General features: G+C 48.9%; 3 protein-coding genes across 3 annotated transcripts in view; 1 reads left to right on the forward strand and 2 right to left on the reverse strand.

Annotated features, from left to right (window-relative positions):
- Positions 1-2968: 2968 nt before the first annotated feature.
- On the reverse strand, positions 2969-15229 carry MRPL54 (mitochondrial ribosomal protein L54). The gene is made up of 3 exons (XM_060232840.1): positions 15015-15229; positions 10992-11148; positions 2969-3248 (listed from the first exon to the last, which is right to left on the reverse strand). Exons 1-3 carry the CDS (start codon positions 15109-15111, stop codon positions 3116-3118), a joined length of 387 nt encoding a protein of 128 aa, XP_060088823.1. The 5' UTR covers positions 15112-15229; the 3' UTR covers positions 2969-3115.
- A 5540-nt stretch (positions 15230-20769) lies between these two features.
- On the forward strand, positions 20770-43648 carry APBA3 (amyloid beta precursor protein binding family A member 3). Its single transcript, XM_060232841.1, has 11 exons — positions 20770-21074; positions 23581-24391; positions 27563-27602; positions 29463-29608; positions 32265-32351; positions 35799-35957; positions 38759-38953; positions 40688-40900; positions 42171-42290; positions 42725-42865; positions 43545-43648. The coding sequence occupies exons 1-11, from the start codon at positions 20770-20772 to the stop codon at positions 43614-43616; spliced, it is 2289 nt and encodes a 762-aa protein (XP_060088824.1). The 3' UTR covers positions 43617-43648.
- A 6195-nt stretch (positions 43649-49843) lies between these two features.
- Positions 49844-69010, reverse strand: part of TJP3 (tight junction protein 3) — an 82983-nt gene continuing 63816 nt past the window's right edge. Inside the window, exons 16-19 of the mRNA XM_060232844.1 lie at positions 63256-63567; positions 57803-58060; positions 53006-53058; positions 49844-50762 (exon numbers count right to left, since the gene is read on the reverse strand). Of these exons, the coding sequence (XP_060088827.1) occupies positions 50654-50762; positions 53006-53058; positions 57803-58060; positions 63256-63567 (732 nt within the window). The 3' untranslated portion in view covers positions 49844-50653. The remainder of the gene's footprint in view (positions 50763-53005; positions 53059-57802; positions 58061-63255; positions 63568-69010) is intronic.

Below are 69010 nucleotides of genomic sequence, written 5' to 3' on the forward strand. Positions count from 1 at the left end.
CAGGGCTGACCTTTTTGTTAAGTTCTAGGAAGGTTGGAAGGTTGCCCGTTGGCTTCTAATCGTGGGGACAAGTCAAGAGGGCTGGTGGCCGACTACCAGACTGGGGTGTGAGGAGTCACACCTCAGGGTTTGGTAATTTGGGGTTCTGCAGCCCTTAAACAAAGATTCTTGGTCCAGGGCTTGACCAGGAAACTTTGACACCCACAAAATGTCTGGATCCCAAATGCTACTTCTGTGGAATTTCGACTTACCTCTTAAGACCTTACTTTGGTCCCTGGAGGCTTACATGTTCTCTAAGGCAGGGCTCAAAACTCATGAGGGCTGGATCTGACATAAATGAGACTTGGCCAGACCATGTGGGTCATAAAAATCTCCAGGTAGTGGAGATATAAACATTCTGAATAAAACTTTGTTGGTCTTAAAGGTGAAAATTGACTCCTACTTTGTTCTATTGCTTCAGACCAACGCCGCTGCCCACTTGGACCTAACTTTATAAAGGACACAGACAAACACAATTAAAAACTTAACATACCATATGGTTAAAAGATTAGCACGCTTGCATTATTTTATTTAACAGTTTCTGAGAACTGACACCTCTTGGTCTGAATTATTGCATCAAAATCTGGAGACCGCGTCTGTGCTGCAGCAAGCTTGAGTAGGCTGGTCAGGTGTGTGTCTGCAAGCTGCAAACCTACTTTTGATTTACTGACATTCATTGCAGAAATCTCATGGTCAGTGCTTTGAGCCTGAGACTCAGAGGGAAACATGCAATGGCTGGGCATTGTGAGCTTTTGTGTGTAAGTTATTTCATGTGCTGGTCAGCCAATGGAGAAAACAGAGGCTTTGCTCTGTAGCTCCTGTGCGATTGAGCAAGCCTGGCAAAGCAAGCTGTGATGCAAAAGGAAGCGAGAGAGAGAGAGAAGGAAGCAGGCAACAGTGAGCTGCTCGTGGGCCTGACAGGAACCTTCTGGGAGCCAGATCTGGCCCTCAGGCCGCACTTTTGACACCCCTGCTCTAAGTGGAAGAATTCCGCTCTCCCTCCTTCCATTTGTCTCCTTCATAAAAACTTCTCCAAATGCTAGTTGCTGTCCTGAACAGAACTGCCCCATTCTAAACCCACTGATTCCACCGGACGTAGAAGTAACATTTCTTAAAAAGGTAAAGGCAGACCCCTGTGCAAGCACCAGTCCTTTTCGACTCTGGGGTGACGTTGCTTTCACGTTTTCACCGCAGACTTTTTATGGGGTGGTTTGCCATTGCCTTCCCCAGTCATCTAAGATTTCCCCCCAAGCAAGCTGGGTACTCATTTGACTGACCTCGGAAGGATGGAAGGCTGAGTCAACCTCGAGCTGGCTACTTGAAAACCCAGCTTCCGCCGGGGATCGAACTCAGGTCGTGAGCAGAGCTTAGGACTGCAGTACTGCAGCTTTAACACTATCCAAATGCTACACATTTCCATTTTTGCCCAGGATTGTAGAACAGATAAAGGCAGCCGTATCCTCGGTTCCCATACTTAGCAGTCGTGAGATTTTAACTGGTTTGAAAGCAGTCCTCTCCTTCCTTGGAGGTTTTTCAGAGGCTAGAAGGCCATCTGACAGCAATACGGATCCTGCGAACTTAGGGGGAGGTTTTCGTGAGTTTCCTACATTGTGCAGGGGGTTGGACTAGATCAGCTGTCCCCAGCCTTTTTAGCACCAGAGACCAGTTTTGTGGAAGACAGTTTTTCCATGGACCGGGGGGAGGTGTCAATGGTTTCGGGATAATACAATTGTGCACTTTAATTTTATTAGTCTGGTGTGCATTACTTAAGTGTGCATACTCTTATCTGAGAGATTCCCCACTCCTCCACTTGCAGCTGCTGGAATGGCCTTGGGTCAGCCATAGCTCTGGCAGAGGTTGTCCTTAAAAGAGCAGCTTCTGGGGAGAGCTCTCTCAGCCCCACCCACCTCACAGGGTGTCTGTTGTGGGGGAGGAAGGGAAAGGAGATTGTAGGCCGCTCTGAGACTCTGTTCTTGAAAGGGCAGCTTCTGGGGAGAGCTCTCTCAGCCCCACCCGCCTCACAGGGTGTCTGTTGTGGGGGAGGAAGGGAAAGGAGATTTTAGGCCACTCTGTCCTTGAAAGGGCAGCTTCTGGGAAAGCTCTCTCAGCCCCACCCACCTCTTAAGGTGTCTGTTGTGAGAGAGGAAGGTAAAGGAGATTGTGAGCCACTCCGAGAGTCTGAAATTCGGATTGGAGGGCAGGATATAAATCCAATGTTGTTGTTTTCTTCTTCTTACTTCTACATTGTAATATATAATGAAATAATTATACAACTCATGGCCCAGTTGCTAACAGGCCACGGACCGGTACTGGTCCACTGTCCGGGGGTTGGGGACCCCTGGACTAGATGACCCTGGGGGGTCCCTTCCAACGCTACGATTCTACTTCTGCAGCCCTGCTCAGGTTTCAAACAGATTCCACATCACCAGCATAGGTGTTTTCAGGGCTTGAGGGGAGATATACAAACTGCTTCACAAGGATGAGCACTATTTATTGTCAAGCATGGTTGAATACTATAGATAATTGATTGTTTTATGATCCTGCCTAAACCTGTTCTGTGAAATGTCATGGAGGATCCAGTCCTGTTAGTTTGTTATTCTTTCCCTTCCCCCTGTCCTGCTTTATGGCTGTTAATTAGGAATAGTGAGAAGGGAACCAAGTAATCAGCACCTTCCCATATATCCTCTGAAGGGAGGACGAGACATCTGGGAGAGGCAAGGACAAAGTCCTGATAACGCCCTGGGAACGTAGACAGTTTCGATAGTTTATGCGCGAATGCTACCCTGCAGCCCCATCCCTTGGAATCCTTTTGAAGTTAGCCTTAAAAGTATTGTATCAATGTATCAGTTTCATTACTCTCAAGGAATGGCTTTGCCTAAAGTATTGGTCTATCAATAAACGTAGTCTTTGTATCAACTTCGACTCGTCATTGAACCCGCATGCTTGACATTTATTGGGATGTTCACTAAAGAAAAACTCCCCTTTGGAAGCAGCAGGAATGGTCCAAAGTTTGTCCAAAGCGGGCAGTTCCACAACGTCTGGGAAAGACTTGAATCCCATCCTCCAGCGGCCCACTTCAAAATGGCCGGACCTTCAGCAGCTGGTTCTCTCGCTTTTTATTCACTTTCCGGAGGTAACGCCAGTATTCTATGTCGTTCGGGTCCAAATCTTCCAGCTTCTTGGGTGGGCCGAGATCAATCTGGAAGAGCCTTGAAGGGGCAAAGGAAGACAGGATGAGTCAAGAATGAAGTCAAGCCTTTCTTCTCACAAACAAGCCTATTTGATAAAATGTTATGAGAATCTAATGAGAAATCAATATCTAAGACGGGGTGTTGAACTCATTTGTTATGAGGGCCGGATCTGACATAAATGAGACCTTGTTGGGCCGGGCCACGTGTGGACCTATTTAAGACTAGGTAGCAGAGATATAAATTTTATAAAGAACACAGACAAAAACAAATATATTTTAAAAATTAAAACATGCTTAAAACATTAGCACTCATTGGTCTTAAAAATGCTTTCTTTTTATTTCTCCCATGGGATCCAGGGAACTGGGCAAAGGAAGCTCTGGCTCTTTCCTGTCTCCCCAGGGGATTGGGGGTGGGGAGCCTCAACCAATAGAAGGAAGAGAGGTTTGGCTCAGCTCTGCTGTGCGATTGGGAGAGCCTGGTAAAGCAAGCTTTCCCCCCACTTTTCCCCAAGGGAGGAGCCTCAGCCAATGGGAAAAAAACAGAGGTTTTGCTCTGTAGCTCCTGTGAAACGGAGCAAGCCTTGCAAAGCAAGCTGGTATGCAGAAGGAAGCAGATGACAGCCAGTTGCTCAGGGGGCTGATTTGGCTCCCGAACTGCATGTCTGACACCCCGGATCTAAGATATATTTGTTGCAAATTAGAATGGAAGAGGGAATTATAAAAGTATCTATGGTTAAATGGGTGCAAAACCTGGGTCATAATATTGAATTAGAACATTGGCTGCCATTGTGGAAAACGAATGTTAAAATCACAAAATCTGTATCTTTTAAAGAAAGTTTGTACAAAATGTTTTATTGACGGTATATGTCACCAGAAAAAAATGGCAAAAATACGTACTGAGGTTTCAAAGGAATGTTGGAAATGTGAAAAGCATGTGGGTAGTTTTTATCATATGTGGTGATCATGTAAAACAGTAAAGACTTTTTGGGCAGAAGTACACAAACTTGTACAGAAAGTTTTAAAGATGACTGTACCCTTTAAACCTGAATTATTTTTGTTAAATATGCAGCAAGTAACCAGTAAGAATTGTAAACATTTGATAATACATATTGTAACAACAGCTAGAATAATTTTTGCCAAACACTGGAAAAAGAGAGAAGTACCACCTATAGAAGAATTGACACAGAAAATACTAGAAACAGTTGAAATGGACATGTTGACAGACATTTTAAACGATAAGCCTAAGCAAGAAGTGTTAGAGAGATGGACTCCTTTCTATGAATGGATAAAGAAGTAATGGAAATGGGACTTTTTCATAGAGTAGTAAGGTGCTGAATTGTTATTCTTATACCTAATTTAGAAGTCTACCACCTATGGGTTGAAAGAGAGTGAAGACTTTTATTATATCAAGAAGTATATTATATCTTCTCATCCCTTCTTCCCCCTTTCCCCACTGTTTTTACCCCGATTATATTTATAATTACAATAAAACGTTTTTTTGAAATGTAAGAATGAAGTCAAGCCGTGCAAGAGGAACACCCTCCAGTAGCCCCACGGCTGGATTGAACTTCCAGCCCCCTTGGATGTCCCCCCAGTCATGGGTGGCCTTACCAAAAATTTTTTGCCATTTTCTGAGCATGGACCAGGTGTCACGGGGGTGTGTGTGTGGGAATATATGAATTTCCTGCATTATGCAGAGAGTTAGACTAGATGACTTTGGGGGTCACCCTTCCATGAGATTTTAAAAACCCCAGCACACCAGGGGTGGCCAAACTGTGACTTGGGAGCCACATGTGGCTCTGTCAGACATATTGTGCGGCTCTCAAAGCCCCCACAGCCCCGTCAGCTGACTTAGAGAAGGCGTTTCTCTCTTTAAATTGCTTCTCCAAGCCAACCAGTGGCTTGGAGAAAGCATTCAAAGTTAAGGTTGCTTTCTTTCCACCTCTCCCCCCTCTATTTGCTTGCTCGCCTGCCTGCCTTCCATCCTTCCTTCCTGTCTTGCAGGTCTCAAAACACCTGACATTTATTCTACGTGGCTCTTATGTTGAGCAAGTTTGGCCACCCCTGCAGCATACTCTAAGAGTACAAAAAAAGCACACTCACACATCCCTTTCCGTCCCACACCCCTCTAGTCCAGCTAGCAGCTATCTTCCATGCTGAATATATCCTTCAAAACCTCACCGGTTGAATTATCCCTCTCACACAAAAAGTGTGTAAACAAACATTTAGTGCACAGTTTATAAGAAGTCCATACAGCAAAAGAATAGAACGAACACCCACACGATGCTCCCCCAGAGTGTTTTCTAAAGTCACGTCTCTGAGGCACTGCCTTCAGCCGCTCCTTGCAGTTCAGAATCTGGGTGGAGACAAGGACATCGTTCTGCACAACTTTTCACAAAGAGTTCAAAAGACCGTATTTCCTGGATTTCCTCCGGTTTCGTTGGTTTCACCCTTCGTCAGCCTTCTCTCAATGCAGTTTTAAATGGAGGTGTTATCAAAATAATCATAAGTATCTTGACACTAACCACCACCACCTCCTCCCACTCTTACAGTGATGCACTCACCCACAGCACAAAGAATTCAATCACGGATCAACATGTACATACTCAAGTCTCTGCTACCAGCTCTCAGCTGTTACAAATCTCTCCACTGCTTATATCTCTTAAGCTTTTTAAAGAGACATGCCACAATAGCTGATAAGAAGTTCAATATATTCTACCATCATTTAACAATACACATATATAATCACTATAAAATACAGAGTTCATTTGTCTGAAGAAACCTATTTCCTACATATCTAAAAATGCAGAGAAATCAATATTACAATTCATTCCTTTAGGTGCTACTGTTTGAAGTCTATAAACCCAATAACTTCCTTGTTGCAATAAAATTTTCCCCACATTTTCTTTCACATAAGGTTTGGGTTTATATTTATACAATGCAAAAAAATCTCAAATCCCTAACCTGATGGCCACTCCCCTTAATATGCGGGCACATCGGAGCCTCAGGCCCCTCCCTCTCAAGACGAGCTTTATGCTCTAAAATTCGGACCTTGAAGGCCCTCATTGTTTTTCCTACGTATCAGACCCCACATTTGCATATTGTTGCATAAATCAGCTGTTTTGAGTTGCAGTTTGAAAAATGTCTTAATCTAATTTTTTTCTCCATTTGCAGGGTTAATAAACTCCTTGATAGTCAGCATCATACAACACGCTGCACAATTACTACAAGGGTGATTTCCTATTACTTTTTCTTCTATCTCTTGTTGATCTTTAAAATCTGCTTTCGCTATTCTATTCCTTAAACTCTCAGGATTTCTGTAGCCTATTCTAGGAGGAAATCTGCACCCTGGTAAGTGCTCCACCATGTGCCATAAGTTTTTAATAGATCTGCCAGTCTTACATGCCAGGGGTGGCCAATGGTAGCTCTCCAGATGTTTTTTGCCTACAACTCCCATCAGCCCCAGCCAGCATGGCCAATGGCTGGGGCTGATGGGAGTTGTAAGCAAAAAACTTCTGGAGAGCTACTGTTGGCCACCCGTTATATGCTATTGTTGAATTCATAAATCCACAGGTCAAACCTTCCGGTCTCTCTCTTGCCACATCCTTCAGTAGTTCTTTCCTATCTCTGCTTTCTGCCCTGACCCCTACCTCATGTGGATATGCTCTTATATCAATCTGTTGTGTCTTCCATGCTGAAGCTGCAAAACCAAGCTGCTCACAGACAGAATCATAGGTCTCGTGATATTTGGGGACTGGAAGTGGAAATAAAAATGGCTGGATGAGGACTGAGCAGCCTCTGGGAGGCACAAAGTGCTGCGAAAGGGATGACAGGATTGAGAAACTACCCTGCTCGAGACCCTCCAATGGGGCGTGGTGAGCTGCAGTGATAAGACTGGGGTATAAAGAACCTGTTGCATCCTCTGCCCCACCTTCTCTTAACACTTGCTTTAATAAGATATGGAAATATTTCATTCTAGAAAAAAATTACTGACGCAATAAAAGCAGTACTTAAATCCAGACTTTTCTTCCTCATTCTCCAACCAGAGCCGGATTAACAATTAGGCCAAGCAGGCACTGGCCTATGGGCCCCCACACCTTAGGGACCCCGGGATGGCTCCCCCCCCCCCCCCCGCATTTTTTCTCCCTGCCTGCAGCCCTCCCAGCCAGCAACTGAGCTGCTCTTTGCCCCACTTGCCTGGTGCGGCTGCCGCTGGCGTCCTCGCTGTCAAGAGTCTACCCCTCACTGTATCCTCTTCACATAAACTGCTCAGACAATGCTTATCAGTAACCCTGAACACTTGTGCAACTTTTGTAACTGCTGAGTGAAACTGCCTGCATTCCAGTCTGAACTATATAACTGCTGCCTCGCTTTGCTTAGAGACCGCATCCCCAGATGGTTATCTTAGAAACTTGTTAACATGGCAACCAAGGTCACGCTGGAGGAGACGGAGAGGCTAGTAGATAGACACTTGGACTTAAGGGGGGGAAGGGGGAGTAGAGAGCCCACCAAATGTACCCGCTTTTATTTGCCATGCTTTGCTTGAATTGGTAACGGCCCACGGCCCACCGAGGGTATATAGGTGGTACCTACTGGCTGGAACCCCAGTTTCAGCAACTTCTTGTACTGCCTTAAAGATGCTTGGAATAAACATCTGAAGTTAACCTCTGCATGTTCCTTGACTCTGGGGTCTGACAGTCGCCAAGTTTGCCTTGCTTCTGGGTCCACCCCCCAAAGTCCCTCGCAGCTTTGCCAAAGGGGCTTTTGAGAAGGTGCCTCCAGGCTGCAACGGAGGCCATGGGCAGTGGGGCGGGCACTCAGACTCTGAGAAGGTTTGGGAGGGGCCCCCCAAGGTTTTGACTGCCTAGGGGCCTCCACAGGGTTTAATCCAGCACTGTCTCTAACATATGGTCACCATACCTATCCTGGAAATTCAGATTCTCAACCAACCCTTCCTCTCTCTCTGTACAGAAATGTATTTCTTTAGTTGCATTATCTTAATTTGCCTTTTTACTATTGATATTGTTCTTTTCTTTCCCTTTCTTCCTATCTCCACGTTTTGCTTCATCTCTAACTATTCTAAAGTTATCCTAAGTAATTGTGTACTAGAAGTATGTGACTCTTAGCATCTTGCCCAGGGCTTTTTTTGTAGAAAGAGCCCAGCAGGAACTCATTTGCATAGTAGGCAACACCCCCTGGTGGCATCATTGTTTCACACAGGGCTTTTTGTAGGAAACGCCCAGCATATTAGGCCACACCCCCTGACGCCAAGCCAGCCGGAACTGCATTTCCTGTGCGTTCCTGCTCAAAAAAAGCCTTGATCTTGCTTAATAGAATATGTATTCATTTACTGTACGGTGCTAACATACCGTATTTATCTTGCGCTGGTTATTTATTCTGTATGACGGTTTCAAGCTTAATAAAGATTTATTATTGTTAAAAAAAGAAGAAGAACCTTTAGGAGGCCAGAGTGAAGGGACTGCATATGCTTCGGTTCAGAAGGCAGCTGCCTCAGAGGTAGGGTTGCCAATCCCCAGGTGGGAGCAGGGGATCCCCCAGTTTGGAGACCCTACCCCTACTTCAGGGTCATTGGAAAGCGGTGTGGGGGGAAGGGAAATGTCTGCTGGGCACTCCATTATTCCCTATGGAGACAGATTCCCATAGGGAATGATGGAGAATTGATTGGCGGGTATCCAGGGCTCTGGGAGGACTGTTTTGAGATAGAGGCACCAAATTTGCAGCATAGCATCCGATGCCTCTCCTCAAAAGATCCTCCACGTTTCAAAAAGATTGGACCAGGGGTCCGATTCTATGAGCCCCCAAAGAAGGTTGCCCCTCTCCTCCATTATTTCCAATGGAGGGAAGGCATTTAAAAGCTGTGCGGCCCCTTAAATGTGACATGACAGAGTTTGTGTGCGTAGGAAGTTTTTCCCCTGTGTGAGTAGACAGTTGAGTGCAACTCCAGAACACTGTGGTAAGGAAACAAAACTCCACAACAGCCAGTTAAACAGTTGTATTTTGGGTTAACACGTAAGAGGCAGTCACAGGCAGGCAAATGGTCATACACAGAATAGCAGTCCTTCCAATATGCAGCACCAAATCACAATCCAATAGAGACGTCTAGAATGCAGTCCAATACATTACGTCAATAGCCAAGCAATCCTCCAAAGTAACAGTAGATCAGTCTGTTGTTCCTCCTCTCACATACGTCCTTCTCCTTCTCCTCCATCCACCATCGCCCAACAACTACTGTGAGCAATGCTATCACTGATATAGTGCAGCCACCCAATCCCAACACAGATTGTAACATTAGCTGCACCTGTCCCTCTTGTGACTTCTATCACAGCTGTATAGTTTTAGTTGCATAACCTTGACTCAGCAGTTTAGTTCTCTTAAAGCAACTTAACACTGACATGATAGCCAGAACTCCCTTTGGAGTTCAGTTATGCTTGCCACACCCTTGCTTCTGGGTCCACCCCCAAAGTCTCCTGGCTCCACCCCCCCAAAGTCCCCAGATATTTCTTGAATTGGACTTGGCAACCCTACTCAGAGCCTCCCCCCCCCCCCCGTCATAAGTGCTCCATTGTGCCTCAAGGGTTCTGGCTCTGAGAACGCTCGACTGACCCTCGAACATCACCACGTCTCCTGCAGAGGGGCCACAGACACAGGGGGGTTGCACACAGAAGATTTGACCTGACTAGGAACGCCTCCCATTCAATTCAAAGGCGCACATTCACACAAGCACATCTGCCCTCTGAGCCCAGGCCGTTCCCGTCCCCAGCCGGCTCCCATCCGCATTTAAAAGCTACCTGGATTCTCCTGGTAGCATCCTCCTGAATCGATTGTAAGTCGCATAATTGGCTGCTGTCTGAATGTCCCAGCGCGACTCATGAGTGGAAGAGCTGTGTGACCACTCCAAGCCGTTTCCGGCACAGTCGGGGTGGTGGTTTTCTTCTAGCCCCTCTCCACGGTGCATTTGTGCGCTTCTCTGCATGAGCGCGCACACAGGGGTCCCTCACAGAAAAACCACCCTTTCCGCAGCGGAGACGGGCTCGCAGTGTGAAGAGGGAAGCACGGACTGCTGCTGGGATCCTGCCACTTCAACGGCGGCTGCCTGAGTCGGATTTTTCCGCCACGGGATACTATCGTGTCAATTTCCCAGTGTGATAGCACCCACAGTCTCTCGCCCTGCCTCATCCTGCTTCTTAACTTATTAGTTTTAAGCAGATTGCTAAAATATAGACAAACTGAAACATCATTTGGATGGCTGCAGAAATCTTTCACAGATGCATTCAATTTTGCGACTAAAACACTGATTGGCCTGCTACAATCTTCTAATAAAAGAGGTGATGTCTCCATATGATCTATATCGGGGTGGCCAAACTGTGGCTCTTTCACACGTATCGTGTGGCTCTCAAAGCCCCCACCAGCCCATTGGCTGGCATGGAGAAGGCATTTGTCTCTTTAAATCGCTTCTCTTAGCCAAGCCAGTTTAACGTTTAAAGTTAAAGCTGCTTTCTTTCCACCCTTCACTCCCTCCCCCTCTTCCTTCCTTCCTCTCAAACATCCGACGTTTATTCTATGTGGCTCTCACGTTAAGCAAGTTTGGCCACCTGTGATCTATATTTTGAAGCAAAGGAAGACTTAAAAGATTTTAAGGCTCAGAAAAATGGTTGCATTCAAAGATCAGGTGATACCGGTGTCTGCACTACCTGCGCCACAGTTGGACACTCTGAGCATTAAGAGGCACAGTTATGCTCACCATTCAGGATATTCTACGTCTGGTTTCAGCACCACCTCAGGGCCTTCCTTGTAGATGTTGGTGCCCATGGAGTGCGTGGTCAGCAACGCGGGATCCTTGCAGATCTCAGGGCCCTTGAGCTCCTCCTTCAACGCACCTTTTCCTTTACCCTTTGACACTGCGGAAAAAAAGCGGGGCTGTGGCTCAGTGACAGAGTCCCTGTTTGGCATGCAGGAAGTTCCCAGGTTCAACCCCCACCAGCTGCAGGCCTTTCTCAGCCAGCCAGAGGAGACAGCGTTGAGCTAGTGGGGCTTCTGATCCCTCTCATTCTAATAGCCACTTCATGGGGAAAGAGTCCAGAGAGCCGCTGCCTGTCAAACAGGGTGGATAAAAATCAATATTTTTTTTCAAAAAAATAAAAAAAATTATTTTTTTTAATTTAAATTGGATTTTTTTAAATAAAATGCTTTTTGAGGAAAATATATTATCATCCAAAGGTTATTCCATCATGAAATAAGGATTAGTTTTTAATTCTGAAGCATAAGGCTGTATATACATACAATGTTTTACATTTTTTGGTAATAAATTCTATTAATTCATTCACAATGTCATGCTCTTCCAGAGGTTTCTGAAAGATTACTGGGCAGTTTCTCTGTCTACAAGATATAATCACAGAACACAGATGTTTGGTTTTGCAGTTCTCAAAACTGTAATCACATGCCTCTTCTACACAGCAAAAATGTTATGAAATGAACAGAGTTGCAGAAAAGACCTTAATCTCATTGTTCTACAAACCTATGTACACAGCATCAACCCCTTAAGTGCTAAGTTTCAAAAAGTTGAAGGGGGACCCCTGAATAATTAATGAATACCCCTATAATAATGAATAAAAGCATGCTTATGCCTTCAAAAGGAGGGTGTTTGATACAATGTTTGTTTGAAGCAACTGTCCGTTAGAGGCCAGATAGTCTCAGTGGGTGTGAATTCAAGGTTGTAAAGTAGATAACAAAAGGGCCTCCGCCTCTTTGAGAAGCTTCTTGCAAGAGCTAATAGCGCATGGAGACAGAAGGTAGAAGGAGAGCAAGGGGTTGGGGAATTCTGAGTTAGATAAGCCTGGGGGCCTGCCTGCTTGTTTTGGGTGTGAATAAAAACGGTCTGAATGAAAATAACGTTAACTTAGTCATATTGGGCCTATGGCTGGCTAAGTTCTGCCTTGATGTCAAAGTAAATTCGTTTCAACACGGTAATGTGTGCGGACCTCGTTATTTCTCTGCTTCAAAGTTCAATGAATAGAAAAAGATTGCTTGGAGTGGAATAGATCTGCACAAGAAGAAACTTAAGTGTGAGGAGGGAGGGGCAAGCAGTAAAAATTAAAGTGAAACTTTTTGAGCAGAATACTCCACAAGACTTTGGATCTTTTGTGTGTATAACCCGAGGTTTATCACATTATTCTATGAACAGCTGTTCTAAAAATGAAACCTTCATCTAACTGTGAATAATTGTAAATCAGTCTTTATGTAGAAAACTATGATTTAAATCAAGTCTTACTGACTAGTGATTTAAATCAATTGGATTTAAATCAAATCCACCCTGCTGTCAAACAAGAAGTTCAGAAACTTGAAGCACAAACGGTTTGACTCTGTAAGCGGGGGGGGGGGGGGGGGAGGGCCTCCAAAGCGGGGAATCCCCTGCCCCCACCTGGGGATTAGTAGCAACCAAAATGAAGAGCATGGAAAGGGGGAAGGCAGAGAAGCTTTAACGGAGCAAATAAGGAAATCAACTAGTTACACTTGTGATACTTCCATTTTATGCGGGTCAGTAACTGACAGCCTTTTGGCAGACTGGTAGCCCTCTGGGAACAACAAGATGAGAGCAGTTACAGTCTTGAAGAGATGTTAAATTGTGCAGTGAAGGCATGTAAGGTATCAGAGGGTTTTAAGTCTATAAACGGAGATGTTAGAGTAAAATGTATTTGATTATTGTTGTTTAGCTTTGAAAAAGCCTTAAATGGTGAAAACGAGTAAGAATCCATTTCACATCGAAGAATCCTCAGACTAGCATCTGCACTTGGATGCAACGCGAAGAGGTCCGTCTTCTTCACCTCAAATGCGGCAGAGCGGGAATAAACGCCGAAGGAAGAAACAAGAGAATTACAGTCGAGGGGCTGGGTCTTGAAAAGGATTATACATTTTTTCGGATAGTTTATTCTGCTCTTGTATGTTCTTGTATGAATATACTCTGTATATGAATATTTTGTAACTTGATTATTTGGTTAATTCAAGACTTTGGAGTATTTTGAAGTGTGTGGGGCATTTTGCATGGCGGCTTGCTTCCCTGCCTTCCCACCTGGGGATCCCCCAGTTTGGAGGCCCTCCCCCCGCTTCAGGGTCATCAGCATGGAGGGCGGGTGATGGAAACGTCTGCAGGGCACTCCATTATTCCCTATGGAGATTGATTCCCACGGGGTATAATGAAATTTTCAGCATAGCATCTGGTACATCTCCTCAAAACACCCTCCAAGTTTAAAAAAGACGAGCTCAGGGAGTCCAATTCTATGAGCCCCAAAAGTGGGGGAGGGGGAGGGAAATGTCTGCTGGGCGCTCCATTATTCCCTATGGAGACACATTCCCATGGGCAGTGGTTCCCAACCTTTTAGGCCCCAAGGACTGGTCCCTAGGGCCGACAGGGCACCCAATTCGGCCTCCCCCCCCCCCGCAGTGTTTCCTCATCCCTCCTTTGCCCCCCCCATGCAGACTCACTGGCGCCTCCTCCCGTTTTCCTCCCCTGTTTCCTCCTCTCTCCTTCGCGCCCCGCCCCCCTCCCCGCGCAGCCTCACCTCGTCCTCCTACCCCTATTCTCACCATTTTAAGGCCAGGGAAGGAACTGTGAAGCGCCTCCTAGGCCGACCCCTCCCCCTCACCAATCAGCTGATGGGCTGGAAAACTGCAGCAGCAAGCAACGCTGCCCTTGCCTCCTTCCCTTCCCCGGCCTTAAAATGGTGAAAACGGGGGGGGGGGGGGGGAGGCGAGGCACCATGGAGCAGGGGGGGGGAGGCGAGACTGTGGGGGGGGGGAGCAGTGAGGCTGCGTGGCCCATTTCAAACAGGCTGCATCCCAGCACCAGTCCCCAGCCGGTCCATGGCCTGTTAGCAACCAGACTGTGAGTTGTATAATTATTTCATTATATATTATGTAATAAAAGTAATAATAAGACAACATTGGATTTATATAGTGCCCTCCACTCTGAATCTCAGAGCGGCTCACAATCTCCTTTCCTTTCCTCCCTCACAACAGACACCCTGTGAGGTGGGTGGGCCTGAGAGGGTTCTCACAGCAGTTGCCCTTTCAAGGACAACTCCTGCAAGAGCTACGGCTGACCCAAGGCCATTCCAGCAGCTGCAAGTGCAGGAGTGGGGAATCAAATCCGGTTCTCCCAGATAAGAGTCCACACACTTAACCACTACACCAAACTAATAGAAATAAAGTGCACAATTGTATCATCTTGAAACCATTCCACCCACACACCCCCCCCCCGGAAAAACTGTCTTCCACAAAACTGGTCCTTGGTGCCAAAAAGGTTGGAGACCACTGCCCAAGACTATAATGGAGAATTGATCTGCCAGAATCTAAGGCTCTGGGGGGCTGTTTTTTGAGGTAGAGGCAACAAATTTGCAGCCTCTCCCCAAAATACCCTCCAAGTTTCAAAAAGATTGGACCAGGGGGTCCAATTCTATGAGCCCCCAAAGAAGGTGCTCCTATCCTTCATTATTTCCAATGGAGGGAAGGCATTTAAAAGGTGTGGGGTCCCTTTACACGTGATGGCCAGAACTGCCTTTGGAGTGCAATAGTGCTTGTCACACCCTTGCTCCTGGCTCCACCCCCAAAGTCTCCTGGCTCCACCCCCAAAGTCCCCAGCTATTTCTTGCATTGGACTTGGCAACCTTATGCCTGGAGGCTGGCACCTCCAGCTGCGCCTGCTTGGGGGCTGCCTTTGGCGGGTCCCCCCGTCCCTTGCCTTCCTTCCCAGGCGCCCCGCCAGCCTTACCGACTTTCTTGGCGTAGGTGCGGCGCGCCAGGCTGCTCCAGAGGGGCCCGGGGGCGCGCAGAGGGACCACCCCCCGCAACAGCCCAGCCCAAGCCATGCTGCCCTTCCAACAGCGGCCCTCGTCTACCTGGCGCGCCCTCTTGCCGCAGGACGCGCGGCGATGACGCCACAACCAGAGAGCCCCCTGGGAATTGTAGTTTGCAGTCCACCTCCTAGCGAATGCAAGTAGAACCACGCCGCATTAGAACCTGGTTTTCTCATCGGGTTGCCAGGTCCAATTCAAGAAATATCTGGGGACTTTGGGGGTGGAGCCAGGAGACTTTGGGGGTGGAGCCAGGAGCAAGGGTGTGACAAGCATAACAGAACTCCAAAGGCAGTTCTGGCCATCACGTGTAAAGGGACCCCACACCTTTTAAACGTCTTCCCTCCATTAGAAATAATGAAGGATAAGGGCACCATCTTTGGGGGCTCATAGAATTGGACCCCCTGGTCCAAACTTTTCGAAACTTGGAGGGTATTTTGAGGAGAGGCATCGGATGCTATGCTGAAAATTCGGTGCCTCTACCTCAAACGACAGCCCCCTCAGAGCCCCAGATACCTGCAGATCAATTCTCCATTAAACCCTATGGGAATCGGTCTCCACAGGGAATAATGGCGTGTGCAGCAGGCATTTCCTGCTGCAGGGTTGAATGATGCAGGGTTGCCATCACCTCCAGGTGGGGCCTGGTAATCTCCTGGAATGACAACTTATTTCCTAACAACAAAGAACATTGGAGGAAATGGCTGCTGCGGAACCTCTAAATTTCACTGTGCTCTTTCTTTCTTAAAGCCCTCCCCCCAAAAAATACTTCCTTCTGGGCTCCACTGTTCAAATCCCCCTCTAGGATTTTGACGAACTCTAAGATCTGACAACCTTTCTCTAATATTTTTCCCCACAAAAAAGGGGGAAATAACCAAAACATATCAGATGGAAAATCAAAACAGATGGAAATCTTCATCATGCCACTGTGGTCACATAGAAGAAAGTAATTTAAAAAGTACAATGGGAGTAAGGTTTTCTGATAACAATTTAAATTCAAGAAGCATTTTGAGGTAGATGCTGAGCTGATAGAATTTAGTCCACTTTCCGGAGATGTCAGGGATGTGTGGCACATGCAAATGAATTGTGCTAATGAGCTCCGGCACCTCTTTTTCGACAAAATAACCCCTGCCCGTTTTTAAAAATAGGTGCTGAGCTTTAGCTCCGGCTCAGAGGGGAGGAAGGGAGGCATAGCAACCACAGTATGTGCTTCTGGATCTTGCAGAAAGGATGGCACTTATAAAGCCATCATGGATTTTTAAAGGGAATTTAATACTTTCCTCTCAAGCGGGGCAACCTGATCTGGGTGTATGATCTTCCATATCGCCCTGTATCTGACAAAGGCTTGGTACAGGAGGGTGCTGAGTTACTCTAGAATGCTTGATCTCCGCAGGAAGTCCATGGTGAAGGCAGAGAGGGGAAGGTTTTATTTGCCCAAAATGCAAGACATCCTTTTGAGAGGCTGAGTCCAGCTAGCAAAGGTAGGGAATCTCTTCCAATTTGGTCCCATTTCAGCAGGGAAAGGAATCCACAAGTTTCTGGGTGACACAACCTTCTCCCTCATCTAAACTCCCATTCTTTCGGGTAGATGCTCAGTGCTTACATAAGGACCACGGCTGCCAACTCAAGGTTGGGAAATTCCTGGACATTTGGGAGGTTGGAGCCTGGGGGTGGGGTTTGGAGATGGGGAGGGACCTCAGTGGGGTACAATGCCACAGAGGTCACCTTCCAAAGCAGCCAATTTCTCCAGGGGAACTGATCTCTCTCATCTAGAGACCAGCTGTAATTCCAGGAGGCCCCACCTGGGAGTTGGCAACCCTGATTGTTTGCTGAGATTTGCTACACTGTGCAGTAGGGCTTCATTCCCCAGGTGGGGGCAGGGGATCCCCTGGTTTGGAGACCCTCACCCCGCTTCAGGGTCATCAGAAAGCGGGGGAGGGGAGGGAATTGTCTGCTGGACACTCCATTATTTCCTATGGAGACTGACTCCCATAGAAAATAATGGAGAATTGATCCACAGGTATCTGGGGCTCTTGGGGCGTGTTTTTTTGAGACAGAGGGAACAAATTTTCAGCATAGCATCCAGTGCCTCTCCCCCAAATACTGTCCAGGTTTCAAAAAAGATTGGACCAGTTTGGTGCAGTGGTTAAGTGTGCGGGCTCTTATCTGGGAAAACCCACTCCTCCACTTGCACCTGCTGGAATGGCCTCAGGTCAGCTATAGCTCTGACAGAGTTGTCCTTGAAAGGGCACCTGCTGTGAGAGCCCTCTCAGCCCCACCCACCTCACTGGGTGTCTGTTGTGCGGGGAGAAGATATAGGAGATTGTAGGCCGCTCTAAGAATCTGTCCTTGAAAGGGCAGCTTCTGGGAGAGCCCTCTCAGCCCCACCCACCTCACAGGGTGTCTATTGTGGGGGAGGAAGATAAAGGAGATTGTAGGCCGCTCTGTGGGGGAGGAAGGTAAAGGAGATTGTAGGCCGCTCTGAGACTCTGTCCTTGAAAGGGCAGCTGCTGTGAGAGTCCTCTGAGCCCCACCCACCTCACAGGGTATCTGTTGTGGGGGAGGAAGATAAAGGAGATTGTGAGCTGCTCTGAGACTCTGAGATTCAGAGTGGAGGGTGGGATATAAATCCAATATCATCATAATCTTCTTCTTCTTCTTCTCCTTCCTTCCTTCCTTCCTTCCTTCCTTCCTTCCTTCCTTCCTTCCTTCCTTCCTTCCTTCCTTCCTTCCTTCCTTCCTTCCTTCCTTCCTTCCTTCCTTCCTTCCTTCCTTCCTTCCCTCAAATATCTGACGTTCATGTCTTGCAGCTCTCAAACATCTGACATTTATTCTATGTGGCTCTTATGTTAAACAAGTTTGGCCACCCCTGCTAAAAAGTCTCCGATTCGTTAGCCTTTCCTTGTACGCAAGGCGTGCCAGCCTCTGGTCCTGTATCAATTACCCTTTTCTGCTCTTTCCAAGCGCTACCATACACTTCTAGCATTTGGGAGACCAGCAAAGAGGGGGGGGGACTACATCTCCCAGAATCCTTTGTGAGCACATGCTCAATTCAGGAGAACAGCAACAGGAAGGGCAGGGGGAGAAGAAAAGTGTGGCAGGCAGGACTTTTTAACAAGTACATGCGAGTGGCCCTGATCCAGGATTGCCGAGCCCTCCCCCGAGAAAGGCTTTGACGAGACTGCAACCCACAAAGAGTTAGATCTCCTCTTGCGCCCTCCCTCCTCTCTAAGAAACTTTGAGGAAAAAGTAAGTTTGTGCATAAGTTTTTTTCTTTAAAAGTTGTAAGGGGGAGAGTAACTTTGATCCTAAGGTGCAGCTACTTCTACACTGTCTTGCTCAGAACGGAGCTCTGTTACACCAGTGAGATGTACATAGCAGTCTTGTGCGTGTCTGCTTGCTAAATAAGGTCGCATAGAATCCCAGCCTGAATCCCAAATAGGTCTCCCTAGGATCCCATCCCAGGCATCTGTAAAGCAAGCCCTGCTGAATTCCGCAAGATTTAGCTCCCCAAGGGAAGAAAGCATGCAGGTTTACAGCTTAGAATTGCACACTGTACATTGCAGAACAATCTCATTTACTCTCCATAAAATGTCTCTTGTGTTGCTGAACTACTGCATGGGCCTGAACTGGAAAGTTTGCTGTGAGGTGCTGAAAGAGGGTTTCACGCCAGCAGTCGCCAGAGTGGTGTAGCACTGCTAGACTAGGACGTGGGGACCCACGTTTGAAAACCTGCTTGTGCCACGGAAACCCACTGGTTGACCTTAGGCCTGTCACACATTGTCCGCCTAACCTTCCTCAAAGGGTTGTTGTGAGAATAAAACGGAGAAAAGCAGAACAATGTAAGCCACTTTGGATTCTCACTGGGGACAAAAATGATATATAAGAACATAAAATAAGCCATGTTGGATCAGGCCAATGGCCCATCCAGCCCAACACTCTGTGTCACACAGCGGCCAAAAAATCCAGGTGCCATCAGGAGGTCCATCAGTGGGTCCAGGACACTAGCAGCCCTCCCACTATTGCCTCCGCCCGCCCAAGCACCAAGAATGCAGAGCATCACTGCCCCAGACAGAGTTCCGACAATAGGCTGTGGCTAACAGCCACTGAAGGACCTCTGCTCCATATGCTTATCCAATCACCTCTTGAAGCTGGCTATGCTTGTAGCCGCCACCACCTCCTGTTGCAGTGAATTCCATGTGTTAATCACCCTTTGGGTGAAGAAGTCCTTCCTTTTATCTGTTCTAACTGGACTGCTCAGCAATTTCATTGAATGCCCACAAGTTCTTGTATTGTGAGAAAGGGAGAAAAGTACTACTTTCTCTACCTTCTCTATCCCGTGCATAATTTGTAAACCTTACTGTTTTCAGACGAAACCCTGCAGGGATTCAAATCCCCAACAGGAATTTATTTATCCCAAAGTATGTCTCACCTTGTTCAGTGAAGTTTGATTCCCAAATGATGCTTTCTGCCTGCTGGTTTTAGAAGTACACGAGTTAAAAAGCAATCCACAATATTTTAAAAACAAAAATCAGCTGCCCTTTTTAGTCTAAGATTTAAGTCAATTCATGTAGTGGGTTAGATAAATCCGTTTAGATATTTTGGCTGAAAAAGACTGAATGGATTCTAACTTCTTGATTACAATAATCTGTGAAAATGTTAATATTAATCAACTGCAAATCATTGTATTGACAGTCTCTTTTGCAGTCTGCTATTTTTGTTAACTGTGTTGAATAAGAGAAAAAAGTAGGAGTCAAGTTTCACCTTTAAGAACAACAGTTTTACTCAGAATAAGTAAAAAAGTTTTGTGAGCTGTAAGCACACTTCATCAGACAACGATCAAACTAGAGTTGCCAATCCCCAGGTGGGGGCAGGAGATCCCCCGGTTTGGAGGCCCTCCCCCCACTTCAGGGTCATCAGAAAGCGGGGGGAGGGGAGGGAAATGTCTGCTGGGCACTCCATTATTCCCTATGGAGAAGGATTCCCATAGGGTATAATGAAGAATTGATTTGCAGGTATCTGGGGCTTGGGAGGGGGCTGTTATTTGAGGAAGAGACACCAAATTTTCAGCATAGCATCCAGTACCTCTTCCCAAAAATATCCCCCAAGTTCCAAAGGATTGGACCAGGGGGTCCAATTCTATGAGCCCCAAAAGAAGGTGCCCCTATCCTTCATTATTTCCTATGGAAGGAGGGCATTGAAAAGATGTGCGGTCCCTTTAAATGTGACGGCCAGAATTCCTTTTGGAGTTCAATTACGCTTGTCACAACCTTGCTCCTGGCTCCACCCCCAGTGTCTCCTGGCTCCACCCCCAAAATCTCCTGGCTCCGCCCCCAGAGAGCCCAGATATTCCTTGAATTGGACTTGGCAACCCTAGATCGAACTCAGGTCATGAGCAGAGAGTTTGGACTGCAGTACTGCAGCTTTACCACTTTGTGCCATGGGGCTCTTTTAGTTATTTATTTAGGGACCTGCCCCTTTTCTAAGCAATCTGGAATGGCACCTCTGAGCCCAATCGATTTTATTCTCAGAACAACTCTGTGGGGTAGACTGAGCGCTTGTGAGGCGACCAACGTGGACGTTTCTTCTCCAAGTCCGAAAATACTCAACCAAGTATTTTTATTTTCAAGTGTAGGGCCATTCCTGTCCCCGGCTGGCCGAAACATCAGGACTGACATGGACACCCAGACAGAGATGGTCTCAGGGCATGAGGTGCCCACAGAGGCCCTGGGGGCTCCTCCGATGGATTTAGGGGAGAACTCCACAGGAGCCGAAGAAGCTCCATCGTACAACTCAGGGGAAGATGTCTGCTCCATCCCACAACAGCTTGGAAGCCTGCAGGCCGTTCCTGGGCCCAGCAATGTGGAATCCAGGCTCTGTGATCCTGAGACACAGGAAGATCCAGTCACCATGGAGAGGCCTGGATGGTTTTCAGACCCCCAAAATGCCAGTCCTCAGGCAACTACAGAAGAGGGATCCAGGTAAATAAAAATAATTTTTTAAAAAATCTTTCTCTTGAGAGCCAGGTTGGTGTAGTGGTTAAGTGTGTAGACTCTTATCTGAGAGAACTGGATTTGATTCCCTTCTCCTCCACTTGCACCTGCTGGAATGGCCTTAGGTCATCTATGGTTCTTGCAGGAGTTGTCCTTGAAAGGGCAGCTGCTGTGAGAGCCTTCTCAGCCCCACCCACCTCACAGGGTGTCTGTTGTGGGGGAGGAAGGGAAAGGAGATTGTAGGCCATTCTGAGACTCTGTCCTTCAAAGGGCAGCTTCTGGAAGAGCCCTCTCAGTCCCACCCACCTCACTGGGTGTCTGTTGTGGGGGAGGAAGGGAAAGGAGATTGTAGGCTGCTCTGAGACGCTGTCTTTGAAAGGGCAGCTTCTGGAAGAGCCCTCTCAGCCCCACCCACCTCACAGGGTGTCTGTTGTTGGGGAGGAAGGGAAAGGAGATTGTAGGCCATTCTGAGACTCTGTCCTTCAAAGGGCAGCTTCTGGAAGAGCCCTCTCAATCCCACCCACCTCACTGGGTGTCTGTTGTGGGGGAGGAAGGGAAAGGAGATTGTAGGCTGCTCTGAGACTCTGTCCTTGAAAGGGCAGCTTCTGGGAGAGCTCTCACAGCCCCACCCACCTCACACGGTATCTGTTGTGGGGGAGGAAGGGAAAGGAGATTGTAGGCCGCTGTCCTTGAAAGGACAGCTTTGGAAAAGCCCTCTCAGCCCCACCCACCTCACAAGCTGTCTGTTGTAGGGGAGGAAGGGATAGGAGATTGTAGGCTGCTCTGAGACTCTGTCCTTGAAAGGGCAGCTTCCGGAAGAGCCCTCTCAGCCCCACCCACCTCACAGGGTGTCTGTTGTGGGGGAGGAAGATAAAGGAGATTGTAGGCCACTCTGAGACTCTGTCCTTGAAAGGGCAGCTTCCAGAAGAGCCCTCTCAGCCCCACCTGCCTCACAGGGTGTTTGTTGTGGGGGAGGAAGGGAAAGGAGATTATAGGCCACTCTGAGACTCTGAAATTCAGAATGGAGGGTGGGATATGAATCCATATATCATCATCTTCTTCTTAAATGTGGGATCTGGAATTATGAGTGAGTGATCTCCAAACGGCAGAAATAATTTCCCCTCCAGAGAATTGCAGCTTTGGAAGGGGGGCCTATGGCATTGTACCCCACTGAGGCACTTCCCCAAGCCCTGCCCTCCCTAGTTCCAGAATCCCCAGGTCCCTCCTGGAGGGTGGCATCCCTACCTCCCCAGCTGATGGCTTCCCTGGCCGAGCTCAGGAGGTGCATTCCTGAGTGCAGAACAGCCTCCTCCTCTCAGAAACATCATCTCTTTAATGTTAATTAAATGTTAATCAACCCCCTTTTCTTTGGAGCAGTCTATATTTATACAGATTTCATAACCTCCACTGTTGACTTACCCTTTTAGATGACCAGTTCTATACCACTCTTTAAAAACATAGTTAGACCAGAGATTAAGAAGAGGGCAGTGTTCTAGAATGTTCCTTGGACTAAAATCCTCCAATAGTCATGAGGCTGCTCCTTTTCAACAATGGCTGCCACTTCTAGAAGACTCAGAGAGCAGTGTGCACGGAACAAGAAATCTTCCCCACTGGTCTTTCCTGGCAGTCACTCAACAGCCTCAGAGAGCTGAGTTTTGAGGTGGGGCAGTGCCCACTATTGAAGTCCGTGGAATTGGCCTGGGATATTACAATGGAATGTCGTGGGGCCGGATGCTGGTATACTGCCTGACTACCCCTACTGCTGCCTGGCTACCGTGAGTAGCCAGGCAGACTCTTAACACAGAGAAACATGGAAGGACAGGACTTTGGGGAGGGAGAAAGAAATGGTTAGAAACTCAGGAAATGGTTAGAAACCCCAGAATCACCCGTCCCTCTCCAATTCCCATGGTTCCTCTGGGGAGAAAAGCTGAATTTGTGATACAGGAGACAGATGGGGCTTTTTTAAGTAGGAGCATACAGGAGTGGTGTCAGGGGATGTGGCCTAATATGCAAACGAGCTCCTGCTGGGCTTTATCTGAAAAAAAAGCCCTGCGCAAAACGATGGCGATGCCAGGGGGTGTGGCCTAAGATGCAAATAAGTCCCTGCTGGACTTTTTCCAGAAAAAAGCCCTGTGTGAAACAATGGTGATGTCAGGGGGTGTGGCCCAATAGGCAAATGAGTTCCTGCTGGGCTTTTTCCAGAAAAAAAGCCCTGTGAAACTATGATGTCAGGGGGTGTGGCCCAATAGGCAAATGGAACTCATTTGCCTATTGGTCAATGCCCCCTTGACATCACCATTGGAGACAGATAATTAGAAAAATAGGGCTGTTCTAAGAAACCAACCAGCCAGGACGAGTGGCTATCGTACTGGGCACGCAAATACACGGATCTTGCAGCTTCATGTGACTGGTTTTCCAAGTCTCTCTCTTCCAGCGCTATCGCTATGGGTTCGTCCTCCTCTTCTTGCTGATCTTTTGTGTGTTGTCGCTGCAGGAATGTGGTGGGAGTTGTGGGAGATCTCGCTGCAGACACTGCGGCCTTGGAGGGTAGCTCAAGCTGGGCCAGGAATACAAACCAGGACTTGGAGGCAGAGGGCAAGCCTCCGGCCCCACTGGGGGCTGATCAGCTCATGGATTTAGAGGAGGGGGGAAGAGAAGACTGTGCAGAGGCCGACCAGAGCCAGCTGCAAGGTCTCCTGGCCCAGCTCCAAAGACTCAGCCCCAATGCAGAAGACGATGGGGAGGATGGGGAGGAGGGCCAGACTTTTGAGGATGAGAGAGGCCCGCTGCTCCGGCCCGCAGGCCAGACCGAGTGCCAGGGGCTGCCGGGGGAATGCGCCCCCTGCCCACTGCACCTGGCTATGAGGCACACCTTGGGAGTGGCTTCCCACCGGTTCCTGCAACCCACCCGTGGCTGGAGGGGCCGGGGAAGCCACGGGCTGCTATCAGCTGAGGCGGATCGTGAGGACCTGCTGAGCCTCTTGCACTTCGAAGAGGGACCCCCCGTGGAGCAGAGTGACCAGACGCCCCTGGCTCACTCCAGCGTGATGGTGGGTTCGAGCTGCCAGCTGGCCCAGGACAAAGGGAACGCTGGTGGCCTGGAGATGCCAGAGTGGCCTGAGAGGCCTCCGGATCCCACCCTTCAGAGCTCGGAGCAGCTGGAAATGGAAGGGCCCCGTCCTGCCAGTGGGGCTGCTGGCGAAGTCCTGGATCCCAGTCTGGAGTCCTCCTCAGACCCAAGGTGGAGAGCAGTGGCAGAAGGTTCCAGCCTTCGGGGAGAACCACCCCGCCCTGCAGATGGAGCTGTGAGTATCTTGCATCGTCTTCCAGTGGGCAGCCATCTTCTCAGAGGTGTCAGCCGTCAACGGGCAAGAGTACTTTGCAGAGCATGCGACAACAGGTCCCCTGCCCCGAGAGGCTTACCATCACCAAGGGGGAGGAAGTGGGGAAGAATCTGTTTCAGTTAGGCTTCTACTTGAGGAGGGGTGGGGGAAGGATTTGAGGGCAGGGAGGGAGGGAGGGAGATGGCGTCACACACTTGTTACTTAAGGGGGCCCCAATTCTAAAGAAGAAAAGATATTGGATTTATATCCTGCCCTATACTCTGAATCTCAGGGTCTCAGAGAGGCTCACAATCTCCTTTACCTTCCCCGCCCCCGACAACAGACACCCTGTGAGGTAGGTGGGGCTGAGAGAGCTCTTACAGCAGCTGCCCTTTCAAGGACAACTCCTACGAAAGCTATGGCTGACCCAAGGCCATTCCAGCAGTTGCAAGTGGAGGAGTGGGGAATCAAACCCGGTTCTCCCAGATAAGAGTCTGGACACTTAACCACTACACCAAACTGGCTCTCTAGGGCAGCGAGGGAGAATAAGAACTGCTTAAGGGAGCAGGAGAGCTGAGGGTGGCGAAACTGGAGAGTCAAAGTGCGCAGAGGAAGAGGCATGGGGATAAGGCTGTTGAGTTGAGGGGCTAAGGAGACAGAGGGCTTTGGAATCGAGGCATTTCTGCTGGCTCTGGAAATGGCCAGGAAGCTGTGTCAGGAGGTAAGAACAGACATCATATGGTCAGGACAACCAGAGAAGTGAGGAGAGATTAGCTCTGGTGGGGCCAAGTGGAGGGGGGGGGACTCAAAATGGGGCAAAACGCACTCGTGGTGGGGGCTGAACCTTTCCATGAGTCTTCTGAGTGTCATGATAGCCGCCTCCTTTCCCAATAAAGATCCTTTTTTTGGCCACTGTGTGACACAGATTGTTGGACTGGATGGGCCACTGGCCTGATCCAATGTGGTTTCTCTTATGTTCTTACAACTCTATTTTCTTTCATTTCTCGCCTGTCTCCCCTGTGTAGCAGGCTCAGGGCTGGTTACAACAACAGATATGACAATAAATTTAATGTAGTTAAAAACGTATAAAACACAACAGCCATTAAAACTCTATACAGCATCAGTTGATCAATTAAGATGGTGGTCTGCAGCCCAGTTATACAATCCTAGAAGCTTTGCTTATGTGCACCCATGGACAGAACAGTATAAAAGCAAGTGGGTGGATGATGAAAGTCAACTGTAATCAAGTACGGCAGGATAGGGGAGGCCAACACAGATGGAGCGCCACCACCTCAACTGGAGGCCTGGTGGAACATCTCCGTGGAACTGCATTCAGTCCCGTAGGTCCCAGATCTCTCTCTCTCAAGAGTGTTCCACCAAGCTGATGCCAGAGCTGAAAAAGCTCTGTCTGAGGCTGTGGATAGCTTTTGAGCTGGGATCACCTGAAGACATTTATCCACAGAGCATAGACATCTTTGAGGAACATTTTGGGAGAGACAGTCCCGCAGATATGTTGATCCCCGACTCTCCTCTCTCGGCTTGACTTCGCGAACGAAGATTTAAGAAGGGTGCAGTAGTCCACGTCTGCTTCAGGCTCGCTGGTGGCTGACAAGACCAATGAGGGACAGGCAGATCCGGCCACAGTGGCTGCAGGGAAAAGTCTGATTTGGGGTTGGTGCTGTAGCAGTGCGATTCTTCCTCAATCTCCTTTTGTCCTCAAGACCAGCTATGCGTGCGTTTTCAAAGGAAGAGACAGCCTGGTGGATGGTGTGCCTCCATGCTTTGCGATCTGAGGCTAGGTCAGACCACTGGTGATGGTTGATGCGACAGGTGCCAAGGGATTTCTTCAAGGAGTCCTTGTACCTCTTCTTTGGTGCCCCTCTATTTCGATGGCCGGTGGAGAGTTCGCCATACAGAGCAATCTTGGGAAGGCGGTGGTTTTCCATCCTAGAAATATGCCCTGCCCAGCGCAGCTGCGTTTTCAACAGCAGTGCCTCGATGCTTGTAACCTCCGCCCTCTTGAGGACTTCAGTGTTGGTCACAAAGTCACTCCAGTGGACTGCATAGGGCTTTAAAAGTCAAACCAAAACCTTGAATTCGATCCAGTATTCAGCTGGAAGGGTGTATATTTGCTCTTAGTGGTTGTCTGGTGAGGACACGCGCCGCTGTGTTCTGGACCAGGTGAAGTTTCCGGGTCAGTCTGAAAGATAGCCCTGCATGAAGCGAGTCACAGGAGCAGACCTACTCTAGAGATCAGGGGTCTCTTTGAGCCTGTGTGCACTTTTGGAATTCTCACCCAGCATGGTGGGCGCAACCACAAAATGGCTGCCACGGGAGGCGGAGCCAGCCCCCCATGACAGCAAGCCCCTATGCCTTGGCAAAACCCAAAGCCAGTTTGGTGTAGTGGTTAAGTGTGCGGACTCTTATCTGGGAGAACCGGGTTTGATTCCCCACTCTTCCACTTGCAGCTCCTATGGCCTTGTGTCAGCCGTAGCTCTTGCAGAGCTGTCCTTGAAAGGACAGCTTCTAGGAGAGCCCTCTCAGCCCCACCCATTTCACAGGGTGTCTGTTGTGGGGGAGGAAGGGAAAGGAGATTGTAGGCCGCTCTGAGACTCTGTCCTTGAAAGGGCAGCTGCTGTGAGAGCTCTCTCAGCCCCACCTACCTCACAGGGTGTCTGTTGTGGGGGAGGAAGGGAAAGGAGATTGTAGGCCGCTCTGAGACTCTGTCCTTGAAAGGGCAGCTGCTGTGAGAGCTCTCTCAGCCCCACCTACCTCACAGGGTGTCTGTTGTGGGGGAGGAAGGGAAAGGAGATTGTAGGCCGCTCTGAGACTCTGTCCTTGAAAGGGCAGCTTCTGGGAGAGCTCTCTCAGCCCCACCCACCTCACAGGGTGTCTGTTGTGGGGGAGGAAGGGAAAGGAGATTGTAAGCCGCTATGAGATTCAGAGAGAAGGGTGGGGTATAAATCTGCGGTCTTCTTCTTCTTCTTCCCCTCCTCCCATCCCAACCACATGCTCCTAGCTAATGCTATTGCTGATATCCAGTTCACTCCAGAATTTGAGGTGTCACCCCCTCCTTCTAAGATGAAAGTGTATCATCTCCCCCTAACATTCTTTGACACCAACACTTTCTTTCCTTTGTTTTTTTCTCTTCAGAATAAAGCCGATCTGTCTTCCTTCCCGGTTTACAAGGAAGGTGAGTGGGGAATTTTGTTTCCCGGTTGAAGGAGCCAGGCACAGGTAAGGGAACTCAGGGATGAAGTCTAGCCAGCAACCAGCTTGGGAGACAGAGATTTTGTGGCCTATCTCAATTCCCCCTAATTTTTAAAGGGCGTGTGTAGTTGAAAATGCATTTCAAATAAGAAATGTTGTTTTTCACACCAGTATAGGTGAGTCCAGTGTGTCACGACACATACATTGTGTGTGCCTTTTGCATTTTTATTCTCACAACAGTCTTGGGAGGTAGGTTAGAAAGGGAGAATAGCTTCCCTGAAAGGCTGGCTGGCTTTCTTCTTTTTTTTCAATAAAATTTGTGTTCAGCCTTTCTGCCTCCAAGGCAGCTAACAAATTAAAGATGTACATAATAAAAACACATCTTAAAAACGATTAAAACCAAGCAAAACCCACATCATTAAAACGTTTGTGAGCAGAGATTTGAATCTGGGGCTCCACAAAATGCTTAGTCTATCGACTACATCACTTCCCTTTCACTTCACCCCTGTTTAAATTCAGATTGTGAGCACCGAAGCAGGAATCTGTATTTTATAAAAAAAAAAAAAAAAGATCTGTTTATTTATAGCCCGCTTTTCTCATTGGGAGTCAAAGCAAATTACAGAATTTAAAGGAAACTGCGTTCAGACAGCATAAGACATCCAGTGCATAATGCAGCAGGACTAAGATTACAGAATTAGAAGCTGCGTAAGGCAGGAAGTGCTACAAACAACGCAGAGTGGAGTTACAAAGGCAGTAAGAGGAAGATGATACCTAGAATAATAATTGTCTGTGTTACTATTCCATTATAAAGGTGTCCACCTGGACTGTTCCATATTGTTCAGTTCTGGTTCCTTTGCAGAAATGTCAACGTAGGGGTGACATGATAGTGGTTTACAAGATTATGCACGGCGTAAAGAAGGTAGAGAAAAGTTCTTTTCTCCCTTTCTCACAATGCAAGAACTTGTGGGCACACAATTAAATTGCTGAGCAGTCGGGTTAGAACGAATAAAAGGAAGTATTTCTTCACCCAAAGGGTGATTAACAGGTGGAATTCACTGCCACAGGAGGTGGTGGCGGCTACAAGCATAGCCAGCTTCAAGAGGGGATTGGATAAACATATGGAGCAGAAGTTCATTAGTGGCTATTAGCCACAGCGCATTGTTAAAACTGTCTGGGTCAGTGATGCTCTGTATTCTTGGTGCTTGGGGGGGCGGGGGCAACAGTGGGAGGGCTTCTAGTGTCCTGGCCCCACTGAGGGACCTCCTGATGGCACCTGGGTTTTTTGGCCACTGTGTGACACAGAGTGTTGGACTGGATGGGCCATTGGTCTGATCCAACACGGCTTCTCTTCTGTTCTTCTGTCTCGGGCAGTGATGCTCTGTAGTCTTGGTGCTTGGGGGCGGGGCACAGTGGTAGGGGTTCTAGTGTCCTGGCCCCACTGCTGGACCTCCTGATGGCACCTGGGTTTTTTGGCCACTGTGTGACACAGAGTGTTGGACTGGATGGGCCATTGGCCTGATCCAACATGGCTTCTCTTATGTTCTTAAACGCTGTCCTGAACTCTTCTGTTTTTATAACCTTCTGCAGGACGGTAGAAGCATTTGAGCCTTCTGATCTCCTAGGCAGGCCACTTAAAATCTCACATAAAACCAAAGACAGCATGAAGTGCTTAAAAAGTATTCAGACAAAGACCTAACCTGGAACCAAATCACTAAGACCTTGGGGGGTGGCTCTCTAACATACTTGGTTAAAGTGGAGTTGAGTTGGGCAAAAATGGGAGAGGCTGTGATTGCCTGCTTTTGTCACTGCTTTATTAAAACAATCTTGTTTTGGCGTCACTCAGTACCAGGTCCTTGCGAGCCTGAGGATCTACTAGATGGAGTCATCTTTGGGGCCAAATACCTGGGCTCCACCCAGCTGATCTCAGAGAGGACCCCTCCCACCAGCGTCCGAATGGCCCAGGCCCAGGAAGCTGTGGACAGGATAAAGGTAAGGCCTGCAGCAGGGGTGTCGTTTGGGGGGGCACGATGGGAACACTGGGTTGGTGGCTAAAAGGGGGTGCAGTTTGGGCGGAGGGGTGGTGGATTCCTAACAGAGATTTGTGCCCTTTTCTTTCTCTCCAATCACTCAAGATTTCAGCCATTTTAGCAGTTTCTGGGGAGTCCACGCAAACAGGGAAACCTTATCATAACGTGAAAACGTTTCATGCATTCTAGTTTATTTCTTGTTGAAGAACAAAGTAGGAGTCCAGTATCACCTTGAAGACCAACAAAGTTTTACTCAGAATGTCAGCTTTCGTGTGCATGCACACTTCTGCAGACAATGGAATGGGGTTCTCCTGTAAATGGAGTTCCCCAAAGGATGATGATGAAGATGATATTGGATTTGTATCCTGCCCTGTACTCTGAATCGCAGAGTCTCAGAATGGTCACAATCTCCTTTCCCTCCCCCCCACCCACAACAGACACTCTGTGAGGTAGGTGCGGCTGAGAGAGCTCTTCCAGAAGCTGCCCTTTCAAGGACAACTCCTGTGAAAGCTATGGTTGACCCAAGGCCGTTCCAGCAGTTGCAAGTGGAGGAATGGGGAATCAAACCTGGTTCTCCCAGATAAGAGTCCGCACACTTGAAGACCAAAAGGAAAGGGAGTCTGTGATGGACACAGAGGAGGTGATGGGATCTACCTCTTTGAAGGACTACCTCTCCACATATGAACATAGGGTTGCCAAGTCCAATTCAAGACTTGGATGTGTTGAAGAAGATGATACTGGATTTATATCCCACCCTCCACTCCGAAGAGTCGCAGAGCAGCTCACAATCTCCTTTACCTTCCTCCCCCACAACAGACATCCTGTGAGGTGGGTGGGGCTGAGAGGGCTCTCACAGCAGCTGCCCTTTCAAGGACAACCTCTGCCAGGGCTATGGCTGACCCAAGGCCATGCTAGCAGGTGCAAGTGGAAGAGTGGGGAATCAAACCCAGTTCTCCCAGATAAGAGTCTGCACACTTAACCACTACACCAAACTGGATCTTGCCTCATCTTGAGTTTTCGGTAGTGATGAGACATACAAGTATATAGACAAAGCAGTAGACAAGTGGCACCTTTAAGACCAACTAAGTCTTATTCAGAATGAAAGTTTTCGTATGCTTTAAGCAGACTTCATCAGACAAAACTGGAATGGCAAGCCATCTTTAAATACAGAGAAAGTTGGCAGTGAGTTGGTATGTAGAGTCATGGGAATGTTTTTAGCAGATTAAAAGAATCCCAAATTTGGGTCTGTGTTTGTTTGTTAACTGGGCTGTAACAACAGTGAAGGGTGATGAAAAGCAGGCATGTCATAGGTGTGAAGTGCCATAAATCTGGGTGTCATTCTTGCTTTGTTAATTGTGGGTTTAAATGGAGGGCATTAGTATCTCAAGAGGTTATAACATCATTATAATTTGCCATTAGAAAAAAAGAATATATTAAAATATAGTGGAAGATGGGTCAGTATATGTAATAAGATAAACAGCCAATATGTTTATTTGAGTATGTCAGTACAAAAACCCAAAATATTCTGATACACTGTTCTAAAAGAGAAATACATTCTAGTTTGCCTTTAGGAAAAAAGGTACCTTAAAATATAGTGAGATGTGGGTTAGGCAGGCAACGCTGACAGGTAGGACAGCTGGGGCAGACAAGTCTAGCCTGGTGCCTTCACCATTGATGGTACTGAATAGAGAGCCAGTTTGGACACTAATCAGAGAGAGCTGGGTTTGTTCTCTCAAGAGCAGTTCTCCCAGAGTCCTCTCAGTCTCACCAACCTCCCAGGGTGTCTGTTGTGGGGAGAGAAAGGGAAAAGAGATTGTAAGCCACTTTGAGACTCTGAGTGTATAAATCCAGTCTCCTTCTCCTCCTCTTCCTCTTTACTGTGGAATTTAAGAGATAACTCAAGAATTCACTGTGATGTAGTGGTTAGAGTGTCGAGACTCTAGTTCAAATCTCCTATTCACCCATAAAGATTACTGGGTGACCTTGAAACAGACATTCTCTCTCCAGCTACCCTATTTCACAGGATTGTTTGAAACTAAAACAAGAAAGGGAGAGCCACGTACCCTGCTCTGAGTTTTTTGGAAGAAGGATACCATAAAAATATACTGGACAGATGACCAAGTTTGGTGCCAGTTTGGTGTAGTGGTTAAGTGCGTTCACTCTTATCTGGGAGAACCGGGTTTGATTCCCCACTCCTCCACTTGCACCTGCTAGCATGGCCTTGGGTCAGCCATAGCTCTGGCAGAGGTTGTCCTCAAAAGGGCAGCTGCTGTGAGAGCCCTCTCCAGCCCTACCCACCTCACAGGGTGTCTGTTGTGGGGGGAGAAGATATAGAAGATTGTAAGCCGCTCTGAGTCTCTGATTCAGAGAGAAGGGCGGGGTATAAATCTGCAGTCTTCAGTCTTCTTCAAGGGACCTTAACAGAAAATGAAATAAGCTTATTCTACTGGAAAGACTGAATGGGTGGTTAGACAGTAGCAAGTGAAGGCAGAGTCACAGAAATCCAGGGAGTCCGATCTCACTGACACTTTCCCCTTGATTCTGGTAGCCTTTCTTGAATCCAATTCAAATGCCATCGGTCTGCCTGAACCATTTCTTCTTTTCTGTTTTGTAAACAGGCTCCAGACGGAGAATCTCAGCCCATGACAGAAGTGGATCTCTTTGTCTCCACACAGAGGATTAAAGTTCTCACAGCAGACTCTCAGGTAGATCTCAGGCAGCTGCCATCATTCTAGATTAAGGTAAAGGTAGTCCCCCATGCAAGCCCCACTCTTGGGTGGCGTCGCGTCATGACGTTTTCACGGCAGACTTTTTTACAGGGTGGTTTGCCCTTGCCTTCCCCAGTTATCTACACTTCCCACCCCCCCCCCAGCAAGCTGGGGACTCATTTTACCAACCTCGTTAGGATGGAAGGCTGAATCAACCTTGAGCCGGCTACCTGAGCCCAGCTTCCGCCGGGATTGAACTCAGATTGTGAACAGAGAGTTCAGACTGCAGTACTGCAGCTTTACCACTCTGTGCCACAGGGCCAGAGTGGTAAAGTCTAGATGACTTCCAAGCAAATAGTGGCCGTTTTCCCACTTACCTTACCCCGGAGCGACATCCCTCTTCACCGGGGCTTAGTCCCGGGGCTTTTGCGTCGCAAATGTAAACCGCCAAAAAGCAGTTTACATTTGCAGCGCAAAAGCCCCGGGACTACGCGGCTCTTCCTGGTGCTGCGCAGCAGTTTGTGCGAAATCCGCGCAGACGCAGCGCGGTGAAGAGGGACGTCGCTCCGGGGTAAGGTAAGTGGGAAAACGGCCAGTATGTTGTTTCCTGAAGACTTAGGCATCTTCCAAGGCTTCTGTAAATAAATGCATTTTCTCCTGGGAGGTTGGCAAGGAGCAGACCTCCACTTTGGGTTTTAAAAGGTTTTGTTTTCTTTCCCCTGGACATTCAATACAACAATGAAATTATACGAATCATGATAAAATTCAGGCTGAATGAGCGAAAATAAATTATAAGGATTTAAAATTTATCCAGTGACATCTTAAGAAAACAATCCAGAGTGGTAAAAGAGAGAGTAGTCCACATATCTCATTACTCGTTTTGTTTTTTTTAAAATCTGTAATGGCAGCCACAAATCTTGCCACTTGGAAACTAATATATTTATTTCTATCTGACAATTCTAATTTCTCTTGGTCCGACCTTCCAAGAAGTTGAGATGAAATGGTACACGAAAACCAATTTCATTCAGCCTCATGTTTTAAACAATAAAATATGACATGAGATAGGTCTTCAGTAGACGTCTGATCACAGGGGCAAACTCTTTTTCTCATAAGGTATCTGTTTGAAACGACCTTCATTGGCCAGTAATTAAAAGATATCAAAATGAGCCCTAGTGAAAGCTTTTCGATACTTGAAATTAACTAGATTAACAAAATTAGATTAACAATTGAATGTTTTATTGAGGTTTTTTTTCCCCTATTGTTGAGTCTGGTTGCTGGTTGCTATGGCATTTTGTTGCTAATGCAATAAAGATTGATTGATTGATTTCTTTGGACAGAGAACAGACAGGAAGGGGGAAGTCAGTTGGATTGTACCTCAGCCTACCTTCTTACAAATGCCTAATAGATCTAGCAGGAAAGACAATGGGATGGTCAAGCTTCCCCCTTCTACCCCTTTCCCAAGCAGGAAACAGAGGTTCGGAGGAATGAAATCCTAGGTAGCCTTGCAGGAAGGAGAACTCTTTTACGACCTGGCCTGACCTAGGTCATAACAGGAAGAGGCTGTCTTTCCTTTGGATGCTGAGCCTAGGAGAGGATACAGGACTCTTAACTCATGAGGCAGCCATTTTGACCATGTACTTGCCTAAAGAGCTGGAGGGATCGTCAAGGCAATGGCACTTTTGTAGGGATTTGTAACTACCTAAGCTAATGAGCCTGTCCTGTATTTTAACAGCTATAGGGCATCTATAGAGAAAGGGACAAAGGGTTTTGTATTCCTTGCCTGATCTGGTGCTATGCTAAAAGTATGCTTGCAAACATTTCCTTTTTAATAAATACTTTCTAACTTTTGATGCTAGGAATGGTTTTCTGTACCACATAGACCTCCACGGTCTTGGACATGCTGTTTTAAAAGGACACCAGAGGAAGGCAGGAAATTGGCAAGTGGCTGTTTCCTCCAGGGGCGCACAAGGCAGTAAATGGTCCACACGATCACCAGGAACTGAGCAGCTAGAGACATAGAGGCTTGGCCTCAGAACTGGGAAGGGAGGCTGGTAGTCCTGATCCTCCGAATGCGGAATCCCTATGTTGATCAGGTGACGGCAACGCATTGCCCTAGAAAGAAGGAAAATCCTCTCCAGGTGATAAATAGGAAACCCTTGGAAGGTAGGGCAGAACCAGGGCCTGTAGGCTTCTGCCGCTGCTTCCATGCTAACTTGCAGCCCAACCAGGAAACAAGCATTTTTGTTCAAGTACTGAATTGTTTTCTGTAAGGCTTTAACATACATAATACAGTACCGTCAGATGGGTTCCTGGCCCAAGGAACTTACAATATAAAAAGGGAAGGGAGGATAATGTATGCACAGAGAGCCAGCATAGTGTCTTAGTAAGAAACAGTATCTTGTCAGTTGTAGAGTTTCCGGGCTGTACGGCCTTGGTCTTGGCATTGTGAGACCTGACATTTCGCCAGCAACTGTGACTGGCATCCTCAGAGGTATAAACCCAGAAAACTGGAGTTCTCTCTGATGAACTCCGGCCATGAAAGCCTTTGACCACAAACAGTATCTTGATTTTGAGGAGGGATTTGAAGGGAAAGGCTAGAGGTAGCATCACATGGGTGTTTCGGGAAAGAGCTCCAGAACTAAGGGACAGTAGGGAAAAACAACAGATTCATTTAGTGGGGCAAGAGATTAAGGGGGGGGGAGTCATTTTAGAGAGCTGGAGACCTTCATATGATTGAGAGTGGCAAGAAATTTAGGGAAGTCTTTCCCATCATCGGAACGATGAGGGGATTAATTATTCTGGTGACAGAGTGCTGGATAGAGGGAAGGGGCTGAAAAAGACACCAGAGACCAGAGAAAAGGATGCTGCCACAACCAAAGCAAGAAATGACCAAAAAAAGTTTTACAGAGGGGACTTAAGACACCAATTTTTACTGTGCTGTAAAGAGAAGTAGCCCTGAAGCGCAGAGTGGTAAAGCTGCAGTTCTGCCGTCGAACTCTCTGCTCATGACCTGAGTTCAATCCCAGCAGAAGCTGGTTCAGGTAGCCGGCTCATGGTTGACTGAGCCTTCCATCCTTCCAGGGCAGAAGGTGATTTTTCTTCAGTGAATATGAGGAATATGGGGGGAGAAAAGATGAAAAATTCTATCTTGGACATACAGTTTTGGAGGCCACAATGAGATATCCAGATAGCAATACTGGACAGGGAGCTGGAGATGTAGCATTAGATGGAGAACATTCGGGGGTATCATAAGAATGTAGGTGGTACCAAGTCATTTTAGATGAGATCAGCTTGAAATGATTGAGAATCTGGATGGTTCAGCATAACTCTTTATTTTGAGCTAAAGTAGGCTCAGTTATCACTTCCGTATCCCTCAGATTGCCTAGCCAGAGCTCAATGCCAAGCACACATCCCAACATTTATGATTTCCCCTTTTCCCCACAGGAAGCCATGATGGACCATCCCCTCGCCACCATTTCATACATAGCTGATATTGGCAATATCGTGGTGCTCATGGCCCGAAGGAAGCTACCTCGCCAGGCAGATGCTTCTGTGGAAAAGCAGCTCTACAAAATGATCTGCCACGTCTTCCACTCGATTGATGTGAGCTTTGGGGGGCTGGGGTTTGTGACAGTGGGCTCTGTGGCTTATGGGTGCATGCACCCAGAGGCCCAGGACATGTTTGTAAAGACCATTTCATGGAGAATTGACCTAAACCTGCTAATGGATGGAAGCGAAAGGGAACCTAAACCAGCTTTCTTTTTTAAAAATAATCATTTATATCAGAGGTTTTTTTGATTGGTAGTTTGTACCAGTGGGTCAATGGCGTCCATAGGCTATAGTAAAGAGGTGGCACGCAGGCGAAATCCCTGGCTAGAGTCTCTCAGGTCCAGGTGCAGCTTCCTGTGGCAACTTGGGTGGTTAACGGATGCATCAAATGGTTGGGGGGGTTGGGGGTTGGCACCTTTAAAGGCACCTTTAACTTTCACACGACAGGCAGCACCAATTCAGCATCACAAGACAAAACAGCTAATAAAAGGCAGTTTCAAGGAATGCAAATAAGAGCCTTTAGCAACCACAGAAGGAAAATGATAAAAGACCAAAAAAAAAAAAAAGTGTGAAATCTTTCAGCAGTCTGTCAGTAGTTCGGAAGCCAATACACAAGTCTGAAATTGACCATAGTTACACATCAGCCCCAGCCAAACTATTGCTGGCCTACTGTGACACCTCAGTGCACTCAGTTCCCTTCGTGAGGAACTCGTGAGGAAAATATGGTATCTCCTCTTATCTTTATTCACAGTCCTGCTGGACTAACCCTCAAAATCCTAATTTCTCTCTTCAGACCCTAACTTCTTCTTCCTCACAATATCTAGCGGCTGTCTTCTCTTTCACAAGACGTATTCTTTCAAACTCTAGCAACTTTCCCATCACAAAATCTAACTCCTCTCTTCAAACCCTCGTTTCTGCTCCCTCACGTGACCTAGCTGCTCTCTTCGGTCCCGAAGTTCTTTTCCCTCAGAAGACCTCACTGCTATATTAAAACCCTCGTTTCTGCTCCTTCACATGACCTAGTTGCTCACATCAAACCCTGGCTTTTTCCCCCTCACAAGACCTAGCTGCTCTCTTTAGACCAAAGTTCTTTTCCTCAGAAGACCTCACACTTCTTTTAAAACCCTCGTTTCCGCTCCCTCGCATGACCTAGCTGCTCTCTTCAAACCCAAACTTTGTCTCTTTTCATAAGATCTAGCTGCTCACTTCAAACCCTGGTTTCTTTTCCCTCACAAGACCTCACTCCTCTATTCAAACTCTAATTTCTATTCCCTCTCAGGACCTAGCTGCTGTCTTCAATTTCTAACTTATTCTCTCCTAACTTCAGCTCTCCAGGGTCTCAAGCTAAGGTTTTTCGCACCTCTTTGCCTGGACCAGTTTTAGTTGGAGATGCCGGGGATTGAACCTGGGACCTCCTTCTTACCAAGCAGATGCTCTACCACTGAGCCACCGTCCCTCCATCTCCATCACCTACTGCCTGGGCCCTTTTGAGTTGGAGATGCCGGGGATTGAACCTGGGACCTCCTGCTTACCAAGCAGATGCTCTACCACTGAGCCACCGTCCCTCCATCTCCATCACCTACTGCCTGGGACCTTTTGAGTTGGAGATGCCGGGGATTGAACCTGGGACCTTCTGCTTCCCAAGCAGATGCTCTACCACTGAGCCACCGTCCCTCCATCTCCATCACCTACTGCCTGGACCATTTTTAGTTGGAGATGCCGGGGATTGAACCTGGGATTTTCTGCTTCCCAAGCAGATGCTCTACCACTGAGCCACCGTCCCTCCAACTCCATCACCTACTGCCTGGACCATTTTTAGTTGGAGATGCCGGGGATTGAACCTGGGACCTTCTGCTTACCAAGCAGATGCTCTACCACTGAGCCGCTTTCCCTCCCCTATTTACATACCTGCAAATCTCTTTCCATTTTTGAGGCCCAACTCTAATTTTGTAATATTGTTGTTTTTTTGTTTTTTAACTGGCTTTTTTCAACTGTTTATAATTGGCATGTCTTTTTTTTTTTAATAGCTGTTGAATAAAAATTTGCACACTTTGGTAGTATACAATGTCTTATGCTTTATAAGTAGTCTCTAAAACCTGTATTTGGTGAGAAATGCAGGATGAAAATTTTTAAATGAGTGGAACAGACGGAGAGCGAGCGTGGTGTAATGGTTACAACATCAGACCAGGATCTCGGAGACCGAGGGTCCAATATCAGCTGAAAGCTCACTGATTGCTTTTGGTCCCCTCTCAGCCTAACCTACCTTGAAGGGTTGTTGTTAGAATAAAGTGGGGGAAAGTCATGTATGTCACACCGATCTCCTTGAAGGAAATGCATGCTAAAAGTGGACTAGACAGACAAACAATGAACACACAATGCTGAAGCATTTGGACTTCAGTTCTCTAAAATATCACCCCAAATGGTTCTTAAGGATGGCTCCTGAGGTTGGGGAGGAAACTATGTGGACTGCTCACCCCTCCTCTCCTTTGGGGGGAAGAAGAAGAGGATGATGATGATGGTATTGGATTTATAACTTGCCCTATACTCTGAATCTCAGAGACTGAGAGCAATCACAATCTCCTTCACCTCCCCCGACAATGACACCCTGTGAAGTGGGTGGGGCTGAGAGAGCTCTTGCAGCAGCTGTCCTTTCAAGGACAAGTCCTACCAGAGCTATGGCTGACCCAAGGCCATTCCAGCAGCTGCAAATGGAGGAGTAGGGAATCAAACCCGGCTCTCAGATAAGAGTCTGCACACTTAACCACTGCACCAAACTGGCTCTCTGGGACTGTTACCCTTTCTCCTATTTGTTCAGGGGGGTCTCTGACTTTTGCCTTTCTGTCTCATTTCTGCAGGCTCAGTTGATAGCCCAGGCAATTGGCCAGGCCTTCAGCGTGGCGTACCAGCAGTTCCTGCGTGCTAGCGGCATTGACCCCACCCAGGTTGGTCCGCGCCGGTACGATGATGATGACGACGACGGACTGACCGCAGGGGAGGACCTATACAATGGGGATTTGGCTCACTTCTCCAAGCAAGAGAACTGTAAGGAAGTAAGAACGGGCAAGATACGTTTTCCCAGGGCTGGAAGGCAAGATAGGAGCACTGAGGTTGACTACACTTCTGCATGGATCATTGTCACTCTTGCCGAACCCAGTCTGGGGAGATCTGGGTTAAGTCTCCGCTTAGCCTCTTGAGTCAGCGCCATCTCTTGTCCCAAGCTACCCAGGGGTGGAATTCTAGCAGGAGCCCCTTGGCGTATTAGGCCACACACCCCTGATGTAGCCAGTTCTCCAGGAGCTTACAAGGCCTCATATGCAAAGGAGCTCCTACTAGAATTCCACCCCTGAACCTACCTATCAGAATTGCAATGAGCAGGAGAGCTCTCCGCAGTGTAGCCTAGAGGCCTGGGGTTCAGGTCCCCGCATTTCATTGGGTGACCTTGGCCAGTTGTTTCCTTTTGGCCTGGCCTACCTTGCAGGGTTGTGGGAAGGGTCAGGTGTTGGGCGGGAGAACCATGGATGCCGCCTTGCTCTCCTTGGAATGAAGACAGTATAAAAACATGACAAACAAATATTTCCACCTCCCCTCCGCCACTTGGTTCTTATGGGAGGATGGATAGGAATCATGTTGAATTTTGACATTCCCGATCATTTTACATCTGAAACGTTGAAACTTCAACAGGATTGCAAATGCTGTAACTGCTTTCTGTGGCACACTGATGATGACATGTAGGTTCCACTTGTGAGGGTAGACAGGTGTACCCCGTAGTACATCGAGGCCCAGGATATGGGAACAAGCTTCATAGATGGGACAGATGGTGAAAAAGAGTCTTCAAGCAACTATGGTGGGAAGAACAAGGTGCCGGTATCCTGCCGGCCGCTTGTCTGGCAAGGGGGAAGCATGAGGCAATGAATACAGTTGCCTAAAAGGCTCTCCCACTCAGGAGTGTAGTCTGGCTAGTACTAGAGAAGAAGAGAGAAGAGACTGGATTTATACCCCACCCAGACTGTTTAATTTTAATTATGATGTAATTAATGCGGTTGAATTGTTTTGTGATTTTATTGGTTGTGAGTTCAATTATGCTTGTCACACCCTTGTTCCTGGCTTCGCCCCAATGTCTCCTGGCTCCACTCCCAAAGTCTCCTGGCTGCACCCCCAAAGTCCCCAGATTTTTCTTGAATTGGACTTGGCAACCCTAGAGACAGGTGGGACTGAGAGAGCACTCCCAGAAGCTGCCCTTTCAAGGACAGAGTCTCAGAGCAGCCTACAATCCCCTTTCCCTTCCTCCCTCACAACAGACATCCTTTGAGGTAGGTGGGGCTGAGAGAGCTCCCCCAGAAGCTGCCCTTTCAAGGACAGGGTCTCAGAGTGGCCTACAATCTCCTTTCCCTTCCTCCCCCACAATAGACACCCTGTGAGGCAGGTGGGGCTGAGAGGGCTCTCCCAGAAGCTGCCCTTTCAAGGACAGTTCTGCACGAGCTGTCGCTGACCCAAGGCCATTCTAGCAGCTGCAGGTGGAAGAGTGGGGAATCAAATCCAGTTCTCCCAGATAAGAGTCTGCGCAGTTAACCACTACACCAAAGAACCGCCATACATGCCATTAAATTTCCCCAGGTCCATTTGAGAGTGGGTTGCTTCACAACAAGGAACATTTTTCCATATAGGCAGAAGACCTCCCTTCCCACCCTTAGGGACCCCATGTTAGAAGAAGTCAGTTCCTCAACTTCAACCTTGGCCTTTCTCTCCGCGGCCTGCCTTTCATGCTTCTGTTGTTGCCTACGCAGGTCTTCATCCGCAAACAGAAGGGGGAGATCTTGGGGATTGTGATTGTCGAGTCCGGCTGGGGCTCCATCCTGCCCACTGTGGTCATCGCCAACCTGATGCACGGGGGAGCGGCAGAGACGTCGGGGAGCTTGAGCATCGGAGACCGCATCATGTCCATCAATGGGACCAGCCTGGTGGGGCTGCCCCTTGCCACATGCCAGAACATCATACGGGTGAGGGATCCGGCCCACGTGGGGAGCAGGAAGGGGTCTCACAGCTTTAGAGCAGGGCAGAGTAAAAACCTTAACAGTTTCTTGCCTGCGTGAATCACAGTCTGCAATGCAGAATACAGTATCCCCATAATCTTTTCCTGAGAGCCAGTTTGGTGTAGTGGTTAAGTGTGTGGACTCTTATCTGGGAGAACTGGGTTTGATTCCCCACTCCTCCACTTACAGCTGCTGGAATGGCCTTGGGTCAGCCATAGCTCTGGCAGAGGTTGTCCTTGAAAGGGCAGCTGCTGTGAGAGACCTCTCAGCCCCACCCACCTCACAGCGTGTCTATTGTGGCGGGAGAAGGTACAGGAGATTGTAAGCCGCTCTGAGTCTCTGATGCAGGGAGAGAGGCAGGGTATAAATCTGCCGTCGTCTTCTTCTTCTGTTTCTCTTTCCTTCTTGTGAGCACAACTATAAACTGGGTTGTGTGGGCACAGCTATAAACTGGGTTGTGTGGGCACAGCTATAAACTGGGTTGTGTGGGCACAGCTATAAACTTGGTTGTGTGGGCACAGCTATAAACTTGGTTCTGTGGGCACAGCTATAAACTTGGTTCTGTGGGCACAGCTATAAACTGGGTTGTGTGGGCACAGCTATAAACTGGGTTGTGTGGGCACAGCTATAAACTGGGTTGTGTGGGCACAGCTATAAACTTGGTTGTGTGGGCACAGCTATAAACTTGGTTGTGTGGGCACAGCTATAAACTTGGTTCTGTGGGCACAGCTATAAACTTGGTTCTGTGGGCACAGCTATAAACTGGGTTGTGTGGGCACAGCTATAAACTTGGTTGTGTGGGCACAGCTATAAACTGGGTTGTGTGGGCACAGCTATAAACTTGGTTGTGTGGGCACAGCTATAAACTTGGTTGTGTGGGCACAGCTATAAACTTAGAAGGCCTGGTGAAACCTCAGAAGAGGGAGCTGAGCAGGACTTTTGTTTGTAGCACGAGACTTCAGTACTAGGCCAAGTTCATTCCGAAACAGAAGCAATGAAACACAATGTGCACCATTGAAATGTGAATTAAAAGCAAAGCTTAGCATTTCTTGTACTTTTCCAATAAACGTTAGACGCCATCCTATAGATTGTTTTTAGGTCTTTAACAGATGTTGGTTATGCCTGCAGATAAGGTAGTAGGCGAGCAGGAGATATTTTGGCCTCTGGCATCATCTTTACCAGGGGGGCACCCAAGTTGAGCCTTTCTAAGCTGTCTCCAACCATGCCTCCCTCCCAGGATTTGAAAAACCAGACCGAAGTGACCTTGAAGGTTGTGCACTGCCCCCCAGTAACCACGGCCATTGTTCGGCGACCAGACACAAAATACCCTCTGGGATTCTGCGTGGAAAACGGCATTGTGAGTAACTGAAGGGCTCGAGGGACTAAGTCAAGTCATGCGAGGAAGGCTGGGAAAAAACAGACTCCCTTATACCCTTTAAGGTTGTATAAGATCACAATGTAGATTTTGTCTTTAAATCCAAACCCCCATGTATGGTTTAACAAAAAAAATTCCAAAAGCAGCAAGAAGACCCATCACCCATCAAAACACCTGGGCTAGCAGAAATGTCTGGGCATGGCCCCTGAAGGGATTATTAAATTGTGGCTACCAATTTTTCTCAAGCAGTTACCGTAAATGTGGTGCCATCACAGAGAAGGCCCTGTCCCAGCACCAGCCTAGCAAGAGCAAGCACGTTCAAGTAGTTCACTGTAAGTCAGTGGGAAGGTCTCGCATCACAAACCTGTTACCGAATGCTCTGTTGCGGCTTCCCCCCTCCCCCTTCTCCCATGCAGATCTGTAGCCTCATGCGTGGTGGGATTGCAGAGCGGGGCGGCATCCGGGTAGGACACCGCATCATCGAGATCAACGGGCAGAGCGTAGTAGCCATGCCACACGAGAAGATCATCCAGATCCTTACCCAGGCTGTCAGTGAGGTGGGCTTTTGTTTTGTGGTTCTTTGACATGCCGGGAATTGAACCAGGGACCTTTTCTGTTATTGAGTCAAAGCAGCAGTGGTATGGGCCACCTGCCTCACAGGGTGTCTGTTACGGGGCAGGAAGGGAAAGGAGATTGTAGGCCTCTCTGAGACTCTGTCCTTGAAAGGGCAGCTTCTGGGAGAGCTCTCTCAGCCCCACCTGCCTCACAGGGTGTCTGTTGTGGGGGAGGAAAGGAAAGGAGATTGTAAGCAGCTCTGAGCCTGTTGCTTCAGAGAGAAGGGCAGGGTATAAATCTCTTCTTCTCTACTACAGCTGTCCATTTTCATCCTTTTCCAATCTCAAGAATCTTCCCGGGCCCTCCACTGTTTCTTACTGCTGTCATTATCATGAAAGCCGCAAGATTTTTTTAAAGTCGTTCTACACCTTTTACAGTCTGACTTTGTAAATTTCAAGATGATGATTTTGGACGAGGTGATGAGCGCATAGCACATTCCAGGAGGCACTTTGGGGGACGGGGGGCTGACCCACACAAGCCCTTGAGGCATTATTTAATTCAGTGGTTGGTTTTGGGTTAGGGGGAGGCGTTCCCCTAGAGTTCATTTCATCTGCCACTCTTTGCAGCCTTCTCTTCCCCCCCAGTTGGCTCTCATCGATCTACCGGTTCCGTTTCTTCCAGGTACACATCAAGACGATGCCGGCTTCAACCTACCGTCTCCTGACCGGCCAAGAGCAGCCGGTGTTCCTCTGAAAGGAGCAAACCCAGATGTCTCTCGTGTCCACACAGCCTACCCCCAAAGCCAGCGTCTGCAGTAGAGCCCCTTTCCCAAGCCAGCCTTTTGGAGTTCTCTGAGGCACAGAAGGCGTTTGGTTGTTGTCTTTTCAAAATGGGTGGATGGAGTTTAAGTCACTTCGCTCTGTGAGGGAGGGTCGTTTCTGCACTTTAATGGTGCAAGCAAGTCCAGGATCTCTGCCCCCCACTCCCCTGTGGTTTCTGAGTTAGGACTTAAAATGTCACCAGCCACCACCAACTGCCCCAAAAGCACAACCGGTTAGATGGGACAGTACCACTTCAAGCTGCGGGTGAAGACTTCTCTCCCTTTCCGCAGGCAGGGAGAGTTTTGACATGCGTTTGAAACGTGGCGCTCCTCTTGTTGAAATGGCACAGTCCACCTCTTCATTCTACTCCTGACCGGGTTCATCCACGCTGAGAAAGGAGGGGGCAGAGCTCCGAGATGGTTGGGCGGACTGTACCACGGCATTAAGCTTCAGCCAAGTATCCCAGCTTCAGGATGCTTTCCTAGGTGAAGAAGCATTCAAAGCTAGAATCCACCTGCTGGGGGTGAAATAGACCGGTCCGTTCTGTCACTGCTGGGCTACTGCCATTCTCTTGAGAGCCAGCATGCTGTCTAGGTTAAGAGTGGCTGGTTCTAATCTGGAGAACCGGGTTTGATTTCCCCCCTCTCCTCCTCCACATGAGGCCTGCTGGGTGACCTTGGGGCGGTCACAGTTCTCTGGGAATTCTCTCAGCCTCGCCTACCTCACAAGGTGAGTGTAGTGGGGAGAGGAAAGAAAGGCAATTGTAAGCTGCTTTGAGACTCCTTATGGTAGAGAAAAGCAGGGTATAAAAACCTACTCTTCTTACATGTGGAGAGTGAAAACACACATACTCCCCCCCACTTCTCTAATTCCCCAGATTGTTGTCTTTCATTGCTGGTCCTTCCCACCCACACGGTTTGCCAGTTGTGGCAATTTCTTTGGAATGCCTCTATGCCCCTGGCTAGGTTTGCAGGATGCACAGAATTTTGGATAAGATGTGGTGAGACTGTCTTGGGAGCTCCCAAGGCTTTTTTTGTAGCAGGAACTCCTTTGCATATTAGGCCACACCCCCTTGATGTAGCCAATCCTCCAAGAGCTTACGAGACTCTTCTTACAGGGTCTACTGCAAGCTCCAGGAGGATTGGCTACATCAGGGATTTGTGGCCTAATATGCAAAGGAGTTCCTGATACAAAAAAAGCCCTGGGAGCTTCCCTTCTCTTCCTGCCCCGGTTCTTTTTTTCACAGGTGGGGAGGTGGTCAGGCCTTAACCCTCCATAGTGCCTCCCCCCCCCGCCCTTCTTTCCCTCCTTTGCTGCAAGGAACGGTGCCAGATTCCGCTAGGTCCTTTCTGAAGCCAGCAGGCCCAGTGAACGCCTTCAATCAAAGAGCCTCAACATTTGGCTCTCGCTCGGAAAAAGTTAACGCGCAGCCCCAGAGCAGGGCGACCTGAGGTTGTTGTTTTTTTTAAGCAGGACTGAATTCAAGCCACCTTTTGCATGCAAGCAAGACGGTCCGAGGCGGTCCTGCTGCGTCTGAGCGCAAGAGATGCCCCCCTTCCCGCCTCCATGCTGACAGTTGTAAACAGGGCAACACCTGGCAGCGTCCAAATGTGCCCTCCTCTGCAGATTGCCTTTTACGCTGACCGTTTTAAGAGACGGGTGACTGTTGTTATCCAGCCTTAGAAGCCTGCCTCCCCACTCCTACTTGCTCCGGGAGAAGGTGAGCCATTGCACGCGAACACGCACGACGCCTACCTCTCTAGCAGATCTAAGGGGATTCTGCTGCTTGGCAGTTTTTAATGCAATCTGAGAATAAACGGCCTTTGAAAGTTGGGTTCTGTGTGCTGCTATTGACCTGCAAGTTCTTACAAGGTGCTTACGAAATGCGAAGGTTCTTCTCTTCTCCAGCAGTGGAAAAGAGCAAGGATCCAGGAGCACGGTGAAGGCTAGCAAACTTTGCGGCAAGGCGTGAGCTCGCTTGAGTCACCACTAACGTCAGTGAGCGGCAACTCAGGAAAGCTCCTCCTCCCCTGCCACAAATTTTGTTAGTCTTTAAGGTGCTGCTGGCACAGAGTGGTAAAGAAGGTGCCCCTATCCTTCATTATTTCCTATGGAAGGAAGACCTTTCAAAGGTGCCTTTCAATGTGATGGCCAGAACTCCCTTCGGAGTTCAATTGTGCTTGTCTCAAGCTTGCTCCTGGCTCCACCCCCAAAGTCCCCAGATATTTCCTGAATTGGACTTGGCAACCCTATCTAAAAGGGAAAGAGGGGATTCTGGGAGATGGAGGCCCTCGAGCAACTCCTAGGCAGGCTTCTCCCTGCCCTCTAGGCCACACTAGGCCTCAGATCATGACACACACACACACACACACACCCCCGATAAGCCCCTCCTCCCCCCCCCCCCCCCGGAAGAGAAGGCAGGGGGTCCTTCCCCTCCCCCGCCAGGCTTCCTCCAGCCCACCTCAGCAGCAGCAGGTCATTTGCATGCCAGTCTTCCCAGAGTGCATTGCGACAGGACAACAGACAGGAATGCCTCCGAAAGGGGCCAACGTGAAGATTTTGAACCAAGAAGAGGGAGAGGAGTTAATGGAGACACAAACTCCACAGAGAAGGGAAATGAGTCTCTAGAGAATCCTGTCCTCACCATGACTTGGAAAGGCCTCAGGAAACAAGGTTTAAATACCCACTGTTCAGCAACCTGAGAACGTGGGGTGTTAGCGTAGGGCTAGCCAGAGCCACAGGAGGTGGACGTGGGGAGGCAGGTTCATAACTCCGGCTCTGGCGAAGACTGTGGCAGGCCCCACCCACGTGCAAGGCCTGATGCAGGATTCGCCAGAGCAGGAGCTGTGGACCTGGTTTCCCACGGTCACCTCCAACCCCACGCGTTTTTTGTCTTCCAAGCCCTTCAGCTCTTGCTGCCGCTGGGGAGGGGAGAGAAGGGGAAGCTGGGGAAGAAAGCAGCTGCCAGGACCGTGGAAAGCCCCTCCCCTCAGGTCCGTAGCCACAAGAGGGCCTGTAGGGGTACAGCCCCCCAATGTCTGGGCGAGGCCCCCTGACTGGAGGCCCCAACTAGCCCCCAGGGCCTCTGCCATGGTTCCAGGGGCTGCCACTGGCCCCGTGAGGAATTTGGCTGCTGAGGGCACCGAGCACGGAGCAGGAGCGCAAAGCAGCAGGTTTTTGCATCCTCCAAATGCAAATCGTATTCTTTTGTCTGCTCTATGGGCTTGGTAAGGTTGACAGCTGACTCTAACAGACCAGTATTTTCACTCACTCTTCAGGAGAAAAACGGGGGGGAAATGCCATACTTTTAAATGCCCTGAAACAACTATACCTCCCATGACATCCTTGATGAAGACTCCTGGTGAATTTTACAGCTCACATTTTTTACTACTTTTTGACATTTGGGTTGGTCTCAATTAGGGTTGCCCACTAAAGGGGAAAGAGAGCTCCGTGGTGCAGAGTGGTAAAGCTGCAGTACTGCAGTCCGAGCTCTCTGCTCACAACCTGAGTTCGATCCCGGCAGAAGCTGGGTTCAGGTAGCTGGCTCAAGGTTGACTCAGCCCTCCATCCTTCTGAGGTCGGTCAAATGAGTCCCCAGCTTGCTGCGGGGGGAAGTGTAGATGACTGGGGAAGGCAATGGCAAACCACCCCGTAAAAAATCTGCCGTGAAAACGTCATGATGTGACGTCACCGCAGAGTTGGAAACGACTGGTGCTTGTGCAGGAGGAACTGCCTTTTCAAGGTGCAGCTGGAGTCTTGCTCTTTTCTAGTTAACACGGCTTCCCCTCTTCTTGAGCTTCCCTTTCGTTTTGATCCCTCCCTTGTCAGCCATTTGCAAGTGGGTCAAATTGCCTTTTTACCCAGAGCAATACAAAATCTGAAAGGCACAGCATCCCTGAGTTTCTGGATTCTGTTCTCCCCCCCCCGCCCCAGGGAGGGAGGATGTTTCAAGCCCTCAGAAGTTGATAGCAAACGGGCAATACCCGTGGATGTGCAAAATATCTTCAGGTTGCACATAAAATACCAAGAGAGGGTAGCATCTTATTGGTCCTTGCCAGTGCTGTCAAGACCAGCCCTTAGTGGTGAAAGGCATGCCCAGGGTGGGCCTCGCTCCCCAAAAGAAGGGAAAGTCACACATTAACCCAAATTTTGCAACCTCTGTTCAGTTTGGTGTAGTGGTTAAGTGTGTGGACTCTTATCTGGGAGAACCAGGTTTGATTCCCCACTTCTCCACCTGCAGCTGCTGGAATGGCCTTGTGTCAGCCATAGCTCTCCTGGAGTTCTCCTTGAAAGGGCAGCTGCTGTGAGAGCTCTCTCAGCCCCATCTGCCTCACAGGGTGTCTGTTGGAGGGGGGGAGGAAGGGAAAGGAGATTGTAGGCCGCTCTGAGACTCTGTCCTTGAAAGGGCCGCCTCTGAGAGAGCTCTCTCAGACCCACCTACCTCACAGGATGTCTGTTGTGGGGGAAGAAGACTCTGATTCAGAGAGAAGGGTGGGGTATAAATATGCAATTTTCTATTATGCAAATTTGAATTATTAGGGTTTGTAGAATCTTTCGGGATCAAGTGCCGTGTTCTACTGGAGAAAGTTTTCCTTCCAGACGTTTCATTCTCAGCTGCGGAGAACATCCTCAGTGGCGTTGCAGCCGGAGCAGGCGCTCTGACCTTCTTGGCTGCTGTGCATTGAGTGGGGCCAGGGCTGCTGGAGAGCTGCTGTTTCTAGGCTGGAGGGGGTGTGATGAAAGGGCAATTGGTTTGTGGATGTGCCCATTGTTTGGTGGGGCTTCCTGGAAGGGTAATGATAAGGAAACTGGCTGTTGAATGTGACCATTGTTCTGTGTTAATTGCTGGGAGGGTTGGAAGGGGTTTGAAGAAATAGCAAATAGCAGCTTTCCAGCAGTCCTGGCCCCACTCAATGCACAGCAGCCAAGAAGGTCTGAGCGCCTGCTCCGGCTGCAACGCCACTGAGGATGTTCTCCGCAGCTGAGAACGAAACGTCTGGAAGGAAAACTTTCTCCAGTAGAACACGGCACTTGATCCTGAAAGATTCTACAAACCCTAATGATGTTACCAGCCGTGAAAACCTGAAATCTTCAAATTTGAATTGTTTTTCTCTTTCTTTGCTTAGTCTGGTAACCATCCACCGCTCAAGGAAAAGTGTTAGGCAGGGCTCAGAAACCACTCCATGGGAATGTTCAGTAACTTCTCAGACTTCTGAGGTTTCAACAGGCTTTGAAGTCTGCAGCTTGAAATTTGCTTTGGAACTCCACATGGTAACAGTGACCGGGTGAACAGCATTCTCAAATTCTCAGAGGCATTAGTAGGTACGCTCCCAGTAATACTAAGTTGCTATTATTCCTCCCCCTTCACACACATGCAGCCCTTGTAGATAAGGAGGTAAGGCTGAGAGACTATTGACTTGTCCAAATCCATCTCAGAAACGGGCAGGATCTGAACCACAGACCTTCTCATTCACAACAGTTCGATGCTCAGGAAACTCATTATTGCAGTCAGTAATTGTCTTGGGCTGCTGCAGAATTTTAGGTATGTCGACCCACGGGCCCTACCCACCAGGGGCAAAGCAGCATTTTTGGAATGTTTCAGATTTGGGAAAGGAGGAAACCCCACAACCAAGACTGCCCTCAAATAGATGGTGGAGCTCGTTAGCATAACTCATTAGCATATGCCACCCCCAGCCCAAAGCAACCCAATGCAAGGAAGGAGAGCCCTGGGCGGGCGAGGCCTGCTTAGGCTGACTATAGATCCAGCCAGCCCAAGCAGGCCTCGCTCACCTGGGGCTCTCCTTGGCCACCCCCCACCACAGTCAAAAGATCACCAGGCCACCCAAAATCACATCAGAAGTGGAGAAAGGGTGGTGTGGGCTTCTCCTGGGGTTCATGAGGGCTGCTGGGAGTGTGGCAAAGCCCCTTGTGGCTGGCTGGCTGGCTGCCCGCTCTCCTAATCCAGGGATTGTTATGCAGCTGCACCTCCTATTCAATGACAAGGTAGGTAAGAGGGGAGGAGGAGGGGAACCCTCAGAAAAGTAGGTTCAGGAGCTGTGCTCCTGTGAGTTTCCGCTGAACCTGAGGTCTGACTGCCCTACTGACACAGTCCCTCGCCCAAATTGCTTCCTCCTTGTTGCTGAGCCAAAGGAGAGAAGGTGCGACACAACTCAAAGATTTCTTTATTACAAAGCAAACATCGTGCATCGCAAGTAGAGGGCTTCGCTGGGCCGACCTGAGGCTAGGCAGCCTCCAGACTGATAACGAAGTTGGGGTGTATATATATTTAAAAAGCCCATATTTGGTGGGAGATGCTGCATAGCTAAAAACAATCCATACAAAAAGGTCTACATAGTGGCGATCGTACTGTTAAAAAGATGACAGGTAGTTGTGGTTCTTTCAGTTACGCATTCTCAAGCCTGGCTTTGCTTGTGCAGCCTGCAGGACGAATCCTGCAAGTCGAGAACAAGGGGCGCCGGAGGCCATGGACGGAACACGCAGCTCCCCAAGAGAATGGGGAGGGGAAAGTTCTCCTGGACTCCCCCTTCTCCTCAGACCTCCCATGCCAGGCAACAAGTGAAGTGGGACCAACGCAGTACCATAGAGAGCTCTGGCACCTTCCCTGTGTCCTCGGCCTCTGAGGAAAACGGGAAAGGTGGCCAGATTTTCACCTGAGAAGCGGGAGGTATTGAGCAGCCTATTTTCTGGGGCCTGAGGAAAGGAGGCCACGCTCAGGTTACCCCTGCAGGGTAGAAGACATCAGCTGAGGGGAAGGTGCTCCATCTTCACCCTCGCGCCAGAAAAGTCCCCTTGGCGAGCCTCTCACAAAGGCGCAGGGCTGCAAAAGGAAGAAGAGCTTGCCGAAAATGTCCTTTCCCCCCCTGCGTAGGATGCAAAAGTCTTTAAAGGTTTTTTGGAGGGGGATGGAGAAGGCACAGGGGAGATGTTGCGGGGATGGGGACGGGGAGGTCACAGGTCTGTGGCTGGCCCCCAGTCGTAACCGTAGTCCTGGTCCGATTCAGATTCGTAGGCCTGAGCCTGCGTGAACTTCTTCCGGAGAGCTTGGTGTTCGTATTCCCTGGGAAGGAGACACAAGGAGGAGGATGAAGTCTGCAAGGTAATTTGGTGGGTCGGTTTCTTGCAGGCAAAGAGACACAAGACTGCCCTGAACTGATTTAAAGAACCTGAACACTAGCTTTCTTTTACAAATAACCTTCAGTGGCAGACAGGCCAGGGCCTCAGCTTGCCGGATGCCAAGTGGACCCCTGACGAAGAAGAAGGCGGCAGATTTATACCCCGCCCTTCCCTCTGAATCAGAGACTCGGAGTAGCTTACAATCTCCTTTCCCTTCTCCCCCCACAACAGACACCCTGTGAGGTGGGTGGGGCTGAGAGAGCTCTCCCAGAAGCTGCCCTTTCAAGGACAGAGTCTCAGAGTGGCCTACAATCTCCTTTCCCTTCCTCCCCCACAACAGACACACTGTGAGGTGAGTGGGGCTGAGAGCTCTCCCATAAGATGCCCTTTCAAGGACAGAGACTCAGAGCTGCCTACAATCTCCTTTCCCTTCTTCCGCCACAACAGACACACTGTGAGGTGAGTGGGGCTGAGAGAGCTCTCCCAGGAGCTGCCCTTTCAAGGACAGAGTCTCAGAGTGGCCTACAATCTCCTTTCCCTTCCTCTCCCACAACAGACACACTGTGAGGTGAGTGGGGCTGAGAGCTCTCCCATAAGATGCCCTTTCAAGGACAGAGACTCAGAGCGGCCTACAATCTCCTTTCCCTTCTTCCGCCACAACAGACACCCTGTGAGGTGGGTGGGGCTAAGAGAATTCTCCCAGGAGCTGCCCTTTCAAGGACAACCTCTGCCAGGGCTATGGCTGAGCCAAGGCCATTCCAGCGGGTGCAAGTGGAGGAGTGGGGAATCAAACCCGGTTTCCCCCAGATAAGAGTCCGCGCGCTTAACCACTACACCAAACTGGCCCTCTTAAACATTAGACAATATGTTAAAAATGTTAATGTCCTTTTAGTAGCTTGAAAATATAGTAGAAGTTCCAATATTGTTACTGTAATGCAACTAACATCAGCATGCGTCTTGGACTTTTTAATGACTATAGAATGGAAATGGTTTATTGTATATTTTGTTTGTAATATTTTACATTGTTTTTATTTGTTGTTAGCCGCCCTGAGCCCGTCAGGGGAGGGCAGGATATAAATCTGAATAAATAAAGAAAATTTACATTGCATTTAGGGTTGCCAGCCTCCAGGTGGGGCCTGGGGATCGCCCGCTTTTCCAAGTGATCTCCAGCTGGCAGAGATCGGCTCCCCTGGAGAAAATGCAATCTGTATTGACATTTAATATCTACTGCACTCTGCCCGTAAAACGTACAATATATGTACACTGTAATTATATATATATATAAACACACACATTTATTTTGCAAAAGTTTTAATTGTACCTTTTTCCACTTATGTATCTTTTGAAAATGTTATTTCTTATACAATTTAATGATAGCCTTATAGTTGTGGGTGGGCCCACTTTGTCTCCTGGCAACCAATATTTTTAGACCCAGTCCGCCACTGATAACCTTCGGTATCTCATTAGCCCTGGTTGTATTTATTCACTACTCCAGAGAGCTCTGGGGTGCTTTTTGGACTCCCCCTGCCCCTCAACACTCCCCTCATAACAACCCTGCAAAGTAGGTCTAAGAAACGGAAGAACCAGGTGGGGTCGAATGGCAGCGCTTGTGAAGTCCCACTGTGCCACACCCTCGTGCACATCTGCGAGCTCTTTCTAGAACAGGTCCGAAATCCCAGTCGTTTGAGAACGAAATCTGCGCAGCACCTTGATCAATCTGGGAAAGGCTTGCAAATAACCCCAGGCCTACAGAGAGCCTCTGGACACTGCCTGCCCCCACCAAGAGCCCGCCATGGCGGGGAGGGGGGGAAGGGTGCTAAGTGAAACGTGCCCCTGTTTTGCAAAGCTGACACTGCGTGGGGCAGCAGTAACAAAAGAACTTCCTGCTTCGTCCTTTCCTCCAGCAGCTACGTCAGGAATATCCTCACTCGGTCAGGAAGCTGGGGGCCCCTACAGGGACACACGAAGCTGCCTTATACTGAATTAGAGCCCCGCCCCCCCCCACATCGCCCTGTGGGTCCGTCGAAGTCAGTATTGTCAAGACAGACTGGGGCAGGGGCTCAGGCAAAGGTCTTTCCACATCACCTGCTACCGAGTCCTCTTACCTGGAGATGAACCTGAGGCCTTCAGCATGCCAAGCAGATGCCCTGCCCCTGAGCCCCGCCCCCTTCCCTGACGGTGGCTTACCTGATGTCATAGTCTTGTCTCCACTGCCCCTGGGGCTGCTGGTCACCTTCGTGCTGAGACGGAAAGAGAGAAAACACAAGGTGAAGAACAGCGAGAGCCACACGGAAATGTCACGCCTTTGTCATTCCAAGCAACCCAAGCGAAAGTCAGTCAAGACTTACCGTAAATGCCTCTTGAGATGAAAGAAACAAACTGCTCCTAGTGGGGTTATCTGGTGCCTGTCCTGTGCTCTCTCTCTCTCTCTCTCTCCTGTGCATATTTACTCCTAAAGTAAGTCCTCTTAAGTTCACTGGGCTTACTCCTGGGCAGGGGTGGGATTCTAGCAGGAGCTCCTTTGCATATTAAACCACGCCCCCTGATGTAGCCAAACCTCCGAGAGCTGACAACGCCACAACAATTCTATAGTGTCATCAAATATATTATACGACACTACAGAATTGTCGTGGCACTCCAAGAAGGATGGCTCACATCCAAAATGAAATCGGACCGGTTCTTTTTATCGTCGGGCTGGATTTAGAAAGAATATTGATTTATGGACAGTAGCTGTGTGGCGCACGGGATGTTTTTTTGACTGCATATTTGTATTGTAACATTGTGAATTACTGTGACTATATTACACTAATAATTTTGTAAACGGGGAGAGTATTTTGCTGTTAAATTTCCCTTGCACGGGAGGCAGCCTGGGAGCGAGGCCCAGCTGCCTCTTTCCTCCACCCGGGTCTCGGGCGGGCGAAAGAGGCGGTGCTGCGCCAGCTAGTGTGTGGGGAGGGGGTGCCCTAGGCAGCCGCCTAGATGGCCTAACTCCCACACGCAGGGCATGTGTGCCCTCACCATTGGTGGTACCCACAGCTGTCTCCAGACCCAGCAAACCCTCCCCCTTCCTTTGGAAGCTGCTTCAGTGCAGAGACTCAGCTGAGTTTCAAAGAGCTGCTTCCAGCTTTTACTCCACATCTTCTCAAAAGTCGGAGACGTTGGTTGTTGTAGATCAGAGGCCCCCAACCTTTTTTTATCTCAGGGAGTGGCCCCAGGGCTGGCTGGCCCACTGCGGCCCCAGAGCCAGCGGCAGCCCCCCCCCTGCACCTCCTCCTCCCCCTCGTTTCCTCCTCCCTCCTCTGCCCCGTTCCCTGCCCCCATGCAGCCTCACCGCCTCCTGTTTTTGCTACTTTAAGGCCAGGGAAGGTGAAGCGCCATCCAGACCAACCTCCCACCCCCCCATACCGATCAGCTGACCTAATCGCTGCTGCTGCGGTTTTCCCCGCTGATTGGATCAGCTGATCAGCAGGGGGTGGCGGAGGTCGGCCTGGAAAGCGCTTCATGGCACCTTCCCTGGCCTTAAAGTAGTATAAATGGGGAATGGTGAGGCTGCCGGGGGGGGGGGGGGGAGGCAGCTGCATGGCCCACCTGGAAACAGGCCACGGACCAGTACCGGTCCAGGGCCTGGGGTTGGGAATCCCTGTTGTAGATTTTCCGGGCTGTGTGGCCATGGTCTTGGCACTGTGAGACTTGATGCTTCGCCAGCAATTGTGACTGGCAGCCCAGAAGTGTAACCCAGAAATCTGGAGTTCTCTCTGGGTCAAATTGAGAAGAAATTGGTAGGCAGGTAATTTATATCTAGGGCAGGTGGGGTAGGGCTGAGTCATTATCTTGTGGGAGCTTCCTGGGCTGTGACATGCTAATGGAGGAGCTTACCTGAGGGGGTTCTTTTTTACATGAATTGGCTATTGAAATCCTAACCTTATCTGTAGTGTTGTAAGTTGTAGGGCATTTGTGTTTTTCAGGACTGGAAGCCATGCTCTATTCATTTTTAAACTTCCTTCCTTCCTGTTGAAATCGTGTTTATGTTTATGGATTTCAATGGCTTCCCTGCGTAATCTAACATGGTGATTGGATGTGTTATCCAGCATTACAGTCTTGGAATAAGATACTGTGTCCTATTTGAGCTAGGTTATGTTCAACCGCTGCTGATTTTTCAGGTTGGCCAAGTTTGCAGTGTCTTTCATGTTCTTTTACTCTTGTCTGGATGCTGTGTTGTGTGGTCCCGATGTAAACTTGTCCACAACTGCAGGGTATGCAGTATAGTCCTGCAGAAGTGATGTTGCCTCTGCATCTGCTATTTGGAAGAACCTGCCTCCACGAGAGGATAATGATTAGCACAGACAGAGGGTTGCCAGGCAGTGTCTGGCAACCACTGGGGAAGGTTGCGGGGGGCCACTATCCTGGGAGAAAAATTGAAAAGGGAAATGCCTTGGCTACTTACCGGAAGGTCTGACCATACAGTTCCTAGAGCTACCTGGAAATGACAACAGTAGCTCTAGCAAATCATCAGAAGCTGTATGGTAACATCACCATAGAGTTTCTGGCAATTGCTAGAGCAGGGATGGCCAAACTTGCTTCACGTAAAAGGCACAGAGAATAAATGTCAGACGTTTGAGAGACGCAAGACAGGGCGGGAGGGGTAGAAAGAAAGCAACTTTAACTTTAAATGCATTCTCCAAGCCACCAGCTGGTTTGGCTTGGAGATTTAAAGAGAGAAATGCCTTCTCCAGGCCAGCTCACAAAGCGGTGGGGGCTTCAAGAGCCACACAATATATGTATGAAAGAGCCACATGTGGCTTCTGAGCCACAGTTTGGCCACCCATGTGCTAGAGCTACCTTTATAGCTTTTCCGTCGCTCTAGGAACAGGGAAGGAATTCTGCGATCAGCACTTCCAGTAAGTAGATGAGGCCTTATTTTTCATTTCCCCCCCTGCTCAGGATGATGGCCACTGTCTCTTGGGCCCTAGTTTCTGCCCGCTGATGGCAGGTGGACTAACATTGGCTGGATGTCCCCATCGTAAGTGGGCAGGGCTTTTTCTGTAGCAGGAGCTCCTTTGCCTATTAGGCCACACCCACGTGATGTAGCCAACCTTCCTGGAGCTTACAGGGCTCTTCTTACAGGGCCTACTGTAAGCTCCAAGAAGGTTGGCTCCATCAGGGGTGTGTGGCCTAATATGCAAAGGAGGTCCTGCTAGAATTCCTTACAGGGCTCTTCGTACAGGGCCTGCTGGAAGCTCCAGGAGGATTGGCTGCATCAGGGGGGTGTGGCCTAATATGCAAAGGAGGTCCTGCTAGAATTCCTTACAGGGCTCTTCGTACAGGGCCTGCTGGAAGCTCCAGGAGGATTGGCTCCATCAGGGGGGTGTGGCCTAATATGCAAAGGAGGTCCTGCTAGAATTCCTTACAGGGCTCTTCGTACAGGGCCTACTGGAAGCTCCAGGAGGATTGGCTACATCAGGGTGGGTGTGGCCTAATATGCAAAGGAGGTCCTGCTAGAATTCCTTACAGGGCTCTTAGTACAGGGCCTGCTGGAAGCTCCAGGAGGATTGGCTGCATCAGGGGGGTGTGGTCTAATAGGCAAAGGAGGTCCTGCTAGAATTCCTTACAGGGCTCTTAGTACAGGGCCTACTGGAAGCTCCAGGAGGATTGGCTACATCAGGGGGGTGTGGCCTAATATGCAAAGGAGGTCCTGCTAGAATTCCTTAAAGGGCTCTTCTCACAGGGCCTACTGGAAGCTCCAGGAGGATTGGCTACATCAGGGAGGTGTGGCCTAATATGCAAAGGAGGTCCTGCTAGAATTCCTTACAGGGCTCTTCGTACAGGGCCTACTGGAAGCTCCAGGAGGATTGGCTACATCAGGGAGGTGTGGCCTAATATGCAAAGGAGGTCCTGCTAGAATTCCTTACAGGGCTCTTCTTACAGGGCCTACTGTAAGCTCCAAGAAGGTTGGCTACATCAGGGGTGTGAGGCCTAATATGCAAAGGAGTTCCTGCTACAAAAGAAAGCCCTGTAAGTGGGCAAGTTGGAACCTGACATGGAACCCAGTTGCTGTTAATTTTAATTTACTTATTTATAACAGTCATAGACCAACAAACAATTCATAAAAGTCCAATTCATAACCAATAAAAGGTGATATAAATATACAATATTATACACTAAAATATGATACCACCTAAAATATACATAAAATACGAATACAGACTTTAAGACACTGACACTGAAGATGTAAAATCAGTGTTAAAACCAAGGATGAACTAAAAACCCTGTCTAGACCTCTTTGTTTCTTCCCTTAATAAATTAAGGGGAAATTGTATTGCAATTGCTGCTTTGTGATTGGCCACATCCTCACGGCATAGGGTTGCCGATCCCCAGGTGGGGGCAGGGGATCCCCCGGTTTGGAGACCCTCCCCCCGCTTCAAGGTCGTCAGAAAGCGGGGGGAGGGGAGGGAAATGTCTGCTGGGAACTCTGTTATTCCCTATGGAGATTTATTCCCATAGAAAATCATGGAGAATTGATCTGCGGGTATCTGGGGCTCTGGGGGGGGCTGTTTTTTGGGGAAGAGGCACCAAATTTTCAGTATAGCATCTAGTGCCTCTCCCCAATATACCCCCAAGTTTCAAAAAGATTGGACCAGGGGGTCCAATTCTATGAGCCCCAAAAGAAGGTGCCCCTATCCTTCATGATTTCCTATGGAAGGAAGGCATTGAAAAGGTGTGCCATCCCTTTAAATGTGATGGCCAGAACTCCCTTTGGAGTTCAGTTATGCTTGTCACAGCCTTGATCTTGGCTCCACCCCCAATGTCTCCTGGCTCCACCCCCAAAGTCCCCAGATATTTCTTGACTTGGACTTGGCAACCCTATTGCGGCAGGCATTTTGTGGCGACACCCACTACCCTCTCTCACATTCCTGAAGCGCCTGCAGGTTCGACAAGGCTGGCAACTCCCGCTTCATGGTCAAACAGGGCTTTGCTTCTCCTTACCTGGTCGATGGGGTACGCCAGAGCGGCTGCCACCCGCTTGCTCAAGTCCAGCTCCTGGCTTTGCTCGGCGGGCTCTGAAGAGCGAGCCAGAGCCTGTTCCTCGTAGGGTTCATCGAGCTCCTGGTCCGTGTACGCCTCGCCCTCCGCGTCCGTTTCGTCGTAGTCACTGTTGGCCTGGCTGTCGCAGGTGAGGTAACCGGAACTGCCAGCAAGGGGCTGGCTTAGCATTTCTAAGCCTTCCATAGCCGGGGCGTCCACCTGCAGAAATGGGGACAGTAGTCCAATGGCAGTGTTGAGGACATTTCTGATGACACCGTGTAGCATATATGAACATATATATGACCATATGAAGCTGCCTTATACTGAATCAGACTCTGGGTCCATCAAAGTCCGTATTGTCTTCTCAGACTGGCAGCGGCTCTCCAGGGTCTCAGGATGAGGTTTTTCACACCTATTTGCCTGGACCCTTTTTTGGAGATGCCAGGGATTGAACCTGGGACCTTTTGCTTCCCAAGCAGATGCTCTACCACGGAGCCACCATCCCTCAAAGTGATCACAAAGAGGGGAGGGGGGCTTCCCAAGGTTGTCTTTCAGGAACAAACAAACAAACCTGCTAACAACTCACTTAACAGCCTCAAACTCACAGCTGTTCTTCTGCAATATGGATCTCAGAACCCTGACTTGACCTTATAGGCTGGTTCATAGAATCATAGAGATGGAAGGGACCTCTGGGGTCATCTAGTCCAACCCCCTGCACAATACAGGAAATTCACAAATATCTCTCCCCCACCCCCACACCTCCTCCACACCAAGAAGACAGCAGAAGTTATTTATTTATTCATTTGCCCACCTTAGATTTGTATCCCGCCCACTCCTCAAGCGGACTCAGGGCGGCTAACAGTCATGTTAAAAACAACAATTTCAGTTGCAATTTTAAAAACGATAAAACTTGAACAAATAACAATTTACACTATATATCGGGTGCTATACAAGAATATTAACATAGGTGGATCAGATTATACTAATGTCATAATTCTTCTGTTTATCTTTTAGTGGTCCTTCTGATGGTATTGCCCAGAATCATAGAAGAGGCAGCCTTCTCCCACTTAATTATTATAGGCCTGTCGGAAAAGTTCAGTTTTCCAGGCCCTGGGGAATTGGGAGAGATTCTGCAGGGCTCTTATGGCCTCTGGGAGAGCATTCCACAGCATTGGTGCTGCCACTGAGAAGGCCGTGGCCCATGTAAAGCTTAGTATGGCCTCCCTTTGTCTGGGGATGGATAGCCGATTTTGAGCTCCCCAACGCAGTGCTCTCTGGGGAACATATGGGGAAAGGCGGTGTCATGATCCTGGCCCTAGTAAGGCCTTCAGGCTCCAGAGAAGCCTGCCTCAGAGTTATACTGAAAAGCCTACATTTCCCAGAATCCCTTCTGTCCCTCTGATTGGTTGGCAAGATTTTTTCTGTTGTTCACTCTGCCTGGTCTTCACGCCTATTATTTGGTCTAACTTAAAGGAGGCCCGTGGCGCAGAGTAGTAAAGCTGCAGTACTGCAGTCCTAATCTCTGCTCACGACCTGAGTTCGATCCCTGGTGGAAGCTGGGTTTTCAGGTAGCCGGCTTGAGGTTGACTCAGCCTTCCATCCTTCCGAGGTCGGTCAAATGAGCACCCAGCTTGCTGGGGGGAAAGTGTAGATGACTGGGGAAAGCAATGGCAAACCACCCCGTAAAAAGTCTGCCGTGAAAATGTTGTGAAAGCAACGTCACCCCAGAGTCGGAAACGACTGGCGCTTGCACAGGGGACCTTTCCTTCCAAAGGAGGCCTGAAGGGCTTGGGAGGGAACTCTGGGCCTTCTCAAACGGAACCCTTAACCCAGAGTGGTGGCAGCAATTGGTCATACCCCCCTAAGTTGTGACAGGCCTGGAGAATAATTGCTGCTTTACCTCACTCAGCTGACTCAGTGAAGTCATTTCCCTGGACGTGTAAGAAAGGGCCATGAGAACTAAGCACTGGTGCAATTCTTCTCCCCTCCTTTCCACAGAACTTTGCTGTCAGATGGCCATCTAGCCTCTCTTTAAAAACCTCCAAGGAAGGAAAGCCCACCACCTCCCGAGGAAGCCTCTTCCACTGAGGAACTGCTCTCACTGTCAAGGAAGTTCTTCCTAATGTTTAGTCGAAAACGCTTTTGACAATATCAAAGCCATTGGTTCTAGTCTGACCTTCTGGGGCCACAGAAAACAATTCTGCACCATCCTCTGTATGACAGCCATTTGAGTACTTGACGAGGGTGATCATATCACCTCTCAGTTGTCTCCTTTGGACCTGGTTCCAGCTTGTCTAGATCCTCAGCCCCACCCACCTCACAGGGTGTCTGTTGTGGGGAAGGGAAAGGAGATTGTAGGCTGCTCTGAGACTCTGTCCTTGAAAGGGCAGCTGCTGTGAGAGCCCTCTCAGCCCCACCCGCCTCACAGGGTGTCTGTTGTGGGGGAGGAAGGGAAAGGAGATTGTAGGCTGCTCTGAGACTCTGTCCTTGAAAGGGCAGCGGCTGTGAGAGCTCTCTCAGCCCCATCTGCCTCACAGGGTGTCTGTTGTGGGGAAGGGAAAGGAGATCGTAGGCCGCTCTGAGACTCTGTCCTTGAAAGGGCAGCGGCTGTGAGAGCCCTCTCAGCCCCACCCACCTCACAGGGTGTCTGTTGTGGAGGAGGAAGGGAAAGGAGATTGTAGGCCGCTCTGAGACTCTGTCCTTGAAAGGGCAGCGGCTGTGAGAGCCCTCTCAGCCCCACCTACCTCACAGGGTGTCTGTTGTGGGGGAGGAAGTGAAAGGAGATTGTAGGCCGCTCTGAGACTCTGTCCTTGAAAGGGCAGCGGCTGTGAGAGCCCTCTCAGCCCCACCCACCTCACAGGGTGTCTGTTGTGGAGGAGGAAGGGAAAGGAGATTGTAGGCCGCTCTGAGACTCTGTCCTTGAAAGGGCAGCTGCTGTGAGAGCTCTCTCAGCCCCACCTGCCTCACAGGGTGTCTGTTGTGAGGGAGGAAGTGAAAGGAGATTGTAGGCCACTCTGAGACTCTGTCCTTGAAAGGGCAGCGGCTGTGAGAGCCCTCTCAGCCCCACCCACCTCACAGGGTATCTGTTGTGGAGGAGGAAGGGAAAGGAGATGGCAGACTGCTCTGAGACTCCCCATTTAGTAATATCTGGAAATTTAATAAGCTGCCAGCAATACAGGAAACCCATCACCCCAGGCCTTCCCAATTTCTCTGCCGTAGGATATTGCTCTCGCTGTCCCATTTCAGCACAAAATCAAACAGATGTCCATCCAAGACACCATCCCCGATCGTTTGCAAAACCCCCAAGAAATAAGCTCGTTTGCCCAAATAGACCGATTCCCCACTAGCCTTACGCCGCTGTCACTCTCCTCTTCTCCGTCTAGGGTTGCCAAGTCCAATTCAAGAAATATCTGGGGACTTTGGAGGTGGAGCCAGGAGACTTTGGGGGTGGAGCCAAGAATAAGGGTGTGACAAGCATCATTGAACTCCAAAGGAACTCACATTTAAAGGGACTGCACACCTTTTTAAATGCCTTTCTTCCATAGGAAATAATGAAGGATAGGGGCACCTTCTTTGGGGGCTCATAGAATTGGACCCCTTGGTCCAATCTTTTTGAAACTTGGGGGGTATTTTGGGGAGAGGCACTAGATGCTATACTGAAAATTTGGTGCCTCTATCTCAAAAAACAGCCCCCCCAGAGCCCCCGAGATCCGTGGATCAATTCCCCATCATTCCCTATGGGAATCGTTCATGGAGGTGCATGATAGCTGTGGGGGCGGGGCTTCCCCTGCCGGCCAGCTGGCTGGGGGAGGGGGGAAGCCTGTAAAACCGGGGGATCCCCCTCTGGGACCTGGGGATTGGGAAGCCTATCTCCGTCAGATTTCACACTCTTGGGCCTGCAACTCGCCCCGCCTCTTTTGTGCAGCAGACAAGATCCTCTCAAAACCAGTTTCTGCCACGCGAAAAAGGCGAAGCAAGTTGCAGCCCCGGGGCAGACAGTGTGAAATCTGACAGAAGCCCCGCAGAGGAGAGGAGAGGAGAGTGAGAGCGGCATAAGGCTAATGGGGAATCGGTCACAACCTTGCTCTAAAGCAGAGGAGCAAATGGGGTGAAAAAACCCTCAGCTTCTTAGAGTAGCCAAATGAACCATCCAGGCTGAGGGAACGGTGGCTTTGGCTGCAGCTTGACCATGTAAGCAGTGGAATTCTAGCAGGCACTCCTTTGCATATTAGGCCACACACCCCTGATGTAGCCAAGAGTTTACAAAAAAGAGCCTTGTCAGCTCTTGGAGGATTGGCTACATCAGGGGGCATGGCCTAATATGCAAATGAGCTCCTGCTAGAATTCCACCCCTGCATGTAAGCAATGGAGGGGGGGGGAAGGTTTAGTTGATCAGTTGGCGAGATTAATCAACATTACAGAATCTGTCAGGCAGCATGAAAATGTACTCTTTGTCCAAACTCCTCAAAGTGCTGGACACAGTTCTCTCTTCCTCTCGTTACGTTTCACAACATCCCTGTATGGTAGGGTGGGGAGCTGAGAACATGCTGAACCGATCCAACGTGCATCTAAAACACCTTTACTTAGAAGCGAATCCCACCACCCGCAGTAAAAGGCTGCTTTCACCTACGTTGGATAATGCATTTTCAACACACTTCCAGCAGTTGTTTGCAAGTGGGTTTTCCAGTTCCACACAAAAGAAAACGTGCTTGCAAACAATTGCCGAAGTGCATTATCCAACCAGCGTAAAGAAGAAGATGATGATGATATTGGATTTGTATCCTGTTCTCCACTCTGAATCTCAGAGGCTCAGAGCAGCTCACAGTCTCCTTTCCCTTCCTCCCCCGCAACAGACACCCTGTGAGGCAGGTGGGGCTGAGAGAGTTCTCCCAGAAGCTGCCCTTTCAAGGACAGATTCTCAGAGAGGCCTACAATCTCCTTTCCCTTCCTGCCCTGCAACAGATAACCTGCGAGGCGGGTGGGGCTGAGAGAGCTCTCCCAGAAGCTGCCCTTTCAAGGATAGAGTCTGAGAGAGGCCTACAATCTCCTTTCCCTTCCTGCCCTGCAACAGACACCCTGTGAGGCAGGTGGGGCTGAGAGAGCTCTCCCAGAAGCTGCCCTTTCAAGGACAGAGTCTCAGAGAGGCCTACAATCTCCTTTTCCTTCCTTCCCCACAACAGACACCCTGTGAGGTGGGTGGAGCTGGAGAGGGCTCTCACAGCAGCTGCCTTTTCAAGGACAACCTCTGCCAGAGCTATGGCTGACCCGAGGCCATGCTAGCAGGTGCAAGTGGAGGAGTGGGGAATCAAACCCAGCTCTCCCAGATAAGAGTCCGCACACTTAACCAGTACATCAGACAGGATGTAGTGGTTTCATCCCACCGCCTCCAAGAGCTCTCAGCCCTCGACACCCACCTGCTCTTCCGTTGTCCAGATGGGCCGGCCTTGCTGTGTGTGGATGATGTCCTTGAGGCTCTGGTACCAGCTGTTGGAGCTCCCCGCGAGACTGAGGGTGGCCGTGAAGAGGTGGCTCCAGTTTTTGCGCATTTTGGTGGCCTGAGCGTAGAGGCGGCGGGAGCTTTTCTTGGAGTCGGGCACCAGCCACTGCCGCATGGCCTTCACCCCCTGGCGGCTGTCAGGGTCACAGAAGACCACGATCGGGAAGTACTGCACGTAGTTGAGACGCTCCACTGCTGCAGGAGTGATGTCCAGCAAGGCGTGCCTCTCCTGCAAGGGGGAAACTCAGTCACGTTCACCAATCATTCAGGCATGCTCTCCCTGCATTAGAATGGCAGTCACGCTTCACTCTAGAGCAGGGGTGTCAAACATGCGGTCCGAGGGCCGAATCAGGCCCCCGGAGGGCTCCTATCAGGCCCTCGAGCGACTGGCTGCCATCTGCTTCCTTCTCCCGCTCTCTTGCTTCCTTCTGCATAACCAGCCTATGAAGGGATCTTGTTCTTCATTGTCCTTCTGCATCACAGCTTGCTTTGCCAGGCTTGCTGAATTGCACAGAAGCGACAGAGCAAAGCCTCTGTTTCTCCATTGGTTGAGGCTCCTCCCTCGGGGAGGAAGGTGGGGAGAGATCGCTTGCTTTGGTAGGCTCTCTCAACCACACAGCAGAGCTACTGAGCCAAGCCTCTCTGCCATCTATTGGCTGAGGCTCCGCCTCCTCCTGGTCCACTGGGGAAGGAAGGAAAGAGCCAGAGCTTCCTTTGCCCAGTTCCCTGGACCTCATGGGAGAAATACAAAGAAAGCACCTTTAAGTCCTACGAGTGCTAATGTTTTAAGTATGTTTAAGTTGTTGTTTTTTAAAAAAATCTTTAACTGTGTTTGTCTGTGTCCTTTCTAAAGTGTATATCTCTGCTACCTAATCTTAAATAGGTACCTGACCTGGCCCGACAAGGTCTCCTTTATGTCAGATCCAGCCCTCATAACAAATGAGTTTGACATTTGTGAGCTTCTCCCTTATATCTGAAAATCGTGCTTCTCTCATCGCCTGGAGCCAAGCTGCCTGGTATTATAGAGTTTGTGAAGAGGCCAGAGGCAGCCGTGATTAAGTGGTGAGGGAAAAGCACTTTGTGCTTGCTCAGAAGTACTTTTCCTTCCCACAAACAGCCCTGGAGTCGAAAACAAATTTTCCAGCTAAGCTTTGGTGAGGTGTGGCAAAAACGTATTTATTTACTTCAATTATATCCCTCCAGTCTCCCCAATGGGGGACGCAATGTCGCTTACATGCTTCTAGGGCTTTTTTTTGGTAGCAGGAACTCCTTTGCTTATTAGGCCACACCCCTCTTACATAGCCAATCCTCCAAGAGCTTACAGGGCTCTTAGTACAGGGCCCACTGTAAGCTCCAGGAGAATTGGCTACATTGGGGAGGGGAGGTGGGGCCTAATATGCAAAGGAGCTCCTGCTACAAAAAAAGCCCTTAATACATGAAAATTATAGCAAAGTGCCAGAATTTTCTCATCCAGAAGAACATGTGAATGTGACACGATTCCGGTAAAGGTCGTGTTTCAAATACGATTCTTCGTCTGACAAAAGAAGGTAGTTTTCTGGAATCACAGCTCAATTCGTAATATGCTTAGGTCAATTTCATTAGGCAACAGTTCTCTATGAGCAGCCAACGCCGCAAGCTGAGAGCATAAGAACATAAGAGAAGCCATGTTGGATCAGGCCAACGGCCCATCAAGTCCAACACTCTGTGTCACACAGTGGCCAAAAATTTTATATACACACATACACTGTGGCTAATAGCCACTGATGGACCTGTGCTCCATATTTTTATCTAAACCCTTCTTGAAGGTGGCTATACTTGTGGCCGCCACCACCTCCTGTGGCAGTGAATTCCACATGTTAATCACCCTTTGGGTGAAGAAGTACTTCCTTTTATCCGTTTTAACCTGTCTGCTCAGCAATTAATTGGGAACCAGCGCTCTCTATATAATGGCAATGTTGCTGATCAGGGCAGACACTATCGGTTCTCCCTAGTATCACATTCACATGCTCTTCAGGATGAGAAAATTCTGGCACCTTCCTATAATTTTCATGTATTAAGTGTTTTTCCTGTGCGGGAGGGCCATACATGAAATTATTGTAGATTGATACATGTGTTCATATTTTCAGTGTATGCTTTCTTCAATGTATGAGTGTTAAATGATTTTTCAAGGCATTAATAATAATAAGCAATGCGTAATCAGTACTTCTTGTGGAAAAAAGGAAAGGAAAGGTCCCCTGTGCAAACACCAGTCGTTTCTGACTCTGGGGTGACGTTGCTTTCACAACGTTTTCACAGCAGACTTTTTATGGGGTGGTTTGCCATTGCCTTCCTCAGTCATCTACACTTTCCCCCCAGCAAGCTGGGTACTCATTTTACTGACCTCGGAAGGATGGAAGGCTGATGCAACCTCGAGCCGGCTACCTGAAAACTCAGCTTCCGCCGGGGATTGAACTCAGGTCGTGAGCAGAGCTTAGGACTGCAGTACTGCAACTTTTACACTCTGCACCACGGGGCTCTTGCTTCTTCTTGTGAGTAACGTGTAATCAGTACTTCTCATGAGTAACAGTGATTTAATGTTGGTAATTTTTCACTTGTAACAAGGTTTTCTCCCCGTCTTTTACTTTCCGTGTTCCTTTTCCTTTTTTGCCACAAAAAAAAGCCCTGCATGCTTCTGCTTTCTTGCGTTTTATCCTGACAACAACTTTGTGAGGTAGTGCGAGGCTGAGAGGGTGTGAACTGGCCCAAGGTCACCCAGCAAGATTCCATGGCAGAGTGGGGAATTCGAACCTCGCTCTCTTAGATCTTCGTCTGACTCTCTAGCCACTACACCACGTTGGCTCTCCAGATCCTTGAGAGGTTGCCATGTTAGTCTGCAGTGGCAAAACCAAAAAGGCATCTCGTGTCTCCTCAAAAGCTAACAGGTTCCTGGTAGCATAAACTCAGCGTCTCAGTGAGAAATGGGGACGAGGAATGTCATAAATAATATAAAGGCAGAGAACTCGCTTTGCCAGTCCCCAATCCGCAGACACAGTAGAAAAGACTATGAAATGCAAATAGTACTACTTGTGATGCAGAAGAGCAAGGCTCAATAGTATCATTGACAACAGCTGTAGGCATCGAGTTGAGCTCCAGCGAATACAATTAAGTCCACTGTTAATTCCTCATTCTGCCAATTATGTATTCAGCGTTCCTTTATGCTGCAATAAATTGGTTATTTCTGAGGCACCGTAAAACTCTTCTTTATGTAAAGGACGGAGAGAAATCGCATCATCCATTCAATGTACATTCTGCCATCGAACTATGATTTTTAATGGTAAAGAAATTCAGGGGAAAAGCTGTATCTTATTAAGCTAGAAGGAGAAAGAAGGAGGAGGAGGAGAAAGCTCTTGCCCAGGCCTCAGATTCAGCAGGAGCTCACAGGATCACAACTCCTAAACCTTTCTGAGGGTTCCCCCTCTTCCTCCCCACTTAACTTCCTTGTCCACTGAATAGGAGGTGCAGCTGCATAACAATCCCTGGATTAGGAGAGCAGGCAGCCAGCCAGCCACCAAGGGCTTTGCCACACCCCCAGCAGCCCTCATTCACCCCTGGAGAAGCCTACGCCACCCTTTCTCCACTTCTGATGTGATTTTGGGCAGTGGGTGGCTTGCTGGCCTTTTGACTGTGGGGGGACAGCCAAGGAGAGCCCCAGGCGAGCGAGGCCTGCTTGGGCTGGCTGGATCTCTAACCAGACCAAGCAGGCCTCGCTTACTTGGGGCGCTCCTTTCTTGCATCAGGTTGCTTTTGGCTGGGGGTGGTGGTGGCATATGCTGATGAGTTATGTGAATGAGCTCCACCACCTGTTTTTCTACAAAGTGACCCCTGCCGCTGCCCAAAATGAGGCCTGCTTCTACCCCATGCATTTATGGAAATGGAGTCTCCCACCTGCTCAGCGATTTGCCGCACCGAATCCAACTTGATGACTTTTGCAGATCCTCCTTCTCTGGAGACACTCTCTAACAAACAAGAGGGAGAGGGAGAGAGAAAGAGAGAGAGATTGTTTCAGCAAATGGCTCCTTGCAGTTGAGGAACTCCGCACAATTGTCCCTGGATTCCTTGGGGAAATGGGGTGGGAGGGTCTCCGATGCTTAGCTTGGGTCAAGGGAACACCCACCAGCGATCTCAAACTGATCCGGCATCTCAGCACTCAGCTTCTGCATGGCGATGTCGGCGATGGGGCCCAGAATTACCACCGGCCGTTTAAAAGTTGCTGCAGGGGAAGGAGAAGGTATACAAGAGAGGTCAGGGAGGAGGTGCAATGAACCTTCTGGCTCCTTCAAAACAAGGTTAAGTTTCTAGTCCCTATGGAGGCAGGGGCAGATAAGAACATAAGAAGAGCCCAGCTGGATGAGACCAAGAGCCCATTTAGTCCAGCATCTTGTCTCAAGCAGTAGCCAGCAGGACATAGAGGCCGAGGCATAAGAACATAAGAGAAGCCATGTTGGATTAGGCCAATGGCCCATCCAGTCCAACACTCTGCGTCACACAGTGGACACACACACTTCTTGGAACGCAGCGACCTAGCAACTGTGATCCACGCAACGGTCACCTCGAGATTAGACTACTGCAATGCCCTCTACATGGAGCTGCCCTTATACCGAACACGGAAACTCCAGGTAGTGCAGAACGCGGCGGCCAGGCTGCTAGTGCGACTACCTCGGTGAGAACACATGCGGCCTGGGCTGCGGGACCTGCACTGGCTGCCGGTTGTATACCGTGTTCGCTATAAGGTGCTGGTTATTACCTTTAAAGCCCTATATGGCCGAGGACCTGCCTACCTTAGGGACCGCCTCTCCCCATATGTCCCCCAGAGAGCACTGAGATCTAGCTCTCAAAACCTTTTAAAAATCCCTGGGCCAAGAGAGGCTAGACTGAAGACAACCAGAGAGCAAGCCTTTTCAGCAATGGCCCCTCGATGGTGGAATCAACTTCCAGAGATGGTGCGAGCCCTGCGGGACCTGAACCAGTTCCGCAGGGCTTGCAAAACCTCTCTGTTTCAGCTTGCTTTTGGGACAGAACCTGGCTAAATGGATCTGTAGCCATCCAGCCATCTTGTGCATGATTGTGATCAATAGCACTTTATAGCACCTGTTTTATCTATTTAATTAACTATGTATTTGCATCGCAACTGAATTGTATTTTAAAATTGTTTGTTTTATATTGTATTTTATTTATATCATGGTCTTCCATGTCTGTGAGCCGCCCTGAGCCCGCCTTTGGCGGGGGAGGGCGGGATATAAAAATAAATTTATCTTATCTTATCTTATCTTACAGTGGCCAATATATATATATATTTTTTCCTGATTCCCTGATGCGGCCTGAATGTGGAGGTTCCCCTCAGTCACGGTGGCCAGTAGCCACTGATAGACCTATCCTCTGTAAATCTATCTAATCTCCTTTTAAAACGGCCATCACTACCTCCTCTGGCAGCAGATTCAACATTTTAATCCCTCTCTGTGTAAAGAAGTATTTCCTTTTGTCCATCCCGAATCTATTACCCGTCAGCTTGGATGCCTTCAATTTCTAGTATTTGGGGAGAGGGAGAAAAATTTCTCTTTGTCGACTCTCTCCACCATGTGCATAATTTTATAAACCTTTCTCACATCCCCCTGGAGTTGTCTCTTTTCTAAACT

The sequence above is a fragment of the Heteronotia binoei genome, chromosome 2 (genome assembly GCF_032191835.1).
Source record: "Heteronotia binoei isolate CCM8104 ecotype False Entrance Well chromosome 2, APGP_CSIRO_Hbin_v1, whole genome shotgun sequence".
NCBI classification, from domain to species: domain Eukaryota; kingdom Metazoa; phylum Chordata; class Lepidosauria; order Squamata; family Gekkonidae; genus Heteronotia; species Heteronotia binoei.

Excerpts from the sequence above, each read along its gene's own strand:
- APBA3 (XM_060232841.1), top strand. The coding sequence starts at position 20,770 with ATGGACACCCAGACAGAGATGGTCTCAGGGCATGAGGTGCCCACAGAG. Across the intron at positions 35,958-38,758 it reads ACGTCTTCCACTCGATTGAT|GCTCAGTTGATAGCCCAGGC; the intron begins GTGAGCTTTGGG and ends TCATTTCTGCAG. Across the intron at positions 42,866-43,544 it reads TTACCCAGGCTGTCAGTGAG|GTACACATCAAGACGATGCC; the intron begins GTGGGCTTTTGT and ends CGTTTCTTCCAG.
- MRPL54 (XM_060232840.1), bottom strand. The coding sequence starts at position 15,111 with ATGGCTTGGGCTGGGCTGTTGCGGGGGGTGGTCCCTCTGCGCGCCCCC. Across the intron at positions 11,149-15,014 it reads CACCTACGCCAAGAAAGTCG|TGTCAAAGGGTAAAGGAAAA; the intron begins GTAAGGCTGGCG and ends TTTTTTCCGCAG. Across the intron at positions 3,249-10,991 it reads GACGTAGAATATCCTGAATG|GCTCTTCCAGATTGATCTCG; the intron begins GTGAGCATAACT and ends TGCCCCTTCAAG.